The sequence below is a fragment of the Triticum dicoccoides genome, chromosome 2A, assembly GCF_002162155.2.
Source record: "Triticum dicoccoides isolate Atlit2015 ecotype Zavitan chromosome 2A, WEW_v2.0, whole genome shotgun sequence".
Classification (NCBI taxonomy): Eukaryota; Viridiplantae; Streptophyta; class Magnoliopsida; order Poales; family Poaceae; genus Triticum; species Triticum dicoccoides.
This window is the reverse complement of record NC_041382.1, coordinates 124940146-125012234: the sequence shown is the minus strand read 5'-3', so window position 1 is coordinate 125012234 and position 72089 is coordinate 124940146.

The window sequence follows — 72089 nt, the reverse complement described above, 5'->3', positions numbered from 1 at the left end:
CGGATAGATAATACGAAAACTTGTTGTTCGACCAATCTCTCGGAGAAGGAGAGGTCGATCACTTCTCTCGGTATGCATGACGAACTTCTGTACTTAATGGTTTCCTTCATTTTCTTACTAGCTAGCGTGTCAAGGGCCTCTCTATACGTATAGTACGTAGCGTCAACCAAGCACGGAGATAAGAGAGGACACTTCTCTCTATTAATTAATTAGCTACCTAACACAATATATGAAACACCTTAATTAACCATACAAAAACCCCAAATCTATAAAATGTTTGGCACTAAATATTTGAATGATGAGCATGATTGCAATGTTGTTAGTATGAATTCTATAAAATGTTTGGCACTTCTCTCTATAAATTGTGCTCAAGTGCTAGAAGAAGAAATCTATAAAATGTTTGGCACTAAATATTTGAATGATGAGCATGATTGCAATGTTGTTAGTATGAATTCCTTGAATATCCATGATGCTAATGATATGCAAAGACACAAGCTTGGGGAAGCTATGTTTGATGAAGATGATATCTTTTGTCCCCCAAGTTTTGATGAGCAAATTTATTATGATGAAAGCATGCCTCCTATCTATGATGATTATTGTGATGACACGTATGCTTTAAAGAATAATGATAACCATGAAACTTGTCATCTTGATCTTAATTTTCAGTCACATGATAGTTATTTTGTTGAGTTTGCTCCCACTATTATTCATGAGAAGAATTTTGCTTATGTGGAGAGTAATAAAATTTCTATGTTTATAGATCATGAAAATAATGCTTTAGGTGCCGGTTATATTGTTGAATTCATTCATGATGCTACTGAAAATTATTATGAGGGAGGAATATATGCTTGTAGGAATTGCAATAATATCAAATTTCCTCTCTATGTGCTTAAATCTTGAAGTTATGCTTGTTTTGCCTTCCTATGCTAGTTGATTATTGTCCCCACAAGTTGTTTGCTCACAAAATCCCTATGCATAGGAATCATGTTAGACTTAAATGTGCTAGTCATATTCTTCATGATGCTCTCTTTATGTTTCAATTCTTATCCTTTATGTGAGCATCATTGAAATCATCATGCCTAGCTAGGGGCGTCAAACGATAGCGCTTGTTGGGAGGCAACCCAATTTTATTTTTGTTCCTTACTTTTAGCTCATGTTTAGTAATAAATAATTCATCTATCCTCTGTTTAGATGTGGTTTTAGTTGTTTAATTAGTGTTTGTGCAAGTAGAACCTTTGGGAAGACTTGGGGAAAGTCTTGTTGATCATGCTGTAAAAAACAGAAACTTTAGCGCTCACGAGAATTGCTCCCATTTTTATTTGGAGAGTGATATTTAGTATATTATTTTTGCATATGGTTAATAGATAAATTCCTCACGTCCAGCAATTTATTTTAGAATTTTTTGGGGTTCCAGATCTTGCGCTAGCTACGGATTACTACAGGCTGTTCTATTTTTGACAGATTCTGTTTTTCTTGTGTTGTTTGCTTATGTTGATGAATCTATGGCTAGTAAAATAGTTTATAAACCATAGAGAAGTTGGAATAAAGTAGGTATAACACCCGCATAAATAAATAATGAGTTCATTACAGTACCTTGAAGTGGTGATTTATTTTCTTATACTAAGGGAGCTTACGAGTTTTCTGTTAAGTTTTGTGTTGTGAAGTTTTCAAGTTTTGGGTAAGGATTCGATGGACTATGGAATAAGGAGTGGCAATAGCCTAATCTTGGGGATGCCCAAGGCACCCCAAGGTAATATTCAAGGATAACCAAGAGCCTAAGCTTGGGGATGCCCCGGAAGGCATCCCCTCTTTCGTCTTCGTTCATCGGTAACTTTACTTGGAGCTATATTTTTTATTCGCCACATGATATGTGTTTTGCTTGGAGCATCAATTTATTTTGTTAAGATTTGCTTGCTGTTATTTAGAACAATGTTTTGCACCCTTTATTCCAATAAAAGTGGCATTGATAGTCTTTACTATGCCTATGTTACAAGTATACATGTTGCTGTTTGAAAACAGAAAGTTTACCGCTGTTGCAATAATTCCCTAGAAAAGTCAGAATGTGATAAAATGTTGAAACCTTTTGCATATTAAGCTCTGATAATTTTAATACAGTGGGAATTTTCTTTCATAATTTTTGGAGCTAGGTAAGTATGGATGTTGCTGCATTCTTTACAGACTATCCTGTTTAGGCAGATTGCTGTTATGTTTGCATTGTTTGCATATGTTTGCTTCTTAATGATTCTATTTGAGGATAGGACTATTAAATATGCAGAGGCATTTAGTATACAATTTTGAATAATAATTTTTATGATTTGCTACAGTGGAGTATGATAAGGTTTTGGCAATGGTTTATACTAACTTATCTCACGAGTCCTTGTTGAGTTTTGTGTGGATGAAGCTTTTGAGATTTAGGGAGACCGTGATATGAGAGGAATTAAGGAGACACAAAAGCTCAAGCTTGGGTATGACCAAGGCACCCAAAGATAATATTTCAAGAAGTCTCAAGCATCTAAGCTTGGGGATGCCCCGGTTGGCACCCCACCTTTCTTCTTCAACAACTATCGGTTAGTATCGGTTGATCCTAAGTTTTTGCTTCTTCACATGATGTTTGCTATTCTAAGATGTCATTTTATTTTGTTTTTCTTGCTGTTTGAATAAAGTACCAAGATCCAAAATTATTAAATGTTAGAGTCTTCACATAGTTGCATAATTATTCAACTACTCATTGATCTTCACTTATATCTTTTGGAGTAGTTTGTTGTTGCTCTAGTGCTTCACTTATATCTTTTAGAGCATGGTGGTAGTTTTATTTTATAAGAAGTAGATGAACTCTCATGCTTCACTTAGATTATTTTGATAGTTTTAAATAGCATGGTAATTTGCTTAAATAATCCTAATATGCTAGGCATCCAAGAATAGTAAAAACTTTCATATAGAGTATTGAATACTATGAGAAGTTTGATACTTGATAATTGTTTTGAGATATGGAGATGGTGATATTAGAGTCATGCTAGTTGAGTGGTTATGAATTTGAGAAATACTTGTGTTGAAGTTTGTGATTCCCGTAGCATGCACGTATGGTGAACCGTTATGTGATGAAGGCGGAGCATGATTTATTTATTGATTGTCTTCCTTATGATTGGCGGTCGGGGACGAGCGATGGTCTTTTCCTACCAATCTATCCCCCTAGGATCATGCGCGTAATACTTTGCTTTGATAACTTGTAGATTTTTGCAATAAGTATATGAGTTCTTTATAACTAATGTTGAGTCCATGGATTATACGCACTCTCACCCTTCCACCTTTGCTAGCCTCTCTAATACCGCGCACCTTTCGCCGGTATCATACATCCACCATATACCTTCCTCAAAACAGCCACCATACCTACCTATTATGGCATTTCCATAGCCATTCTGAGATATATTGCCATGCAACTTTCCGCCATTCCGTTCATCATGACACATTCATCATTGTCATATTGCTTAGCATGATCATGTAGTTGACATAGTATTTGTGGCAAAGCCACTGTTCATGATTCTTTCATACTTGTGACTCTTGATTCATTGCATATCCCGGTACACCGCCGGAGGCATTCATATAGAGTCATACTTTGTTCTAATATCGAGTTGTATCATTGAGTTATAAATAAATAGAAGTGTGATGATCATCATTCAATAGAGCATTGTACCAAAAAAAGAAAGGCCATAAAAAAAGAAAGGCCAAATAAAAAAATAAAGGCCAAATAAAAAAGGGGAAGGCCAAATAAAAAAAGGGGGACAATGCTACTATCCTTTTACCACACTTGTGCTTCAAAGTAGCACCATGATCTTCATGATAGAGAGTCTCCTGTGTTGTCACTTTCATATACTAGTGGGAATTTTTCATTATAGAACTTGGCTTGTATATTCCAATGATGGGCTTCCTCAAAATGCCCTAGGTATTCATGAGCAAGCAAGTTGGATGCACACCCACTAGTTTCTTTTGTTGAGCTTTCATATACTTATAGCTCTAGTGCATCCGTTGCATGGCAATCCCTACTCACTCACATTGATATCTATTGATGGGCATCTCCATAGCCCGTTGATACGCCTAGTCGATGTGAGACTATCTTCTCCCTTTTTGTCCTCTCCACAACCACCATTCTATTCCACCTATAGTGCTATGTCCATGGCTCACGCTCATGTATTGCGTGAAGATTGAAAAGGTTTGAGAACATTAAAAGTATGAAACAATTGCTTGGCTTGTCATCATGGTTGTGCATGATTTAAATATTTTGTGTGGTTAAGATAGAGCATAGCTAGACTATATGATTTTGTAGGGATAACTTTCTTTGGCCATGTTATTTTGAGAAGACATGATTGCTTAGTTAGTATGCTTGAAGTATTATTATTTCTATGTCAATATGAACTTTTGTATTGAATCTTTCGGATCTGAATATTCATATCACAAGTAAGAATAATTACATTGAAATTATGCCAACTAGCATTCCACATCAAAAATTATCTTTTTTATCATTTACCTACTCGAGGATGAGCAGGAATTAAGCTTGGGGATGCTTGATACGTCTCCAACGTATCTATAATTTTTGATTGCTCCATGCTATATTATCTACTGTTTTGGGCAATATTGGGATTTATTATCCACTTTTATATTACTTTCGGGACTAACCTATTAACTGGAGGCCCAGCCCAGATTTGTTGTTTTATGCCTATTTCAGTGTTTTGAAGAAAAGGAATATCAGACGGAGTCGAAACGGAACGAAATCAACTAGAGAAGTTATTTTTGGAACGAAAGCCACCTGATGGACTTGGACCCCACGTCAAGGAAGGAAGGAGGAGCTCACGAGGGTAGGGGCGCGCCCACCCCCCTGGGGCGCGCCCCCTGCCTCGTGGGGCCCTCGTGGCTCCCTCGACGTGCTTCTTCTACCTATATAACTCCATATACCCTAAAACTTCCATAACGGAGATTAGATCGGGAGTTCCGCCGCCAGAAGCCTCCGTAGCCACCGAAAGCCAATCTAGACCCGTTCCGGCACCCTGCCGGAGGGGGCAATCCCTCTCCGGTGGCCATCTTCATCATCCTGGTGCTCTCCATGACGAGGAGGGAGTAGTTCTCCCTCGGGGCTGAGGGTATGTACCAGTAGCTATGTGTTTGATCTCTCTCTCTTGTGTTCTTGAGATGATACAATCTTGATGTATCGCGAGCTTTGATATTATAGTTAGATCTTATGTTTCTCCCCCCCCCCCCTCTACTCTCTTGTAATGAATTGAGTTTCCCCTTTGAAGTTATCTTATCAGATTGAGTCTTTAAAGATTTGAGAACACTTGATGTATGTCTTGCCGTGGATATCTGTGGTGACAATGGGATACCATGTGCCACTTGATGTATGTTTTGGTGACCAGCTTGCGGGTTCCGCCCATGAACCTATGCATAGGGGTTGGCACACGTTTTCGTCGTGATTCTCCGGTAGAAACTTTGGGGCACTCTTTGGGGTCCTTTGTGTTGGTTGAATAGATGAATCTGAGATTGTGTGACGCATATCGTATAATCATACCCAAGGATACTTGAGGTGACATTGGAGTATCTAGGTGACATTAGGGTTTTGGTTGATTTGTGTCTTAAGGTGTTATTCTAGTACGAACTCTAGGGCTGTTTGTGACACTTATAGGAATAGCCCAATGGATTGATTGGAAAGAATAAGTTTGAGGTGGTTTCGTACCCTACCATAATCTCTTCGTTCGTTCTCCGCTATTAGTGACTTTGGAGTGACTCTTTGTTGCATGTTGAGGGATAGTTATGTGATCCAATTATGCTATTATTGTTGAGAGGACTTACACTAGTGAAAGTATGAACCCTAGGCCTTGTTTCAACACATTGCAATATCGTTTACACTCACTTTTATCATTCATTACCTTGCTGTTTTTATTATTTTAGATTACAAATACCTTTATCTACTATCCATATACCACTTGTATCACCATCTCTTCGCCGAACTAGTGCACCTATACAATTTACCATTGTATTGGGTGTGTTGGGTACACAAGAGACTCTTTGTTATTTGGTTGCAGGGTTGCTTGAGAGAGACCATCTTCATCCTACGCCTCCTACGGATTGATAAACCTTAGGTCATCCACTTGAGGGAAATTTGCTACTGTCCTACAAACCTCTGCACTTGGAGGCCCAACAACATCTACAAGAAGAAGGTTGTGTAGTAGACATCATTTCTCTCGAAAGAATTGAGTGGGAGGATGGTGGAGACTTGATGAGGTTATTGAACTGTCACTTCAACTAGTGTGTAGCAGGGCACAGGAAGTTGTTCATGTGGCACCTACACCAATTGAAGTGGAAGCTTATGATAGTGATCATGAAACTTCGGATCAAGTCACTACCAAACCTCATAGGTCGACAAGGATGCATACTACTTTAGAGTGGTACATAATCCTGTCTTGGAAGTCATGTTGCTAGACAACAATGAACCTACGAGCTATGGAGAAGTGATGGTGGACCCAGATTCCGAAGAATGGCTCGAGGCCATAAAATCCGAGAGAGGGTCCATGTATAAAAGAAAGTATAGACTTTGAAAGAACCACTTGATGGTCGTAAGGCTATTGGGTGTAGATGGATTTTAAAAGGAAGACATACAATGATGGTAAGTGTCACCATTAAGAAAGCTCGACTTGTCGTTAACATGTTTCTCGACAAGTTCAAGGAGTTGACTACGATGAGACTTTCTCACTCGTAGCGATGCTAAGAGTCTGTTGGAATTATGTTAGCAGTTACTGCATTATTTATGAAATCTTGCAGATAGGATGTAAAAAACATTGTTTCCTCGACATTTTTCTTGAGGAAAGGTTGTATGTGATACAACCAGAAGGTTTTGTCAATCCTGAAAGATGCCGACAAGTATGCAAAGCTCCAGCAATCCTTCTAAGGACTGGAGTAAGCATCTCGGAGTTGGAATGTACGCTTTGATGAGATGATCAAAGATTTTGGGTTTATACAAAGTTTATGAGAAACTTGTATTTCCAAAGAAGTGAGTGGGAGCACTATAGAAATTTTTATGAGTATATGTTGTTAATATATTGTTGATCAGAAATGATGTAGAATTTCTGGAAAGCATGCAGAGTTATTTGAAAAGTGTTTTTCAATGGAAAATCTGGATTAAGCTACTTGAACATTGAGCATCAAGATCTATAAGGATAGATCAAAACCGCTTAATAGTACTTTCAAATGAATACATACCGTGACAAGATTTTGAAGGAGTTCAAAATAGATCAGCAAAGAAGGAGTTCTTAGCTATGTTACAAGGTGTGAATATTGAGTAAGACTCAAGACCTGACCACGGCAGAAGAAAGAGAAAGGACGAAGGTCGTCCCCTATGCTTTAGACGTAGGCTCTACAGTATGTTATGCTGTGTACCGAACCTGAAGTGTGCCTTGCCATGAGTCATTCAAGGGGTACAAGAGTGATCCTAGAATGGATCACACGACAACGATCAAACTTATCCTTAGTAACTAGTGGACTAAGGAATTTTCTCGATTATGGAGGTGGTAAAAGAGTTTGTCGTAAAGGATTACGTCGATGCAAACTTTGACACTAATCCGGATGACTGAGTAGTAAACCGGATTCGTATAGTAGAACAATTATTTGGAATAGCTCCAAGTAGCGTGTGGTAGCTGCATCTACAAGATGACATAGAGATTTGTAAAGCACACATGGATCTGAAAGGTTCAGACTCATTGACTAATAAACCTCTCTCACAAGCAAGATATGAACAAACCCCATGGGTGTTGGATTCATTGCAATCACATAGTGATGTGAACTAGATTATTGACTCTAGTGCAAGTGGGAGACTGTTGGAAATATGCCCTAGAGGCAATAATAAAATGGTTATTATTGTATTTCCTTGTTCATGATAATTGTCTATTGTTCATGCTATAATTGTATTAACCAGAAACTGTAATACATGTGTGAATACATAGACCACAACATGTCCCTAGTAAGCCTCTAGTTGACTAGCTCGTTGATCAATAGATGGTCATGGTTTCCTGACCATGGACATTGTATGTCATTGATAATGGGATCACATCATTAGGAGAATGATGTGATGGACAAGACCCAATCCTAAGCCTAGCACAAGATCGTATAGTTCGTCTGCTAAAGCTTTTCTAACGTCAAGTATCATTTCCTTAGACCATGAGATTGTGCAACTCCCGGATACCGTAGGAATGCTTTGGGTGTACCAAACGCCACAACGTAACTGGTGGCTATAAAGGTGCACTACGGGTATCTCCAAAAGTGTCTGTTGGGTTGGCACGAATCGAGACTGGGATTTGTCACTCCGTGTAAACAGAGAGGTATCTCTGGGCCCACTCGGTAGGACATCATCATAATGTGCACAATGTGACCAAGGAGTTGATCATGGTATGATGTGTTACGGAATGAGTAAAGAGACTTGTCGGTAATGAGATTGAACAAGGTATCAGGATACCGACGATCGAATCTCGGGCAAGTATCATACCAATAGACAAAGGGAATTGTATACGGGATTGATTGAATCCTTGACATCGTGGTTCATCCAATGAGATCATCGTGGAACATGTGGGAGCCAACATGGGTATCCAGATCCCGCTGTTGGTTATTGAATAGAGAGATGTCTCGGTCATGTCTGCATGATTCCCGAGCCCGTAGGGTCTAGACACTTAAGGTTCGATGACGCTAGGGTTATAGGGAAGGTGTGTACGCAGTTACGAATGTTGTTCGGAGTCCCGGATGAGATTCCGGACATCACGAGGAGATCCGGAATGGTCCGGAGGTGAAGATTGATATATTGGACGAAGGGTTTTGGAGTCCGGAAGTGTTCCGGAGGTACCGGGTGATGACCAGCATGACCGAAAGGTATTTCGGGAGCCCCGGCAAGTGTTGGGGGGCTTCATGGGCCAAGGGAAGGGGGCAAACCAGCCCACTAAGGGGCTGTGCGCCCCCTCACCTATTCCCACGTGACCAGGGGGTTTGGGGCGCCCCATCTAGGGTTCCCACCTCCTGGCTTGGGGGCCAAGTCACCCAAAGGGGAGATCCCATCTGCCCTGGCCTCCGCCCCCCTAGGGAAAACCCTAGGGCGCCTCCCCCTCCCCCTTGCCCCTATAAATAGTGGAGGTTTTGGGGCTGCCCAACACACGAGTCTCTCTCTCCCAAGGCGCAGCCCTACCTCTCTCCCTCCTCGTTTCTCGTAGTGCTTGGCGAAGCCCTGCTGGAGTACTGCGCTCCTCCACCACCACCACGCCATTGTGCTGCTGCTAGACGGAGTCTTCCCCAACCTCTCCCTCTCTCCTTGCTGGATCAAGGCATGGGAGACGTCACCGGGCTGCACGTGTGTTGAACGCGGAGGCGCCGTTGTTCGGCGCTTAGATCGGAATCGACCGCGATCTGAATCGCTATGAGTACGACTACCTCATCCACGTTCTAGTAACGCTTCCGCTTAGCGATCTACAAGGATATGTAGATGCACTCCCCTTACCCTCGTTGCTAGATTACTCCATAGATTGATCTTGGTGATGTGTAGAAAATTTTAAATTTCTGCTACGATCCCCAACACCTGCCTGGGCTTGCCACAGCGGCCACGTGGAGGCACATCTGTCCCGGTTCGTATAAGAACCGGGACTAAAGGCCAAGGGCATTAGTAACGAGCCTTTAGTCCCGGTTCCGCAACGGGGCAGATGGGCCTTATGAACCGGGAGAAATGGCCCTTTTTCTACTAGTGTCTAGAAATCAGCTATACAAGGCTAGAGATAATAGGAGAATCAGTCGGAAATAAATACAAAGATATCACGTTTCAACACCCACCCACCCACCCACCCCCACGCAGTTGAAGCGTCGGCATCGGCGATGCAAAGACTGGAACGAAACTCCTGGAATGCAGCGGTGGGCAATCCCTTGGTCATGATGTCGGCAAACTATTGGGTGGTCGGTACATGAAGAACACGAAGCTGACCCAACTGAACCTTCTCGCGCACAAAGTGAACATCGAGCTCAATATGTTTGGTGCGCTTATGCTGCACCAGATTAGCCGCGAGATAGGTAGCCGACACATTGTCACAGAAGACCACAGTAGCTTTCGGAAGAGAAATCCGAAGCTCACCAAGAAGGTGACGAAGCCAACAAGTCTCCGCAACGACGTTGGCAACAGTGCGGTACTCGGCCTCAGGACTCGAACAGGAGACTGTAGGCTGCCGTTTAGAGGACCAGGAGACAAGTGAGTCACCAAAGAAGACACAATAGCCAGACATGGATCGTCGAGTGTCGGGATAGCCAGCCCAATCCGCGTCGGTGTAAGCAAGAAGCTCAGTCGAGGCGGATGCACAGAGGCGAAGACCATAGGTCGGGGTGCCACGAATGTACCGAAGAATGTGCTTGACCAAAGACCAGTGAACATCACGGGGCGAGTGCATATGCAAGCAAACTTGCTGCACCGCAAACTGATGTCTAGTCTGGTGAGCGTAAGGTATTGAAGGGCGCCCACAATGTTGCGGTAAAGAGCGGCGTCGGTAGCGGGCTGGCCAGCGGTGGCGGAGAGCTTCGGCTTGGCCTCAGCAGGTGTGGCGGTTGGCTTGCAGCCAGTCATGCCGGCACGGTCCAGAAGATCAAGAGCGTACTGGCCTTGGTGCAGGAAGAACCCAGTGACATCACGTCGCACATTTATGCTGAGGAAGAAGTGCAACGCACCGAGATCCTTCAGCCGAAACTCAGAACCGAGACGACCAATGATGTCGCGAAGAAGATCCGCTCGGGAGGCAGTGATGACAATATCATCAACATAGAGCAAAAGCATAGCCACATGATCAGTCCGATGCAGCACGAACAACGATATGTCAGAGGTGGTGCTGCGAAACCCGAGAAGACCAAGGAACGCGGCGATGCGCTCATACCACGCGCGCGAAGCCTGTTTGAGGCCATATAATGACAGTGACAACAGGCAGACATGATCTGGTTGCTGAGGGTCAACAAACCCGGTCGGCTGTTGGCAGAGAACTCGCTCCTGAAGGTGGCCGTACAGAAAAGCATTGTTGATGTCGAGTTGATGTACGGGCCAGCGACGAGAGATGGCCAACTGAAGAACCACATGAATCGTTGCGGGTTTGACGACCGGAGAGAAAGTCTCAGAGAAGTCAACACCGGCATGTTGTGCAAATCTACGGACAACCCAGCGAGCCTTGTATCTGTCGAGAGAACCATCCGGGAGGAGTTTGTGACGAAAAACCCACTTGCCCGAGATGACGCTCGCGCCAGGGGGACGAGGAACAAGGGTCCAAGTCCGGTTGGCGACAAGAGCGTCGTACTCGGCGCGCATAGCGGCAGTCCAATGCGGATCACTCAACGCAGAATGCACCGAGCATGGAACCGGAGAGAGGGTCGTGACGCTGAGGTTGTGGTAGCGCAGATTCGGCTGGCGCACCCCGGCCTTGGCGCGCGTCACCATGGAGTGGTGAGGCGGTGGGGGAGGCGGGCGTGGACCGCGTCGGCGAGGGACCACCACAGCCGGCTCGGAGGATGATGAAGACGCAGGCGAGGCCACGGGTGTTGGTGTCAAGGGCGCCGTTGAGGCGCGAGATGACCCGACCATGGAGGGCGACAAGGGCGCCATCGGGGCCGAGTCGGCCGGCTTCTCCTGAGCCGACGGGGAGCCAGAGGGCCCGGTCGTGGACGGCGAGGAGGGTGCAGACAGGGACAAAGAGGTCGGCTCCTCCTGAGCGGACAAGACACCCGAGGGCCCAGCTGGGGGCGCGACCGGCTCCTCTTGAGCCGAGAGGCAAGGGCCTGGCGAGGCTGGCTCCTCCAGAGCCAGGACGCGGGGGCCCGGCGCGGCCTGGGAGGCCGACTCCTCCTGATTCGGCGAAGGAAACACCGAGGGTGGCGAGGCAGCGGATGACGAGGCCGCAACCGCTCCCGAGCGACGGGGTGGAGGGAGCACAAGGGCTCCACGAGTCCATCGAGGAGAGGCGTCCATAGATGGCGAGGGACGCGACGCTGCCTGCTGAAACGGAAAAACAAACTCATCAAAATAAACGTGCCAAGACACGATCACATGATGGGACTCCGGGTCGTAGCAATGGAAGCCTTTTGTGTTGGGTTGGTAGCCAAGAAAAACACAAGCAATAGAGCGAGGTGCCAGCTTATGTGGTGTCGTGGCGGTGATATTAGGATAACAAAGGCAACCGAAGACATGGAGATCATCATATGACGGAGGTGACCCAAACAAGAGACGATGAGGGGTGTAGTTCCACCGGGGTTTACAAGGTCGGATGTTGAGAAGAAGGGTAGCTGTGGCTAGAGCATCAAGCCAAAACCGGGCAGGCATGTGTGCATGGAAGAGCAATGCGCGAACACTCTCATTAAGAGTGCGAAGAACACATTCGACTCGACCGTTTTGCTGAGATGTATAAGGGCATGTGAGATGAGAAATGGTGCCATGAGTGGATAAGAGGGTGCGAATAGCGAGGTTATCAAACTCCTTTCCGTTGTTGGTTTGAAGATGGGCAATGGTGCGGTGAAAGTGGGTGGCAACATAAGTGTAGAAGGCGTGAAGTGAGGAAACAACGTCGGATTTGCGGCGCAACAGAAAGGTCCAAGTGAAATGAGAAAAATCATCCAAAATGACAAGGTAATATGATAAACCCGAATTGCCGGGCACAGGCGATGTCCAAACATCACAGTGAATAACATCAAAAGGGAAAGTGGCAATTGATGATGAAGAAGAAAACGGCAAACGAACATGTTTCCCTATGCGACAGGCATGACAAGTGTGTGCCTCTGATTTATTACATGAAAAAGGAAAAGTCCGCAAAACTTTATGAAGAGCGTCGGCGCCGGGATGGCCAAGACGAGCATGCCAGAGAGAGACGTCGGCGTTGAGAGCGACGGGACCATGGCTTGCTGTTGGGCCACACGGGTAGAGATCGCCAGGAGAATCACATGGTGCAGAACCTTCCGGGAGTGGGCATCCTTGACAGAAAAACCATGTTGGTCAAACTCAACGGTAACAGGATGTTCACGAGTAAGAGTACGAACAAAACATAAATTTTTGATTAAGGATGGAGACACAAGAACGTTGTTGAGAGATAAGGAAGACGAGGAGAGGGGGGAGGACGTGTCGTGGTGGGTGATACGTCAATTTTGCATCATGCTTTTATATCAATATTTATTGCATTATGGGCTGTTATTACACATTATGTCACAATACTTATGCCTATTCTCTCTTATTTTACAAGGTTTACATAAAGAGGGAGAATGCCGGCAGCTGGGATTCTGGGCTGGAAAAGGAGCAAATATTAGAGACCTATTCTGCACAGCTCCAAAAGTCCTGAAACTTCACGGAAGATGTTTTCCAAATATATAAAAAATACTAAGAGCAAGAACTTCACCAGGGGGGCCACACCCTGCCCACGAGGGTGGCAGGTGCGCACCCCCCTACCTCGTGGGCCCCCTGGTGGCCCTTTGAAAGTGAGTTATATCGACTAGAGGGGGGTGAATAGGCGATTTTATGAAAGTCTTCAAAACGTGGAAGTTTCGAAGACAAATGATAGAGATAAACCTACTACCATGCAGCGGAAGGTAGACTACACTAGGAAAACCATAGTCAAGTATTCAATGAAGTGAAAGCACAATGACTAATAGCAGCTAGGTAGTAAGGATCAGGTAGGAAGATATTATGAAGCCGATCAGAACAAGCAGTCACTCAGTGAAGACAGAAGATAGTGCAATCATACAATGATTTCACAAGGACCAACAGTAAGTGACTCGTTGAAGACAATGATTTGTTGGACCAGTTCCAGTTGCTGTGACAACTGTACGTCTGGTTAGGGCGGCTAGGTATTTAAACCTAAGGACACACAGTCCTGGACACCCAGTCCTGAACACGCAGCTCAGGACACCCAGTCCTCACCGTATTGCCCTTGAGCTAAGGTCACACAGACCTCGCCCAATCACTCTGGTAAGTCTTCAAGGTAGACTCCCAAACCTTCACAGACTTCGTTCACCGGCGATCCACAATGTCTCTTGGATGCTCAGAACGCGACGCCTAACCGGATGGAGGATTCACAGTCCTCAAGTGTAATAAGTCTTAAGATCACACGGACAAGAAGACTTAAGTGATGCCTAACACTCTTTGGCTCTGGGTGGTTAGGGCTTTATCCTCGCAAGGAATTCTCTCTCAAAGGCTTCGAGGTGGGTTGCTCTCAAACGACAAAAGCCGTACTCTAACTCCGAGCAGCCAACCGTTTATGGTTGTAGGGGGTGGGCTATTTATAGCCACTAGGCAACCCGACCTGATTTGTCTGAAATGACCCTGGGTCACTAAGGAACTGACACGTGTTCCAACGGTCAGATTTCAAACACACACGGCAACTTTACTTGGGCTACAAGCAAAGCTGACTTGTCCGACTCTGGACAAGATTTGCTCTCATAGTCTTCACTCGAAGACATAGGTTTTGGTTAAGCATCACTTCAGTCATTCTGACTGGTTCTCTTGGACCCCACTTAACAGTACGGTGGTTCCTATGACTCAACAAAGAAGAAAAAGAACTACGAAAGATCTAAGTCTTCGAGCTCCATAGGCTTCATGCGATGTCTTCTCTTGTCATAGTCTTCAATGAGAATATCTTCATATACCACCTTTGACATCAATGTCTTCATACATTTTTAGGGGTCATCTCTGGTCGGAAAACCGAATCAATGAGGGACTTCTACCTGTGTTATCCTACAATTCTCACAAACACATTAGTCCCTCAACTAGGTTTGTCGTCAATACTCCAAAACCAACTAGGGGTGGCACTAGATGCACTTACAACCTCCCCCTTTTTGGTGATTGATGACAAACTAGTTGAAGTTTTCAACGGGGAATATAATATGTGAAATTGTAAAGGATAAGGAATTGTCTTCATTAGTTACAAGGGCTCCCCCTGAAGATGTGCATATAAGTAATTTGCTTTTGGAATGCAAATGCACATGGCAGGTTGTACTCGTGGAGATCCTCTTCAACTTATGATGAAATTCATTATGCATGAGAAGGTATGTGAAGATAATGACATGCATAATGGAAAATGGACGTCTGCAAAATGATCTAAGTGCGGAATTTATCGTCGCACATGCGGAATTTATCGTCGCATCACGAAGTAGCAAATAAGTAGCAGACAATCATCGAGTTTAGGTGTTACAACTCAAAGAACCAAATGTATCAAAACGAGAGTTGTAAACACGAGGCAAAATATAAAGCAACCGCCCATGTGGACCCGCTTGAAGACTATCAAACTCATATGCTTCTCCCCCTTTTGTCAGCAAGGACCAAAAAGGTTTGAAGACATAGAGCATCTACTCGTTCCCATGAAGAGTAGGTGAAGCAGCAGGGTCGTCGGTGGTGTCCGGCGGTGCAGAAGAACTTGGAGCAGTGTCGAAGCGTGCTGAAGGAGGTGGCGGTGAAGTAGCATCGTCTTCGTCCTCGATCACTCTGGCATTCACAGTTGCAGCAGAGGAAGAGAACTCAGAGTCTTCAAGAGATGGAGTTCGTTGCAGCACTGCCCTTCGAGGAGGTGTGGAGTCAAACTTGAAGCGTTCAGAGAAGCCATCCTCTTGAAGATCATCTTCAGAGCACATAAGCGTCAGCCCTTCCCATGTGCGTCGAGAGGTTTCATGGGCAACAAAGGCATTCTTGGTGGCAAGATTGCAAATGCGGTTGACATCCACCAAGAGGCTTTGCATTTGGCGCTTCAGCCAGTCATGGTGCCTATCCTATTTCTGATGAAGAGCCACAAGAAGCTCTCGGTCGTTGAGAACACGAGATCGCTTCTTGGGTCGTTGCCCGATAGTGCTTTCGGTGGCTTTAGTAAGGGCACGATGAGGTGCACGTGTAGTTCCAGCTAGAGAATAAACACGGGTGACTGCTTCAACTCCTTCAATGTTCTGAGAGAAACTTTGATGCTCCGCATTCTGAAGACTAAGAGGCTCCTTGGCAGGCTCAGGATAAATGGCTTCAACGGACATATCCACATCAGGCAGAAAGATCCGATGATTGCGAGCAGATGGCTGATATGAGATAGCGGAGTGGAGTTTAATCAGCCGCATTATCCATGGAGCGTAGAACTTCAAGCCAAAAAGATCAGAGCCTGATGCAGCAAGTTGGCGGATGAAGAAGTCCTGTGCATTGAAGCATTTGCCATGAAGAATATAGAAGACCAAAGTCTTCATTGCACCTTCCAGCTTGGCATGTGGAGAATGTCCTTTGATGGGCTAGAGAGTTCGCCTTATGATGTGATAAATAGTCCTTGGCAGATACTCAAGGTCTTCAACAAGGAACTCCTTAGGATATGCAACATCTTGTGGCAATGGCTTCATCATACTGAGCATCTGACTCATGTTTGGTTCAGACTTCTGAAAGATGCTTTCCATAGCTTCACTGTGGAGCTGACAGCCAGGTTCGTAGAGATCGCCAGGAGTGGGCAGACCAGTGAGCTCAATGATATCAAAGGCTTTGGTTTCGTGATGAACATTTCCTGTCATCCACTCCAGGACCCAAGTCTTCGGATCTCTGTTGTACCCACAGATGTGAAGTGTGGCATAGAATTGGAGTAGCAACTCTTCATTCCAGTGCTCTTGGTCGGTGACAAACGACAACAATCCAACCTCTGTGAAGCAATCCAGAGCTTCTTCCAGACAGGGTAGACCAGCTATTGCTTCAATGTCAAGACGCTTATGTGGGAAGATGCGACCTTGATTGTACAGAATGCAGGAGTAATAGCTTCGCTACGGATAGCTCCAGAATCGATCAGAAGATATTCTTTCCCTTGAGTAGGGGTTCTTGAAGCTATTGAAGAAAGTGTTGTCTGCTTTGAAGCCATTGACATTGAAGGATCCAGGTGCTGATGCAGGACCTGGAAACCTGGGCATCCTTGGAATTGGTTTCTGTACCTGAGGCCTGTGCTCAACATGGTAGTCAAACTGAGGACCAACAGCAGGCGCAGGAACAGAAGCAGTAGCATCATTGGCTTCGCTGACTTCTGGTGCTTGGGTTGGTGAAGGCTCCACATTGGCTTCAGCCATGACAGCATCAGTGGCGTCGGTGGCAGCCTCAAGATTGTCAACCTCCACTTGATGAGCTGGAGGGTCAGTCACAGTCACGTTCTCCTCGAGAACAGCTTCTTGGTGAGACGGGAGTGTAGCAACTCTTGGGGTTTCTTCTTCATCGGTTGATGCAGCCGGAATGTCTTCAGCAGCTTTAGCTTCAGACTCGGAGACTGGAGGCCTTGGTCCTTTGTGAAGCGTGCGTACCGCTGGCGACGCCTGTGGAGTTGTAGTTGGCTAGGCCTCAAGGTCATCTTCCTCTTGTGCTTGTGGGTGATCAGCCCATGATGCATCCTGAGCAATTGGCGTCAGAGGACGACCAATGCTGATGAGTTCGCTGTGCGTTAGCACATGCAATGATACCTGTTGGTGCTCGATCTGAGGAAGAACTGCATCATCTTCAACATGGTCATGGTGACCAATGTCTTCAGCAGCGGTGGGATCAGCTGCTGGAAAGTCTTCAGCTTCATGAGCCTCTGTGAAAGCAGGCTCATGGACAGTCAGTTGGCGCTCTTGATGTTCAGTAGCTGGGCGAACCATGGAGATGGGTTCAACAATTAAGGGCTCTGTGGGAGCAGCCCGTTCCTTCTTGGTCTTCCGCTTCTTCTTGGAGGGAGCAGTAGCAGAGGCTTCAGGATGTTTCCTCTTTCTGGCTTCAGCCTCAGCAGTCCTCGTCTTCTTCAGTTCTGAAGCGGTAGACCTGGCTTTTGGCTTCGAGCCAGTTATGCTGGTTGGGAAGACAATGGGATGTGCTTCCTGCCTTGGTGCGTCGGGTTCGGCCATAGTAGGCTTCTTCTTCTGCTGCTTTGCAGCCATCCTGGGGTCAATGCCAGGACGCCCAAGGGCCTTGCGCTTCTCAGCCTCATTGTAGGCTTGCACACACTTGTCAGCCAGGCTCTTCATGCGCTCACGAGAACCTTGAGCTTCTTCATGCTTCTTGAGAAAGGCTTCTTTCAGCTCATGCAGCATGATCTTGAAGTTCTTGACCTCTTGCACGCTGAGCTTGGCCGTATGCTTCTTGAACTGAGCTTTCTCAAAGTCAATCTTCTGCTTCAGTTCGACGATGCGCTGAGCTAGAGCTAGCTCTGAAGCAATGGCGCCATGGAAGGCGACACTGAGACCAATGGGAAGTTGCAGGTCTTCAAAGCTGAGGTTGGGCGTTTCAAACCACTCATCGATGAAGTCGTGGATGATTGCCACGTCAAAGAGAGGCAAATTGTTGAAGATTTCTGCTCCTTCTTTGCTCTTGATCAGTTGCTCAAGAGCGTCATCTACAAGGTCTTCATCACTGGACAGATCAATGGCATCGTTGCACAGAATAGCAGCAGCAGTCAGTTCTTGGCTGGTGTGTGGCAGAGGCATCTTGACTTTCTGGGGCTTGGAGATGCATGACAGATCTTCAGACTGCACACTGTCTTCAAGAGGTGCAGTAGCCAGTGGCTTCGCCCGTGAGATTTTTGGTGGAGCAGCTGATCTTGAAGCCTTAGCCTTCTTTGGCTTCTGCGGCTTTGGAGTAGGAGCTGGGGCTTCATCAGTGTCAGCATCATCATCAGAATGATCCACTTTGGCACCTTGAACTGAGATTTGAGTGATGAGGCCATCAAGGTTGTAGAAAGGACCGATGACATTGGGTTATGCATCGCGTGTGCCGTTAGCCCGGGGAGCAGAAGGACCAGGGTTGAAGTCTAGTCCCAATGACTTCTTGTTTTCCTTGCCCGATGCCTTTGCATGCTGGAAGTTGCGCTTGAAGAGATTATCGTCACGACACCATAGCAATGATGATGGGTCGGCATCTTCAGGCTGAGGTCCACGGACCATACACGGATAGAAACCCTGAGCAATAGCTTCAGCTCTGTTCTTGGGTGGAAGGCCTCGGAAGAGAATATCACCCCAAGGACTTTTGATAGCACTCTTCTCAGCATATTCCTTGGTCACGAATCTGTATTTGTACCACTATTCTACCCAATATCTTCGAATCCACTGGAATCGGGTCTTGCGGTGATTATAATCCTCTTCAGGATCTGTCTTGTAAAGCTCTGAGAGGTCATCAGGAAAATCTCTTGATGTTCCCCCACGACGCTGTCTGCCTCCCTTCCTTGCAGATTTCTCTGTAGCCATGAACTTTAAACTGAATGGCTTCAACACGTTCAAAGGCTTCAGAGGCTTTCGCTTGCTTGACAAACAGGAACTGGCTTCGGGAGAATTTATATGATGCTGTAAGAATTCTGCAAATGAATGCAGACTATGAGAACCAAGGGATTCTCCCACGGACATCTACCTGTGACAGCATTAAGGTGCGAGGGAAGGGGAAGAGGTCATATGTATTCTCAGAAGATTTTGAAGATAAATCAGTTTAGAAGACATTGACCTCATCGTGCGAAGACATTCACTCATAGATAAGGAGTTGGTTCTAGATTTGTACGAATCCAGAGATCAGTACAAGTGAGGAATCTAACTGCTTTGTGAAGCATAAGTGAACATACTAGGCATAATATGAGATGCAGTATGAAGTGCATCCAACATGTGTGGACAGAAACTACTTGTGGTAGAAAGTGACGAATCTGTAGGATCAAAGGGGCCGTAAAAAGGAAGTTTTATTTACCACACAAGGAACTGCTAGACGGAGTGGAAGAGGAGGCCAAGCAGTTCGATCGTCCGTGCCCTAACTTGGAGACGGAGGACACCTACAGCGACAGCGGAGAGGACGATGTCCGCGGTCGGCGTGAAGACGGCGTCAGAAAGGTTGCGGCAGCTAAGCGCTTCGTCGCCGGCGTCGTCGAGGGATAGCGGTGGCGCTAGGGTTCGTGCGAGAGTGGAAGAAGAGATAATGACTGTGGTGAGGCGTGTATTTATAGGGACAGGGGAGGCTCAGTGTTATTACACAGGTGCCCCTGGCAATTCACATCTGAGGAACACGTGGCCATCATGCAACATATCAGAGGTTGTTCCACGTCCCACGCACGCCTGGATTGTCGGGTGGTCGTTCCGACTTCTCCGGGTTTCAGGTGAGGGAATTAGCATTGAAAGCGGGCTTAATGTTTGTCTCTGTATCTTTTGCTGACAAGGACGCGGAGAAGACATTTGACAGTTTCAAAAGAATGCATATGATTTGGAGAGATAGAGTTTGAGATAGAAAGCATAGAGAGGTTAGGGTCCGATCACATTCACTTAGTTCAAAAGATTCAACAAGAAGACATAGCTATAAGTGAATGCTGTAGAGGACAGAACACTAGTATAAATATATATAATCAACATAGTGAAGATAATCATGAAGACATGTTGAGATTGAAGCCAAACAATGTATTCACACTTAGAATGTATGTCTTCATTGATTGAAGATATACTTTACTTCGTGTGTTGCACATCTAAGTCATCAATATGCATAAGTGTTAGGATGTGTGCCTGATCACAGGACATTTGAGGATTCCAAGATATTTAGCTCACACCGTAACTTGCAAAATCTCTTCTCATCTAAGGGCTTGGTGAAGATATCTGCCAATTGTTCTTCAGTGTTGACATGGATGATATCAATGTCTTCCTTCACAACATGATCTCTGAGAAAGTGATGACGAATCTCAATGTGCTTTGTCTTTGAGTGCTGAACTGGGTTGTTGGCAATCTTGATGGCGCTTTCATTGTCGCAGTAGAGTGGCACTTGCTTCAGATGAATGCCATAGTCTTTGAGTGTTTGCTTCATCCACAGAAGCTGAGCGCAGCAAGATCAGCAGCAATGTATTCAGATTCAGCAGTGGAGAGAGATACACAGTTCTGCTTCTTTGAAGACCAACATACAAGTGATCATCCCAGAAAATGATATGTGCCTGATGTAGACTTGCGATCCACCTTGTCACCAGCATAATCAGCATCCAAGAATCCAACCAGATCAAACTCTGAGCCCTTTGGATACCATAATCCTAGAGTTGGGGTGTGAGCCAAATATCGAAGAATTCGCTTCACAGCTAAGTGATGTGACTCCTTTGGTGCCGCTTGGAATCAAGCACACATGCAAACACTAAGCATAATATCTGGCCTAGATGCACATAGATAAAGTAAAGAACCAATCATGGAGCGGTATACCTTTTGATCGAACTCTTTACCATTGTCGTCGGGACCCAGATGATGTTTGGCTGGCATTGGCATCGTGAAGCCTTTGCAGTCTTGCATACCGAACTTCTTCAGGCAATCTTTGAGATACTTCTCTTGAGATATGAAGATGCCGTTGCGTTGCTGTCGTATTTGAAGACCGAGGAAGAACTTCAGCTCTCCCATCATGGACATCTGATATTGCTCTTGCATCATATATCCAAACTCTTCACTGTACTTCTGATTGGTGCAGCCGAAGATGATGTCATCCACATATATTTGGCACACAAACAGTTCACCATCATATGTCTTCGTGAAGAGAGTGGGGTCGAGGGAACCAGGTATGAAGCCTTTGCTCTTCAGGAAGTCTTTGAGTGTGTCATACCAAGCCCTAGGGGCTTGTTTGAGGCCATACAATGCCTTGTTGAGCTTGTATACCATGTCAGTATGTTTTGGATCTTCAAAGCCAGGCGGTTGTGCAACATACACTTCTTCTTCAATCTTGCCATTGAGAAAAGCGCTCTTCACATCCATTTGATATAGAAGTATGTTATGATGATTTGCATAGGCCAGCAGTATGCGTATGGCTTCAAGTCGAGCCACGGGAGCAAATGTTTCATCGAAGTCAATCCCTTCCACTTGAGTGTATCCTTGAGCAACGAGACGAGCTTTGTTTCTAACAACTTGACCATGCTCATCTTGCTTGTTGCGGTATATCCATTTGGTGCCTATTATATTGTGCTTCCGAGGATCAGGACGCTTAACCAGTTCCCATACATTATTCAGCTCAAACTGTTGAAGCTCTTCTTGCATAGCTTGAATCCATTCAGGTTCCATGAAGGCTTCTTCAACTTTCTTGGGTTCTGTTATTGAGACGAATGCGAAGTGCCCACAGAAATTTGCTAGCTGTGTTGCCCTTGAATGAGTGAGCGGACCGGGTGCATTGATGCTATCAATTATTCTCTCAATCCGCACTTCATTGGCAACACGAGGATGTACAGGGCGAAGATTTTGCTCCTGTTGATCATTGTCATTGTTAGAGGGATTGTCTTCAGGCTGAGTGTTGTCTTCAGGTTGATCAGGTGCGGAGATGATAAGTTCCTCTTCAGGTTGAGCTTCAGAGGGTATGATTTCTCCAGTTCCCATTAGTTTGATTGATTCACTCGATGGAACTTCATCTAGCACATTTGGCAGATGCTCTCTTTGTGAACCGTTAGTCTCATCGAACCGCACATCCACTATTTCAACCACTTTATAATGAAAGAGATTAAAGACTCTGTAGGAGTGCGAATCCTTTCCATATCCAAGCATAAAGCCCTCATGTGCTTTTGGTGAAAATTTTGAAGTGTGATGTGGATCCTTGATCTAGCACCTGGCGCCAAATACTCTGAAGTAACTGACATTTGGCTTCTTGCCAGTAAGGAGCTCATAAGATGTCTTGTTCAGAAGCTTGTGAAGATAAACACGATTGATTGTATGGCATGCAGTATCAATGGCTTCAGGCCAGAATTTTCTTGGAGTCTTGTATTCATTAAGCATCATTCGGGCCATCTCAATGAGTGTGCTGTTCTTGTGTTCGACGACGCCATTCTGCTGTGGCGTGTACGGGGCTGAGAATTCATGTGTGATGCCCAAAGTATCAAGATATGTATCAAGGCCAGTGTTCTTGAATTTAGTGCCATTGTCACTTCTGATGTGCTTTATCTTGGTGCCATAGTTGTTCATTGCTCGATTTGCGAAGCGTCTGAAGACATCCTGCACTTCAGTCTTGTAAAGGATTATGTGCACCCAAGTATATCTAGAATAATCATCAACAATGACAAAGCCATAGAGACAAGCAGTAGTAGTAAGAGTTGAGTAATGAGTGGGACCGAAAAGATCCATGTGGAGCAGTTCGAAGGGTCGAGTTGTTGTCATGATTGTCTTCGAGGGATGTTTGGCCCTCATCATCTTTCCTGCTTCACAGGCACCGCATAAGTGATCTTTCTTGAACTTGACGCCCTCGATGCCTATGACATGCTTCTTCTTTGCAAGGGTATGGAGGTTCCTCATGCCAGCATGCCCTAGCCTCCGATGCCAGAGCCAGCATTCTGAAGCTTTTGCTAGAAGACATACGGCAAGCTGTGGTCCTGCTGAGAAATCTACCACGTACAAATCATCCTTACTATACCCTTCAAACACTAGAGACTTGTCAGATTCCATTAGAACAAGGCAACGATATTTTCCAAACATTACGATCATATTTAAATCACAAAGCATTGAGACAGACATTAAGTTGAAGCCAAGGGATTCAACAAGCATGACTTTATCCATGTGTTGATCCTTTGAGATTGCAACTCTACCTAGACCCAATACCTTACTTTTACCAGTGTCAGCAAATGTGATGTGACTCTTGTCGGATGGACGGAAGGTTGAGTCCATAAGAAGGCTTCTTTTGCCAGTCATGTGATTGGTACACCCACTATCAATAATCCATTCTGAAGCAGCTGGTGTCGTACCCTACAGTGCAGTTAGGGGGATAGGCTTCACGAAGAGAATTGTGAAGCAAAAACATTTGACGAACTAGTGGGTTATGAAAGCTTAGATCGAGATTAGGACTGATAGGGAGAGTAGCAAGCGATTCAGGAACGAAGTACATAATAAGACCATTCGGGCATTTGATCTTGCGCCCTACAAGATGTTTAAGGTCCCCAGTAATAGCGTCAGACGATTTTGGTTTTCTGATGGAGACCCTTTCCTGCAAAAGAGAGTTAAGCTTTCTTAGCCACCCACATCTTCAAGGGTGGCTTAGAAGCAATAAGTCTAAGTGCAGCATCTGAGAACTTTGGCTTTGGAGCCCTAGCAAAAAGTCTTGCAGGCGGACAATAGTACTCATAAGAATAAGTAGAATAGTTCTTGGTCTTATGAACATGGCGGTTTGATGAACCGCGCTCATATTCATAGGCCTGAGTATGGTTTCCCTCCAAACATTTGCGTTAGTGCGACTCAGGTGAGTCCTCTGTCTGTATGAAGCCTTTGGACCGTATGAAGCCTGTGGTCTGGGGTTTGTCTTCTTCACGTGTGGTGTCATGATGACATTCACAGGAAGATTCTCCAAACACTTTTTCGGCACCCAGATCTTCTTCATAGGCGGCCCATTCCTGTAGTTAGTACCAATATACCTGGCAAACAATTCACCATTCTGATTCTTAAACAGTTTATAGTTTGCATCAAAGGATTCATCAATGACAATGGGGTTAGCACAAGTGAAGACAGATAGAGTGGATGGATCTGCTGAAGGTTCTTTTGCAGCAACCCATGTGGTTTTGGGGTACTGCTCAGGTTTCCAGTAAGAGCCATCAGCATTCATTTTCCTTACGAACCCAACACCCTCTTTCCTCGGGTTTCGGTTCAGGATCTGCCTTTTGAGGACATCACATAGTGTCTGATGCCCTTTAAGACTTTTGTACATCCCTGTTTCAAGCAATGTCTTCAACCTAGCATTCTCATCAGCAATAGCAGTGGTATCCTCAGCAGAGGGGTTAGTTCCCACGTCAACAGTTGAAGATATTGCAACAGTAACAGCAGTAGAACATTCAGCAACAGAAGTAGCATTATCACGCTCAATGCATTTAAGACATGGTGGTTCAAATCCTTCCTGAGCTGAACTGATCTGTTCCGCGCGAAGTGACTCGTTTTCTTTTTGAAGATCTTCATGAGCCGCTCTCAATTTCTCAAGATCTTGCTTCCTTTGAAGATAATCATAGGAAAGCCTTTCATGAGCCGTTGAGAGCGTTTCATGATGACTTTCAAGTTCCTCATACTTAACGTGAAGATTTTTTATGTCTTCAATTAAGGACTGAGGTCGAGTCATTTCAGCGTCTAACAGATCATCGCTTTTGTCTAACAGTTTTTGAATGTGTTCCATGGTTTTCTGTTGTTCAGTTGCAATTTTAGCGAGTGTTTTATAGCTGGGTTTGGAACCACAATCAGAGTCATCGTCACTAGATGTTTGATAGTGAGTAGTGCGTGTGTTTACGTTGGCACCGCGTGCCATGAAGCAGTAGGTAGGAGTGGAGTATTCTTTGTCATTTGCATAGGTGTTGGTGATGGAGTCATTGTCTTCAGTGTTGAAGATGGACTTGGCAACGTATGCTGTAGCCAGACTCGCAATGCCAGAATCGGACTCCTCCTCAGACTCCACCTCCGCCTCCTCAGAAGCGGACTCCTCCTCTGAATCCATTTCCTTGCCAACAAACGCACGTGCCTTGCCAGATGAGCTCTTCTTGTGTGATGAAGACTTTGAGGAGGACTTGGAAGAAGACTTTGAGTATTTCTTCTTCTTCTTGTCATCAGAATCATACTTCTTGCTCTCTTTTTTCTTCTTGTTCTCAATGTCCCACTGTGGACACTCAGAGATGTAGTGGCCAGGTTTCTTGCACTTGTGGCATGTTTTCTTCTTGTAGTCATGAGCAGAAGCTTCATCATTCATTGAGATTGATCGTGAAGACTTTCTGAAGCCTTTCTTCTTGGTGAATTTTTGGAACTTCTTCACAAGCATAGCAAGTTCCTTTCCAATGTCTTCAGGATCATCAGAACTGCTGTCAGATTCTTCTTCAGATGAGGATACAGCTTTTGCCTTCAAGGCACGAGTTCGCCCATAGTTTGGATCGTAGATATCTCTTTTCTCAGAAAGCTGAAACTCATGTGTGTTGAGCCTCTCAAGTATGTCAGACGGATCGAGTGTCTTGAAATCAGGACGTTCTTGAATCATCAGGGCTAGGGTGCCAAACGAACTGTCAAGTGATCTCAGTAGTGTCTTGACGACTTCATGCTTGGTGATCTCAGTAGCGTCGAGGGCTTGAAGCTCATTTGTGATGTCAGTGAGTTGATCAAACGTGAGCTGGACATTCTCATTGTCATTTCTCTTGAAGCGGTTGAAGAGGTTGCGAAGGACACTGATTCTCTGATCTCTCTGGGTTGAGACACCTTCGTTGACCTTGGAGAGCCAGTCCCAGACTAGCTTAGATGTTTCCAAAGCACTCACGCGGCCATACTGTCCTTTGGTCAGATGACCACAGATGATATTCTTGGCAGTAGAATCCAGTTGAACGAACTTCTTCATGTTAGCAGCAGTGACACCTTCTCCAGCCTTGGGAACGCCGTTCTTGACGACATACCATAGGTCGACGTCATGGCTTCAAGATGCATGCGCATCTTATTCTTCCAATAGGGATATTCAGTTCCATCGAAGACGGGGCACACAGCGGAGACTTTAATTATCCCTGCAGTCGACATAGCTAAAACTCTAGGTGGTTAAACCGAATCACACAGAACAAGGGAGTACCTTGCTCTAATACGTTATATTGACTAGAGGGGGGTGAATAGGCGATTTTTATGGAAGTCTTCAAAACATGGAAGTTTCGAAGACAAACAATAGAAATAAACCTATTACCATGCAGCGGAAGGTAGACTACACTAGGCAAACCATAGTCAAGTATTCAATGAAGTGAAAGCATAATGACTAATAGCAGCTAGGTAGTAAGGATCAGGTAGGAAGATATTATGAAGCCGATCAGAACAAGCAGTCACTCAGTGAAGACAGAAGATAGTGCAATCATACAATGATTTCACAAGGACCAACAGTAAGTAAAGGGAAGGGAAGGATGAAACCAGTGACTCGTTGAAGACAATGATTTGTTGGACCAGTTCCAGTTGCTGTGACAACTGTACGTCTGGTTAGGGTGGCTACGTATTTAAACCTGAAGACACACAGTCACGGACACACAGTCCCGGACACCCAGTCTTGAACACGCAGCTCAGGACACCCAGTCCTCACCGTATTCCCCTTGAGCTAAGGTCACACAGACCTCGCCCAATCACTCTGGTAAGTCTTCAAGGTAGACTCCCAAACCTTCACAGACTTCGTTCACCGGCGATCCACAATGTCTCTTGGATGCTCAGAACGCGACACCTAACCGGCTGGAGGATTCACAGTCCTCAAGTGTAATAAGTCTTCAGATCACACAGACAAGAAGACTTAAGTGATACCTAACACTCTTTGGCTCTGGGTGGTTAGGGCTTTATCCTCGCAAGGAATTCTCTCTCAAAGGCTTCGAGGTGGGTTGCTCTCAAACGATAAAAGCCGTACTCTAACTCTGAGCAGCCAACCATTTATGGTTGTAGGGGGTGGGCTATTTATAGCCACTAGGCAACCAGACCTGATTTGTCCGAAATGACCCTGGGTCACTAAGGAACTGACACGTGTTCCAATGGTCAGATTTCAAACACACATGGCAACTTTACTTAGGCTACAAGCAAAGCTGACTTGTCCGACTCTGGACAAGATTCGCTCTCATAGTCTTCACTCGAAGACATAGGTTTTGGTTAAGCATCACTTCAGTCATTCTGACTGGTTCTCTTGGACCCCACTTAACAGTACGGTGGTTCCTATGACTCAACAAAGAAGAAAAAGAACTATGAAAGATCTGAGTCTTCGAGCTCCATAGGCTTCATGCGATGTCTTCTCTTGTCATAGTCTTCAATGAGAATATCTTCATATACCACCTTTGACATCTCATACATTTTTAGAGGTCATCTCTGGTAGGAAAACCGAATCAATGAGGGACTTCTACCTGTGTTATCCTGCAATTCTCACAAACACATTAGTCCCTCAACTAGGTTTGTCGTCAATACTCCAAAACCAACTAGGGGTGGCACTAGATGCACTAACAGCCTCCGGTGGCCATCTTCTGCTATATGGAGTCTTTCGATGGGAAAAAAATCATAAGCCATCTTCTCGGACGAAACTCCGCCGCCATGAGGCGGAACCTTGGCGGAACCAATCTAGGGCTCTGGCGGAGCTGTTCTGCTAGGGAAACTTTCCTCCTGGAGGGGGAAATCATCGCCATCATCATCACCAATGCTCCTCTCATCGGGAGAGGGCAATCTCCATCAACATCTTCATCAGCACCATCTCATCTCAAAACCCTAGTTCATCTCTTGTATCCAATTCTTGTCTTCAAGTCCGGGATTGGTGCTAGTAGGTTGCTAGTAGTGTTAATTACTCCTTGTAGTTGATGCTAGTTGGTTTAATTGGTGGAAGATCATATGTTCAGATCCCATATGCATCTTAATACCCCTCTGATTATGAACATGTTTATGCTTTGTGAGTAGTTACTTTTGTTCTTGAGGACATTGGAGAAGTCTTGCTATTAGTAGTCATGTGAATTTGGTATTCATTTGATATTTTGATGAGATGTATGTTGTCTCTCCTCTAGTGGTGTTATGTGAATGTCGACTACATGACACTTCACCATTATTTGGGCCTAGAGGAAGGCGTTGGGAAGTAATAAGTAGATGATGGGTTGCTAGAGTGATAGAAGCTTAAACCCTAGTTTATGCGTTGCTTCGTAAGGGGCTGATTTGGATCCATATGTTTCATGCTATGGTTAGGTTTACCTTAATACTTTTGTTGTAGTTGCGAATGCTTGCAATAGAGGTTAATCATAAGTGGGATGTTTGTACAAGTAAGGGCAGTACCCAAGCACCGGTCCACCCACATACCAAATTATCAAAGTACCGAACGCAAATCATATGAGCGTGATGAAAGCTAGCTTGACGATATTCCCATGTGTCCTCGGGAGCGCTTTACATCATATAAGAGTTTGTCCAGGCTTGTCCTTTGCTACAAAAAGGATTGGGCCACCTTGCTGCACCTTATTTACTTTTGTTACTTGTTGCTCGTTACAAATTATCTTATCACAAAACTATCTGTTACCACTTATTTCAGTACTTGCAGAGAATACCTTGCTGGAAACTGCTTATCATTTCCTTCTGCTCCTCGTTGGGTTCGACACTCTTACTTATCGAAAGGACTACGATAGATCCCCTATACTTGTGGGTCATCAAGACTCTTTTCTGGCGCCGTTGCCGGGGAGTGAAGCGCCTTTGGTAGGTGGAATTTGGTATGGAAAAATTTATATAGTGTGCTAAAATTTACTGTCACTTGTTACCATGGAAGGTAATCCTCTGAGGGGATTATTCGGGGTATCTTCACCCCAACCAGTAGTGAAAAGAGTTGCTCCTCAACCTACTGAACCTACTAAAAATGAAAATGAAAATGCTTGCTTTGAAGTTCCTTCGGGTATGATAAAAAAATTGCTAGCTAATCCTTTTTTAGGAGATGGAACAAAACATCCTGATGAACATTTGATATATGTGGATGAAGTTTGTGGATTATTTAAGCTTGCAGGTGTACCCGGAGATGTTGTTAAGAAGAAGGTCTTTCCTTTATCTTTGAGGTGAGATGCATCAACATGGTATAGGCTATGTGATGATATGAGGTCTTGGAATTACAAACGATTGAAATTGGAATTTCATCAGAAGTTTTATCCTATGCACCTTGTTCATCGTGATCGCAATTATATATATAATTTTTGGCCTCGCGAAGGAGAAAGCATCGCTCAAGCTTGGGGAGGCTTAAATCAATGTTATATTCATGCCCCAATCATGAGCTCTCAAGAGAAATGATTATTCAAAAAAATTATGCTTGGCTTTCTGGTAACAATCGCACCATGCCTGATACTTCTTGTGCTGGCTCTTTTATGATGAATACTATTGAATTCAAATGGGATTTATTGGAAAGAATTAAACACAACTCTGAAGATTGGGACCTCAACAATGGTAAGGAGTCAGGTATGACACCTAGTTTTGATTGTGTTAAATCTTTTATGGATACTGATATTTTTCGTAAATTTAGCACTAAATATGGACTTGACTCTGAGATAGTAGCTTCTTTCTGTGAATCTTTTGTTGCTTATGTTGATCTCCCCAAGGAGAAGTGGTTTAAATATCATCCTCCCATAGAAGTAAAATTATCTGCACCTATTAAAGTTGAAGAAAAGACTATTACTTATAATGATCCTATTGTTCCTACTTCTTATGTTGAGAAACCACCTTTCCCTGTTAGGATAAAGGATCATGCTAAAGCTTCAACTGTGGTTCGTAAAAGCAATATTAAAACATATACACCTCCTGAGCAAGTTAAAGTTGAACCTAATATTGCCATTGTTAAAGATCTCTTGTCTGATAATATAGATGGGCATGTTATTTATTTCTGTAATGAAACTGCTAGAATTGCTAAACCCTGTGATAAAGATAAACCTAGACCTGTGGTAGGCATGCCTGTTATTTCTGTTAAAATAGGAGATCATTGTTATCATGGCCTATGTGATATGGGTGCTAGTGCTAGTGCAATACCTTATTCCTTATACAAAGAAGTTATGCATGATATTGCACCTGCTGAGATGGAAGATATTGATGTCACAATTAAACTCGCCAATAGAGATACTATTTCACCAATGGGAATTGTTAGAAATGTTGAAGTCTTGTGTGGGAAAACTAAATATCCTGCTGATTTTCTTGTTCTTGGTTCCCCACAAGATAGCTTTTGTCCCATTATATTTGGTAGACTCTTCTTAAATACTGTTAATGCTACCATAGATTGCAAAAGAGATGTTGTTACTATCGGTTTAGATGATATGACTCATGAATTTATTTTTTCTAAATTTAGTAGACAACACCGTGAAGAAGAATTACCTAGTAAGGATGAAATTATTGGTCTTGCTTCTATTGCCGTACCTCCTAGTGATCCTTTAGAAGAATATTTGCTAGACCATGAAAATGATATGTTTATGAATGAAAGAAGGGAATTAGATGAAGTATTCTTTTAACAGGAACATATTCTGAAAAACAATTTACCTGTTGAAATCCTAGGGGATCCTCCTCAACCCAAGGGTGATCCCGTGTTTGAGCTTGAACCGTTACCTGATACTCTTAAATATGCTTATCTTGATGATAAAAAGATATATCCTGTTATTATTAGTGCTAACCTTTCAGTGCATGAAGAAGAGAGATTATTGAAAATTCTGAAGAAGCACGGTGCTGCTATTGGGTATACTCTTGATGATCTTGAGGGCATTAGTCCCACTCTATGTCAACATAAAATTAATTTGGAAGAAGATGCTAAACCAGTTCGTGATCATCAACGCCGGCTGAATCCTAAAATGAAAGAAGTGATAAGAAAGGAGATACTAAAGCTCCTTGAGGCATGTATAATTTATCTTGTTGTTGATAGTTAGTGGGTAAGCCCTGCCCATTGTGTCCCTAAGAAGGGAGGTATTGCTGTTGTTCCTAATGATAAAGATGAATTGATTCCTCAAAGAATTATTACATGTTATAGGATGGTAAATGATTTCCGGAAATTAAATAAGGCTACTAAAAATGATCATTACCCCTTACCTTTTATTGATCAAATGCTAGAAAGATTGTCCAAACAAACACATTTTTGCTTTCTAGATGGTTATTCTGGTTTCTCTTAAATACCTGTGTCAGCCAAAGATCAATCAAAGACTACTTTTACATGCCCTTTTGGTACTTTTGCTTATAGATGTATGCCTTTTGGTTTATGTAATGCACCTGCTACCTTTCAAAGATGCATGATGGCTATATTCTCTGACTTTTGTGAAAAGATTTGTGAGGTTTTCATGGACGACTTTTCCGTCTATGGATCTTCTTTTGATGATTGTTTGAGCAACCTTGATCGAGTTTTGTAGAGATGTGAAGAAACTAATCTTGTCTTGAATTGGGAAAAGTGCCACTTTATGGTTAATGAAAGTATTGTCTTGGGGCATAAAGTTTCTGAAAGAGGTATTGAAGTTGATAAAGCCAAGGTTGATGCTATTGAAAAGATGCCATGTCCCAAGGACATCAAAGGTATAAGAAGTTTCCTTGGTCATGCCGGTTTTTGTAGGAGGTTCATTAAGGACTTCTCAAAAAATTATCGGCCTCTGACTAATTTATTACAAAAAGATATACCATTTTTCTTTGATGATGATTGTGTAGAAGCATTTGAAATACTTAAGAAAGCATTGGTTTCTGCACCTATTGTTCAGCCACCTGATTGGAATTTACCCTTTGAAATTATGTGTGATGCTAGTGATTATGCTGTAGGTGATGTTCTAGGACAAATAGTTGATAAGAAACTAAATTTTATTCAATATGCTAGTAAAACTCTAGAAAATGCTCAAAGAAATTATGCTACTATTGAAAAAGAATTCTTAGCAGTTGTATTTGATTGTGATAAGTTTAGACCATATATTGTTGATTCTAAAGTAACTATTCACACTGATCATGCTGCTATTAAATATCTTATGGAAAAGAAAGATGCTAAACCTAGACTTATTAGATGGGTTCTCTTACTACAAGAATTTGATTTGCATATTGTTGACAGAAAAGGAGCTGAGAACCCCGTTGCAGACAACTTGTCTAGGTTAGAAAATGTGCTTGATGACCCACTACCTATTGATGATAGCTTCCCTGATGAGCAATTAAATGTCATAAATGCCTCTCATACTGCTCCATGGTATGTTGATTATGCTAATTACATTGTTGCTAAGTTTATACCACCTAGTTTCACATACCTGCAAAAGAAAAAGTTCTTCTATGATTTGAGGCATTACTTTTGGGATGATCCACATCTTTATAAAGAAGGAGTAGATGGTGTTATTAGACGTTGTGTACCTGAGCATGAACAGGAACTGATCCTACGCAAGTGTCACTCTGAAGCTTATGGAGGACACCATACTGGAGATAGAACTGCACATAAGGTACTGCAATCTAGTTTTTATTGGCCTACTCTCTTCAAGGATGCCCGTAAGTTTGTCTTATCTTGTGATGAATGTCAAAGAGTTGGTAATATTAGTAGACGTCAAGAAATGCCTATGAATTATTCACTTGTTATTGAACCATTTGATGTTTGGGGCTTTGACTATATGGGACCTTTTCCTTCCTCTAATGGTTATACACATATTTTAGTTGTTGTTGATTACGTTACTAAGTGGGTAGAAGCTATTCCAACTAGTAGTGCTGATCATAACACTTCTATTAAAATGCTTAAAGAAGTTATTTTTCCAAGATTTGGAGTCCCTAGATATTTAATGACTGATGGTGGTTCACATTTTATTCATGGTGCTTTTCGTAAAATGCTTGCTAAATATGATGTTAATCATAGAATTGCATCTCCTTATCACCCTCAGTCTAGTGGTCAAGTAGAATTGAGTAATAGAGAACTCAAATTAATTTTGCAAAAGACTGTTAATAGGTCTAGAAAGAATTGGTCCAAGAAACTTGATGATGCATTATGGGCCTACAAAACTGCATATAAAAATCCTATGGGTATGTCTCCGTATAAAATGGTCTATGGAAAAGCATGTCACTTACCTCTCGAACTAGAACACAAGGCTTATTGGGCTATTAAAGAACTTAATTATGATTTTAAACTTGCCGGTGAGAAGAGGTTATTTGATATTAGCTCACTTGATGAATGGAGAACCTAAGCCTACGAAAATGCCAAGTTGTTTAAAGAAAAAGTTAAAAGATGGCATGACAAAAGGATACAAAAGCATGAGTTTAATGTAGGTGATTATGTATTGCTATACAACTCTCGTTTAAGATTTTTTGCAGGAAAACTTCTCTCTAAATGGGAAGGTCCTTACATTATCGAGGAGGTCTACCATTCCGGTGCCATAAAAATCAACAACTTCGAAGGCACAAATTCGAAGGTGGTGAACGGTCAAAGAATCAAACACTATATCTCAGATAATCCCATAAATGTTGAAACCAATGTTATCGAAACCGTAACCCCAGAGGAATACATAAGGGAGACTCTCCAGAACGTTTCAGACTCCAAAAAGGAATAGGTATGTGGTATGGTAAGTAAACCGACTCCAAAACAGTTTTTAAGGCAGTATTTCTCCGTTTTGGAATATTTAGAAAAATAGAAAAATAAGCAGCAGTCCAGGAAGGACACGAGGGCTCCACGAGGGTGGAGGGCGCGCCCTACCCTACTGGGCGTGCCCCCTACCTCGTGGGCACCTCGTGTGCTCTCCAGACTCCGTTTTCGTACATGACACGTATTTTGGTCGGTAAAAATTCATTATATAATCTCCCGGGGGTTTTGACTCCCGTATCACACAAAAATCGCATGTCTTTGTTTCGAACTGTTTTCTGGCAGGGTTGTCAAGGCCAGGCACTATGTCGTCTCCCTCCTCCTCCAACCATGAGGGCAACGATGCTCGACTAATGAAGATAGAGCTGAAGAGAGAAGAACCCATGGAGATTAACAAGGATGAAGGGATCAAGAAGGCCATGGAGGACCAAGTTCCGGCAACAGAAGACACCCTTCAACTGGATCACAATCTTCTTACCCCAACAGAAATCGAAGCTTTCAAGATGATTGAGTTAGATCGTATACAAAATAAGTATCTCACACGTGAAAATATTTTGTTGAAGGAGCATATCATCGCACTCAAGGGCATTATCCGCAAGTTAGAAGACCTCCTACGCTCAATGTGCGACTATCCATCATCAACATCCCCACCTTCTTCACCAACAAAGGAGACATAGTCACATGGGTATGGGCACTCCACTTGGCAACTTCCAAGCTTGGGGGAGTGCCCCGGTATCGTATCACCATCACTTTTATCTTTAATGTTTTTCTTAGTTCGATCCTTTTGGTAATATCTTGATCTAGTAGAATAAAAGTTCTTAGTATGATCTAGTCATGAGTTTTGCTTTATTATCCTTCTATGTAATCGAGTCCGTGAGCTATATAATAAAGATTAGTGTTGAGTCAAGGGCTTGATTATTTTGCCATGATCCTAAGGGAATAAAAGCAAAGAGAAAGAAATAAAAAGAAACAAAGAGATCATGTAAGTCTTATGGAGAGTAATGAGCTCACATAGAAAGAGTATGATGAATAAAAGTTGTTGAGAGTTGACAAACACAGTTTTGGTCATCGTTGCAATTAATAGGAAGTAATAAAGAAAGAGAGGTCTTCAAATATAAATATACTATCTTGGACATCTTTTATGATTTTGAGCACTCATTAAAATATGACATGCTAAAGAGTTGACATTGGACAAGAAAGACAACGTAATGGGTTATGTTTTCTTACATCTGAGATGAATTATATTGTCTTGGATCTTCCAACATGATGAGCTTGCCTTTCCCCCTCATGCTAGCCAAATTCATTGCACCAAGTAGAGATACTACTTGTGCTTCCAAATACCCTTAAACCAGTCTTGCCATAAGAGTCCTCCATATCTACCTATGGATTGAGTAAGATCCATCAAGTAAGTTGTCATCGGTGCAAGCAATAAAAATTGCTCTCTAAATATGTATGATTGACTGGTGTGGAGGAAATAAGCTTTATACGATCGTGTGATATGGAAGTAATAAAAGCGATAGACTGCATAATAAAGGTCCATATCACAAGTGACAATATAAAGTGACGTTCTTTCACATTAAGATTTTGTGCATCCAACCATAAAAGCACATGACAACCTCTGCTTCCCTCTGCGAAGGGCCTATCTTTTACTTTTATCTCCTACATTGCATAAGAGTCATGGTGATCTTGACCCTTCCTTTTTACATTTTATCCTTTGGCAAGCACAGTATGTTGGAAAGATCCTGGTATATATGGCTAATTGGATGTGAGTTTTCATGAACTATTACTGTTGACATTGCCCTTGAGGTAAAACATTGGGAGGCAAAACTATAAGCCCCTATCTTTTTCTGTGTTCGATTAAAACTCCATACCCATAAGTATTGCGTGAGTGTCAGCAATTGTGAAAGATTATATGATAGTTGAGTATGCGAACTTGCTGAAAAGCTCTTATACATTGACTCTTTCCTATGTTATGATAAATTGCAATTGCTTCAATGACTGAGATTGTAGTTGTTAGTTTTCAATGAAGTTTAAGATTCATACTTGATATTGTGATTGAATTATTACTCTAGCATTAGAGATTATATGACAAGAAGTATATAAGTTGTTGTTCTAAGAATGATCATGATGCCCTCATGTCCGTATTTTATTTTTATCGACACCTCTATCTCTAAACATGTGGACATATTTTTCGATTTCGGCTTTTCGCTTGAGGACAAGCGAGGTCTAAGCTTGGGGGAGTTGATACGTCCATTTTGCATCATGCTTTTATATCAATATTTATTGCATTATGGGCTGTTATTACACACTATGTCACAATACTTATGCCTATTCTCTCTTATTTTACAAGGTTTACATAAAGAGGGAGAATGTCGGCAGCTGGGATTCTAGGCTGGAAAAGGAGCAAATATTAGAGACCTATTCTGTACAGCTCCAAAAGTCCTGAAACTTCACGGAAGATGTTCTCCAAATATATAAAAAATACTGAGAGCAAGAACTTCACCAGGGGGGCCACACCCTGCCCACGAGGGTGGGGGGCACGCCCTACCCCCCTGGGCGCGCCCCCTACCTCGTGGGCCCCCTGGTGGCCCTCCGGTGGCCATATTCTGCTATATGGAGTCTTTCGATGGGAAAAAATCATAAGCCATCTTCTCGGACGAAACTCCGCCGCCATGAGGCGGAACCTTGGCGAAACCAATCTAGGGCTCTGGCGGAGCTGTTCTGCCGGGGAAACTTCCCTCCCGGAGGGGGAAATCCTCGCCATCATCATCACCAACGCTCCTCTCATCGGGAGAGGGTAATCTCCATCAACATATTCATCAGCACCATCTCATCTCAAAACCCTAGTTCATCTCTTGTATCCAATTCTTGTCTCCAAGTTCGGGATTGGTGCTAGTAGGTTGCTAGTAGTGTTAATTACTCCTTGTAGTTGATGCTAGTTGGTTTAATTGGTGGAAGATCATGTGTTCAGATCCTATATGCATCTTAATACCCCTCTGATTATGAACATGTTTATGCTTTGTGAGTAGTTACTTTTGTTCCTGAGGACATTGGAGAAGTCTTGCTATTAGTAGTCATGTGAATTTGGTGTTCGTTCGATATTTTGATGAGATGTATGTTGTCTCTCCTCTAGTGGTGTTATGTGAACGTCGATTACATGACACTTCACCATTATTTGGGCCTAGAGGAAGGCATTGGGAAGGAATAAGTAGATGATGGGTTGCTAGAGTGACAGAAGCTTAAACCCTAGTTTATGCGTTGCTTCGTAAAGGGCTGATTTGGATCCATATGTTTCATGCTATGGTTAGGTTTACCTTAATACTTTTGTTGTAGTTGCGGATGCTTGCAATAGAGGTTAATCATAAGTGGGATGCTTGTCCAAGTAAGGGCAGTACCCAAGCACCGGTCCACCCACATACCAAATTATCAAAGTATCGAACGCGAATCATATGAGTGTGATGAAAGCTAGCTACGATAGATACCCTATACTTGTGGGTCATCAGTGGGTGATGGGAAGCGTAGAGCCATCACCGACAATGATGCGAGAAAGAAGGGGGTACGGAGAGGCATGAGAGAGGATACCCGAGTGCGATGCCATATGAGCGGCAACGCCTGTGTCCATGTACCAATCCCCGCCGCCGGAGTAGTTGCTTGGAGTAGGGGCGATGTGCAGGGTGGCTAGAAGCGCCGGGTCGTAGGTGTAGCCGGTGGGTGCAGCGCCGTAGGGTGACGGCATGGCAGTGCCGTGGGCCACGGTCCCGCTGTACGTCGAAGAGCTGCCGGGTCCAGAGCCACCAGGCGCGGCCAAGAGAGCCTGATGGTTAGTCGGGCGAGGGCCAAGGAGGCCCAGAGCAGGCGCCCACGAAAGAGGCATCGAGTAAGCGTGCACCACCCCCGTCCAGGGGTTATACCCTGTGAGCCAGGGCGGGGGTGCCGCAGCCTGAGCAGGAGCGGGTGGAGCCGCTTGGCGGGGCTGAGAGCCGCCGTTGCGGTCGCGGCCGTCACGACCTCCCCGCCGCTTCTGGCGGCCCTGGTCAGGGGCAACGGTCGGCTGTGGAGCCGGCGCGCGGGGAGGCTGCGGGAGGGCGGTGGGGCCCTTCACGGTGCCAGCATGGAGCGCGGCGAGAGGAGCTTGCTGAGCCGCATGACGAAGACGCTTCTCCTCCTGGCGAAGATATGTGACCGCCTTGGCATACGTCGGCGTGATGAGGGAGAGGTTGGCGGCGGATTGGCTGAGGTGGGGGTGGAGGCCGCAAAGGAGGTTGGTGAGGAGGACGGAGTCGTCGATGACCAAGCCGACGTCACGGAGCTCGTCGGCGAGAACCTTCATCCGCGTGCAGTACTCGTCAATCGAAAGATCATTTTGCTACATGGTGAAGAAGTACCCTTGGAGGAAGACACGGCGTTGGAGTTGATTGTCGAGGAAGAGATTGCACAGCCGTGTCCACATGGCGTACGCCGACAGATCATGGGAGTTCACCATGTTGAAGAGACCTGGAGAGATGGTGAGAAAAAAACCACTTGACGATGCAGGCGTCCACAGCAAGCCACTCGTCGTCGTCCTTCATGTCGCGGATGTTGACGCTACCATCAACATGCTCAATGAGGCGGTAGTAGCGGAAGAGGAGCGCGAAGTACATGCGCCATGCATTATAGGATGGCAAGTCGAGGTCGAGGACGACGGGAACGTGATCTTTGATGTGGAGCTCGTTGAGGCAATCGGAGGTGAAGATGGCATCGGTGAAAGAATTAGCGTCGGAGGGTTCGGCTTTGGAGCGAGACATGGTGATGATTGGAAGGAGGGCGGCGGCGGCTACAGAGGAAGGAGCAGCGGCGACGACGTGATAGGGTTTGGGGTGTGATGCGGCGGCGGCGGCTATGAAAGAGATAGCGGCGGTCGCGGTGGCGTAGAAGAGTTAGGGTTTTGGTGTGGCGGCGGTGGCTAGAGGAGAAGTAGCAGCGGCGGCGGCGGCGTGGAAGGGTTTAGGGTTTGGTGCAGCGGCGGCGGCGAGTGGAACAAGCGGCGACGGCAGCAGGGAGAGAGAGGCGGCGGCGGTGGCGTGAGATGCGGCGGCGGCGGCCTAGAGTGGAAGCGGGAGAGATCGGTAGAAAACTGATACCATGTAGAAGACTATAGGATGCAACTCACTGTATTCCATCGGAGTCGGTTACAATATATACAGGTGGTGTCTTGCGTGACAAGCCAACTGACCCTACAATATCTCTAGAAATCAGCTATACAAGGCTAGAGATAATAGGAGAATCAGTCGGAAATAAATACAAAGATATCACGTTTCAACACACACCATGGCCGATGAAGCTGCTACCACCGCCGCTCCTTATTTACTCATTTGTGTGCTAACCGCATTTACTGTATTCATAGATGTTTCGGTTCTGTGTTTAATACATGCTCACATGTTTAGATATCAATATGAGCTTTATGATGTTAATGTCATGTTCATGATTCTACTAGGGATTAAATCAATCGGGAAAGTGCTAATATTTTGAGCATCCTATACGATCAGGTTAACCGGCACGCTCATATCCCGCCTATACCTAGGGCAGATATGGGAAGGCACGGACGCGTTCTTCAAGTCGGATCCTGCCCACACTGGCCACCTCGACCCCATAAATATCATCACCCTATCCACATCCGAACGAAACCTTAGTCATTTGTCACTCCACTCCACTTCGAGTCTACGCAGCTCCGCCCTCCCCCGGCTCCTCTCCGACAATCTTCGGCCTCCTCCGGCATCGCAGACAACGGATCTAACTTTGAGATGTCTAAATCCATTGATTGGGACAAGGGCGAAGAGGAATGGTCGTCCGCCTGGCTCCCGCTCGCAGGAGGAATATGCTTGACCGCATCCAAGTCGATCCAGAGGGAATCCATTGTGTTCGTGCAAGCGGCGCTTGGATCCAGGCGCGCCATTAGCTCAAGACGCATGACCATGGCGGACGTCATGGGTGAACTTTCTCCATAGTTCTAGTATTTAGAACGTGCTAACATGTATGATGAAGTAGTTGTATGCTATATGTGTGACCAAGATGTAGTATGTGAGTTTATTTTACAATGCATGACATTGTATGGATTTGAGAATTTGCTAATAAGGTAGCCGATTGTGGACGCGGACATTTGAGGGGTGGTCGCTCACTGTCCGCTGACACGTCCGGCCGCGTCTTGGGATATTTAGGGGGTCGAATTTTCTAGGTCCGGCTACAGATGCTTTAAGTTGATTATGGTAGGAGGAGAAGAAGGCAAAGGTAAGGCCTAGGCTGAGATGGGGAAAGACGACTCGCCAGGACCTCGCCGGAGAAGGGAAAGACGTGTGTGACAAAGGTGAGAAAACATGATACTGTGTAGGTCACTGTAGCTTCGACCATTGCTAGGATTAGATAGCTACCTTGTTGAAGAAGGGGGCAATATGGTGAGCGTCGCGGCCAAATGTGAGGCATGGAGGCGAGCCAGAGGCATGTGAGGTGGGCAGCTGGTCACAGTTAAAAAAATGAGAGAAGAAGTCAGGAGGAAGAAGATTGAAATCCAATGGCTAGGAAAGTCGACTTAAACAAACAAATAAAAACTAGGTAAGGCCAACATAGCCATTGACTTTCTTTATTCCCCCTTTAGCGCATCTTCAAGTTCAATTAAACTAACAATCGCCTGGACTAATAATCGTCCTCTGTCCGAAAATACTTGTAGGAGAAATGAACGTATCTAGACGTATTTTAATTTTTTAGATATATTCAATTTTATCCATTTCTCTGACAAATATTTTCAAACGGAGGGAGTAGTTGACACACAATTGCGGACGTGTGGACCAGCCTATATTGTCGGATTTGAGTTGTTGTTGTTTTCCTCTTTCTTATTTTACTTTGCTTTTGTTTTCCCTCTTGCCTACCGTTTTATTTTATTGTTCATATATTTTGTTTTTATGTTTTCCTTTTATCAGTTATGACTTTATGTTTTCCCTTTTCTGGGCAAATAAGTGGAATTTTTTTCCAAATCATATGAAAATGTATTTTGCATGAAGCTTATTTTAAAGCATGTGATTTTTAATACATAAATATTCTTATATAAAAAGTAAATTTAAATGTGAGGCAAACATTTAAATGTATATGTATACGACCATTTATATAGTGATACTGTAATGTTTTCCCAATTTTTGTCGTATATAATTTTTAAATTACACTTTTTAAAAATAATTTTTATATACTCCCTCTGATCCATATTAATTATCACTGATTTAATGTGATAATTAATATGGATCGGAGAGGCAACATATTTCTGAAATGTATTTTTAGAAAAGTCTCAGACAAAAATATTGGGCTGCTGTATATAGGTGAAGCTGTGGTATGAGTGTCAAATAAGAGGAACGTAAATAGATAGAGAACGTAACAGCAAATGATATGTATTGCTCTCTGCGATATATATCACCTTGATCGCCAACTAGCGCCACAAGATGGCCAGGCCCATTAGACCGGTTTTCTTGGGAGCCTTCTAGATGGTTCCTGGCTAGTTTTTCCCATACTTTATTGTTTTCATATTTTTGGCGTTTTCTTTTGTTTTTGCGATCTTTTCATTTTTATTTTATTTTAGTGTACTTTGTTTATAAAAAACACAAATTCTCAAAAATATCAGAACTTCAATTTTTTAATACTTTTTGGAATTTTTACATATTTCGAAAAATGACAGAATTTAAAAATTAGTTCGCATTTTCCAAAAATATTCATTATTTAAAAAATACTCCGATTTTCTAAAGAAATAAGAGAATTATATATATATATATAACGAAAATTTTGAATTGGTTATTTTGGAATTGGTAATAATTTTTGAAAATTCGTTAACATTTTTTGAATTCATGAAAAAAATTATGTATCAATGAATAATTTTCTATTTGACGAATATTTCTTTTCGTGAAAAACCGTGATTTTTTAACTCGTGAATACTTTTTTGAATTCCTGAACAATTCTTCATATCCATGAACATTTTCGAAAGTCATGAAAAATTCAAATACGTGACAAGTTTTCGAATTTGATCTTTTTTGCATTCGTTAACAGTTTTTGAAATTTTGGGAATATGTATAAAGAAGGAAAAAAGAAATATATGTGTAACCAGTTTTTTTTCAAATTTTCTTGATGGATTCATGGGAAAATATTCACAATTGATTCTTCAAAGAATTGTCTTTTGAACATCAATTTTTTTCGAGACCCCCATGAAGGTAATTTCATCGTGGATTTTTGCACGCAAGTGAGACGCTCATCAATATTTCTAAAACAAACAGCAAAAAAAATACTTTTTACTATTTTGAGGATTTTACTATTAATCCGGGTGCATGTGAAATTCTAAATTGGCATGTGCCATTGTGGTCTCAGTTTTTGTAGCCATCGCGGCCACACCAGTGAGATAGATCGGAAGTAAGTAGGCTACTCTTTTTTCGGATAAACTGAAGCTTCCGAAGCATGTACCATGGAGGTAACACTTTGGTGCTGCCTAGTCCATCCTACTAGACTCAAAAAGGTGAGACCACCGATTAGTTTTCTCTCATCATTCGCCAAGAGTTGAGGCCACCCACTTGTGAGGTATGACCCTGATATGTTGAGCTCACCCTAAGTAGAGATGTTTAACACTTAGTTTTCCCCCTCTCTTCGTCCTTTTTCTTTGGTTTCTCTCATGGAGCAACAACCTCCTTTGCAAGCAAACCTATGAGGTTTGGGGCGACCACTTTTTTCCACCATGGCATCTGAATCTAGGTGGACAGTGGGGCAGCAGGTCTGGGGCAGTCTATATGGTGTCCTGAAGAGCGAAGCAAGATGGAGACTAAAAGATGGCAGGGGGTGGTCGAGGTGCCGGAGATTTCCGGGCATGAAACTTTACAAAAATGCCATTTTCACAATCCGATTCACTTACCACCTGAAAATGGCCATGAACACTTCGAGGACTAATCATGCGTTCACCTCTAACCCTTTTGACATGCATCAGGGATGGGTAGCTGTATAGGAAGTGGGCGTGTCTAATAAAGTAAAAATTCATGCTTGAGTGGGTTGCTCTGGATGAAAACTTGATGACACGGCGTCTGTGGACGCCGCCTTCCTTCTTGGGGATCATTGTCGAGCTCTTCTCTCTTCCCAGCCTCAAATCTCATCTTCAGGTGAAGACCTTGCCCCTGCAGTGTAGGATCGAATGATGGCGTCAATCCAAGTCGCCCCCTCCTTAGGGCGTCATCTTGAAGATGGCGATTATCTGTGTGCTTTCTCGGGACTAGACTTACACGATATTGTGGTTGGTAGCGGTCAATTGATGATGTGGAAGTTTGGGGTGGTGTCATGTTTGGCCCAATGCTGGTGGTGTGCAGTGCAGAGTCGCGGGACTTTGATAGTCGTCTCTCTCTGGCGTGTCCGAGTAGTTTCGCCTTGGTCTCGCCGTGGCATCACAGAGTTGGAGTTACCTCGAAAGGGCCTAGGCGGCCACGATGACGGGTGTTTGGTGGTCTTCGATTAGGTCTTTGTCAGCGAGAGTCCTACATATATCTTATGCATTTGATCCTCTTCAAAATCAGAGTTATCTCGTCGATGCTCCCAGTGGCCAACTGTTTGGCATAGCTCGATACAGACTTCGTGCAGGTTGTCGTGGTGTGTGCCACATTGATGGGGGTTTGCGGAAGTCGGAGTCGTTGGCTCACAGAGGAGTGACGACGACGACACTTGTAGTCTGCCTCGATGGTGCTCCTCTCTCTACAACATGTGTGGGTCTTGTGTGGATAGCCAAGTTGGCTGATGGTGCCCCTTGGTAGGTTGTAGCGGGTTTCACCCGGTTTTCTTTGTAATTAACTAGGCAATTATCTTCTTTAATAATGAGGTGAGGCAAAACTTTTGCCATACATTCAAAAAAGAGAAAGAATAGGACGACCGGCGGAATGGACCTGCTGCAAAGGAGAATCAAAGCGGGAGTTTTTTGCGCACCTTGTGAATGGGAGGAGTCAATCATTCACAGGATTTTGGAGAAGACAAAGGGGTCCGCGCACCCGGCTTCTGTCTCTGCCTGCATGGCGCGGTCGCAAGCACGGGAGGTGCGGTCGCATGCACGGGGGCACGATCACACACACGGGAGGCGCGGGCGTGGACGACAGTGATGACGCTCGTGCCGGCGTGGAGCAACTCGCCACTCCTCATCGAGTGGGCCTGGAGCGACGAGTTACTGAACCACGCGGCGGCTTGGGGTGGCAGCTTGCTCCGGCGGGTCAGGCGCGGAAGGTGGAGCAGTGAGCTGCCTCACTTGTATACCGCAGGCTCGGCGGCCCACCTAGCCGGCTTGTATGCTAGAGAACTGCTCCTCGAAAACCATCGAAAAAGTGGAGAAAATGATGAAGGAAAGGAGGAGATGGGAACGGTGGAGGAGTGCGATTATTTCCTGCCATCTGGCCTCGTATAAATAGACGGTGGTCGGGAGGAGCTCGGCCGGCGTTGCGTTTAATGTCGGCCCGCTCATGGGCGGACGTGTGGCCGAAGTAGTTTTCTCAGCTTCTACGCGGGTTTAATGAAGACGTATTGTTAAATTATGATCCAAATTCTAGTACCGTATTGGACTAGACGTAGTACATATGGAGTGGGCCTTTGCATTGGTACCGATGCGTACGAGTACAACTCATTTACTTCTCCTCCAAGGACTCTCATGTATTGCCCTCTTATATACCCCATGTAATTGTACCTAAAGACGGTCTGTCGTCTCGTGCTGGTAATACTCCTCTTCATTGTGATTTTGCCTTCGTGCGTCCATGATTTTCTCCCGCAAGGGTTTCCACGTAAAAATCTGTGTCTCTCAAGTCTCGTTTTATCTCGTTATTATCTAACAAGTGGTATACAGAGCCAAGTTCACAGATACGAGATTTTTGAGACGAGAGATTAGGGTTTCGGCTGTGCGCGCCGCCTCCGTCCTGCGATCTCCGGATCGAAGACCGTTTCCGGTGCGAGCTGCTATACGAGCCGCTGCAGCCGCAAGTCGGCGAGACCGACCGACTTTTCATCGCGCGGTGCTTCGGAAGCGCGGCCACGTCTTCCCGTCCACAGCAGCCTTGCTTCAAGTCCCAACGCGAGTACTACTTCTAAGGCTGGTCATAGTGGGGAGTAACTTATACTAGTGTCATGCATATGACACTAGTCTAAGTTACTACCTTTATAGTGCAAAGTAACATAGTAGTAGTGTCATAGGTGGCTTCATTTATTAGCTTGTAGACTCATCTTGTATTGGGAAGCGCTATGTTACAGTAACATATTATGTTACTACTTCTCATTAACTAATTGCCACATAAGCAAAAATTTCTTGGAGTGTGCTATGTTACTCGCTAAGTTACTCCCACTATGACTAGCCTAATCACATCAAGCATCGATCGGTTCAAGTTCAATTGTACATCACGTGAAGACAAGTACCGCGCTATCTCTTGGATTTTTTTACTACGTGAAGCTTATCTGATTCACTAGTACTAGAGTACAAGTTCAGATTCTGTTTTTTGTCTTCGACTGCTACGTCCACCCGAAGCTACCATTTTTATCTACTCATAGCCTTCATGAAGTATGATCTTCCGCTGCTGGACCGTGACACAAGGTTTACCCTATGGCAAGTTAAGATGCGGGCATTGTTGGCACAGACCGACTATGATCAAGCACTGGATAGTTTTGGGAAGAACCGAATTGAGGACTGGGCTGATGAGGAGAAAAGAATTGATCGTAAGGTTTTGTCAAAAATTCAACTCCATTTGCATAATAATATTTTGCAGGAAGTTTTGAGCGAGAAAACTGCCGCCGCTCTATGGTTAAAGCTGGAAGAGATTTGCATGACAAAAGATCTCACCAGTAAGATGCATCTAAAGCAAAAATTATTCCTGCATAGGTTACCCGAGGGAGGTAATGTTTTGAATCATATTTCAGAATTTAAAGAGATCATATCCGATCTAGCTACAATGGAGGTTAAGTATGAAGAGGAAGATACTGCTTTATGCTACTTTGTTCACTGCCAAGTTCCTATACCAATTTTAGAGACACCATATTATACAGTCGTGATACTCTCACGCTTAATGAAGTTTATGAAGCTTTGAACTCTAAGGAGAAGATGAAATTAATGGTGCCTCATGATGGTTCGAGTTCATCCCAAGCCGAGGGATTATCTATTCGTGGCAGGACAAAGGAGAAGAACTCCAATAATGGAAACAGAGGCAAAAGTAAGAACGGCCACAGGGGCCGGTCGCAGTCCAGAGACGAGAAATATTACAGATATTGCAAGAGAGACGGGCATGACATCTCAGAGTGTTTTAAGTTGCAGAACAAGGAAAAAGAGAAAAGGTAACAAACCAGGTGAAAAATCTGCTAACGTTACTCGTGATGATAGTTTCGATGATGCTCTTGTCGTTATTGCTGGATGTGCTGAGACCAATGATGAGTGGGTACTTGACACTGCATGCACTTTTCATATGTGTCCACATAGAGATTGGTTTAATACTTTTGATTCCACTATTTCTGCTGGTTCCGTTTTGGGTTTTGATAATTTACCATGCAAGATTGAAGGCATAGGTTCTATTCGAATCAAGATGTTTGATGGCATAATCAGAAGTTTGACAGATGTTTGGTATATTCCGAAGATGAAGAGAAATCTTATTTCTATGAGTGCCCTTGATGCAAAGGGGTACACGTATTCAGGTGGAGATAGTGTTTTGAAGGTCACCAAAGGCTCCCTTGTTGTGATGAAAGGTGACTTAAGTTCGACCAATGGTCTTTATTACCTTCGAGTTTCTACCGTTTCAGGTAACGCTACTCCAGTTATTTCAAAGAATTCTGATTGTGATGCTGCTAACCTTTGGCATATGCGTCTTGCACATATGAGTGAACTTGGTTTAGCAGAGTTAAGTAAGAGAGGTCTTCTTGATGGATATGAACCTGGTAAATTGAAATTTTGTGAGCATTGTATCTTCGGCAAACACAAGAGGGTCAAGTTCAACACTTCGACTCATACAACCGAAGGTATTCTTGATTATGTGCATTCTGATTTATGGGGACCATCTCGCAAGAAGTCACTAGGTGGTGCTAGTTACATGTTGACTATTATTGATGATTATTCGAGAAAAGTTTGGCCTTATTTCTTGAAGCATAAATATGAAGCATTCTCAGCATTTAAGGAGTGGAAGATTATGATTGAAAGACAAACTGAAAAGAAGGTAAAAATACTTCGCATTGATAATGGTATGGAATTCTGTTCTAAGCAATTTAAGAATTATTGCAAGTCTGAAGGCATTGTCAGACATTACACCGTTCCTTATACTCCTCAACAAAACGGTGTTGCTGAGCATATGAACAGGACCATTATTTCCAGAGCCCGTTGGATGTTGTCCAATGCAGGTTTGCATAGGCGTTTTTGGGCTGAGGCCGCTTCCACTGCTTGTTATCTCATTAACCGTTCACCATCTATTGCTCTTAATAAGAAAACCCCAATTGAGGTATGGTCTGGTTTACCCGCTGATTATTCACAGTTGAGAGTTTTTGGTTGCACTGCTTATGCTCATGTTGATAATGGAAAGTTGGAGCCTAGGGCAGTTAAGTGCATCTTTCTTGGTTATAAGTCTGGTGTTAAAGGTTTTAAATTATGGAATCCTGAAACCCAGAAGGTTGTTATTAGCAGAAATGTTATATTTAATGAAACTGCTATGTTACATGATGTTCCATCTACTAATGTTCTTTTTGAGAGTGAACAGCAGCCTACTGTTCCACAGCCTACTGTTCAGGTGGAGCATGTTATTGATTCAGGTGATACATCTGGTAATGAAATTGTTAATGCGCATGATGAACCCGTCGTTAATGATGATCATGTCACTCCCACTCCAAATCAGCCTATTGTTCCACCCAGTTGGAATCTTGCACGTGACAGAGTTAGGCGGGGTATTAATAAACCTGACAGGTTAATTGAAGAGTGCAATATTGTTTCTTTTGCTTTATCTGTTGCAGAAAAAATTGAAGGTAATGTTGAGCCTTCTTCATATTCCGAGGCTATTATTTCTGGTGATAGTAATAAGTGGATGACCGCTATGCATGATGAGAAGGAATCGCTTGAAAATAATGGCACTTGGGTTTTAGTAAGATTACCTAGAGAGAAGAAACATATTCGTTGCAAGTGGGTTTTCAAGAGAAAAGAAGGTGTTTCTCCTAATGATGAGACAAGATATAAAGCAAGGTTAGTTGCTAAAGGTTACAGTCAAATTCCAGGTATTGACTATGACGAAGTCTTTTCTCCTGTTGTGAAGCATAGCTCTATTCGCACTTTACTTAGTATTGTTGCCATGCATGATCTTGAGCTTGAACAATTGGATGTTAAAATTGCATTCTTATATGGAGAATTAGAAGAGGATATTTATATGGAACAACATGAAGGTTTTGTTATCCCTGGAAAAGAAAAGCTTGTCAGCAGGTTAAAGAAATCTCTTTATGGATTGAAGTAATCCCCTAGACAGTGATACAAGAGATTTGACACCTTTATGCTCTCTCAAGGTTTCAAAAGGTCTAATTATGATAGTTGTGTTTATTTGAAAACTTTCAATGGTTCAACTATTTATTTGCTTCTTTATGTTGCTGATATGCTTATTGCTGCAAAGAGTATGTCAGATATTAATGAACTAAAGAAGCAATTGAGTAATGAATTTGAGATGAAGGATTTGGCTGCAGCAAAGAAAATACTTGGCATGGAAATATCCAGAGATAGACCGTCGGGAAAAGTATATCTAAGTCAGAAGGGATATATTGATAAAGTTCTTCATCGTTTTATATGCATAATGCCAAGCCAGTGAGTACTCCATTAGCTGCACATTTCAAATTATCACCAGCTTTATGTCCTAAGTCAGATGCAGATATTGAGTACATGTCTAGAGTTCCCTATTCGAGTGCAGTTGGTTCACTTATGTATACCATGGTTTGTTCTCGTTCGGATTTATCTTATGCATTGAGTGTTGTTAGTAGATACATGGCTAATCCTGGAAAAGAGCATTGGAAAGCAATTCAGTGGATTTTCAGATACCTGCGTGGTACTTCTAATGCTTATTTACAGTTTGGAAAAACTGGAGATGGACTTGTTGGTTTTGTTGATTCTAATTTTGCTGGTGATTTGGATAAGAGAAGATCACTCACAGGTTATGTTTTCACCATTGGTGGTTGTGCTGTGAGTTGGAGAGCAACTTTGCAGTCTATTCTGGCTTGTTCCACTACTGATGCCGATTATATGGCTATTTCCGAGGCATGCAAAGAAACTATCTGGTTGAGAGGTTTGTATTCTGAGCTTTGTGGAGATTCATCTTGCCATACCATATTTTTTGACAGTCAAAGTGTCATATATCTTACAAAGAATCCAATGTATCATGAGAGAACAAAGCACATTGATGTCAGATTTCATTATATTCGAGATGTTGTTGCTGAAGGCGATTTGAAGGTATGCAAGATAAGTACTGATGATAATCCTGCTGATATGATGACAAAGCCAGTTCCGACCAATAAGTTTGAGCTTTGCTCAGGCTTAGTTAGTATTTCTCACTAGTCCTATGGACTTTGACGCACAAGGTGTTTATGCTGATTTGGATGGAGTTGTTCACTTTATTCGACTATTGAATGGAATTTGGCTCAAGGTGGAGATTGTTAAATTATAATCCAAATTTTAGTACCGTATTGGACTAGACGTAGTACATACAGAGTGGGCCTTTGCGTTGGTACCGACGCGTACGAGTACAACTCGTTTACTTGTCCTCCAAGGACTCTCATGTATTGCCCTCTTATATACCCCATGTAGTCGCACCTAAAGACGGTCTGTCGTCTCGTGCTCGTAATGCTCCTTCTCATAGTGATTGCGCCTTCGTGCGTCCATGGTTTTCTCCCGCAAGGGTTTTCATGTAAAAATCTATGCCTCTCGTGTCTCGTTTTATCTCGTTGTTATCTAACACGTATGAATGCGGCAAGCATGCGTGTTTAGCCGGGCGGGCAGCGCCCCGTGCATTGCTTCAATGGCGGGGGCAGTGAGAGGTCGTGTCCGCCCTGAGCCGTCTTCAACACGGAGCGGTGCGCTCTATAGTGGCATGAATGCAGGCAACTGATGTCGGGCGGGAGCATGCGCAGGGGGGGGGTTATGGGCCAGGCAATCAGAAACGGGGTTGGGATCGATCTGGGTTCTCGCAAACCTCCTCCATTTTGTCTATGGTTTGTGAGAGAAATCACGTCAAGACCGTCCCGCGGATCCATACAAATTAATGTTGGATGGCTTCTGCAGTGCGAACAGCGGTTCGGACGGTTGCGGGAGGTTTACATGTCCATCTTGAAGATGCCCTAAGGTTTGTTTGCAAGTGCCACCAGAGTGCATATTCACGATGTGGTAGATTTGGAGATTGCCGTGACTTGATTAAAAAACGCAACTATATATATTCCAACTAAAGAAAATAGAGTTCCTTCCTCGTTTGTTCTCCGGGATCTACCAAGACGGTCAAAGCATGAAACCACCCGATGATCCACCCAACATCCGGCGAGCGACATGCGTGCACCGCACAGGAAGAGAACCAAGCACGCACGGCGCCTCGTTTGTGTGCCGCCTGGGAACCGAACCGGAACGCATCATCTTTATATACCCACCTCGTCGGCAGAGTTATCCAGATATGCGATACCTCATCTGCGTGACTGCGTGAGCGTGTCCAACGTGCTCAAATCATCTGTGAAGGTCAGAAAATAACGATACTTGCCGTGAGCTTTAACATTCATCGGACTGAAGGAAATATGCCCTAGAGGCAATAATAAAGTTATTGTTTATTTCCTTATATCATGATAAATGTTTATTATTCATGCTAGAATTGTATTAACCGGAAACATAATACATGTGTGAATACACAGACAAAGAGAGTGTCACTAGTATGCCTCTACTTGACTAGCTCGTTGATCAAAGATGGTTATGTTTCCTAACCATAGACATGAGTTGTCATTTGATTAACGGGATCACATCATTAGGAGAATGATGTGATTGACTTGAGCCATTCCGTTAGCATAGAACTTGATCGTTTAGTTTGTTGCTATTGCTTTCTTCATGACTTATACATGTTCCTATGACTATGAGATTATGCAACTCCCGTTTACCGGAGGAACACTTTGTGTGCTACCAAACGTCACAACGTAACTGGGTGATTATAAAGGTGCTCTACAGGTGTCTCCGAAGGTACTTGTTGGGTTGGCGTATTTCGAGATTAGGATTTGTTACTCCGATTGTCGGAGAGGTATCTCTGGGCCCTCTCGGTAATGCACATCACTTAAGCCTTGCAAGCATTGCAACTAATGAGTTAGGTGCAAGATGATGTATTACGGAACGAGTAAAGAGACTTGCCGGTAACGAGATTGAACTAGGTATTGAGATACCGATGATCGAATCTCGGGCAAGTAACATACCGATGACAAAGGGAACAACGTATGTTGTTATGCGGTCTGACCGATAAAGATCTTCGTAGAATATGTGGGAGCCGATATGAGCATCCAGGTTCCGCTATTGGTTATTGACCGGAGATGTGTCTCGGTCATGTCTACATTGTTCTCGAACCCGTAGGGTCCGCACGCTTAAGGTTTCGATGACAGTTATATTATGAGTTTATGAGTTTTGATGTACCGAAGGAGTTCGGAGTCCTGGATGAGATCGGGGACATGACGAGGAGTCTCGAAATGGTCGAGGCGTAAAGATCGATATATTGGATGACTATATTCGGACATCAGAAAGGTTTCAAATGATTCGGGTATTTTTTGGAGTACCGGAGAGTTACGGGGATTCGCCGGGGCGTATATGGGCCTTATTGGGCCATATGGGAATAGAGGAGAGAGGCCAAAAAAAGGAGGCGCGCACCCCCCCCCCTCTGGTCCGAATTGGACAAGGGGTGCAGCCCACTTTTCCTTGTTCCTCTCCCCCTCTTTCCTTCTCTCCTACTCCAACAAGGGAAGGAGCAGTCCTACTCCCGGTGGGAGTAGGACTCCCCCCTTGGCGCGCCCTCCTCCTAGGCCGGCCGCCTCCCTCCCTTGCTCCTTTATATACAGGGGCAGGGGGCACCCCATAGACACAATAGTTGATGATTGATCTCTTAGCCGTATGCGGTGCCCCCCTCCATCATAGTCCTCGATAATACTGTAGTGGTGCTTAGACGAAGCCCTGCGACAGTAGAACATCAAGATCGTCACCACGCCGTCGTGCTGACGGAACTCTTCCCCAACATTCTGCTGGATCGGAGTCCGGGGATCGTCATCGAGCTGAACATGTGCTAGAACTCGGAGGTGCCGTAGTTTCGGTGCTTGATCGGTCGGGCCGTGAAGACGTACGACTACATCAACCGCGTTGTGCTAACGCTTCCGCTTTCGGTCTACGAGGGTACGTGGACAACACTCTTGTTGGGGAACGTAGCAGAAATTCAAAATTTTCTTACGTGTCACCAAGATCTATCTATGGAGAAACCAGCAACGAGGGGAAGAAGAGTGCATCTACATACCCTTGTAGATCGCTAAGCGGAAGCGTTCAAGAGAATGGGGTTGAAGGAGTCGTACTCGTCGTGATCCAAATCACCAGAGATCCTAGTGCCGAACGGACGGCACCTCCGCGTTCAACACACGTACAGCCCGGTGACGTCTCCCATGCCTTGATCCAGCAAGGAGAGAGGGAGAGGTTGAGGAAGACTCCATCCAGCAGCAGCACAACGGCGTGGTGGTGGTGGAGGAGCGTGGTGATCCAGCAGGGCTTCGCCAAGCACCGCAAGAGACGAGGAGGGAGAGGGGTAAGGCTGCGCCAAGAAGGAGAGGAACTCGTGTGTCTTGGGCAGCCCAAACCTCAAATATATATAGGGGGAGGGGAGGGGCTATGCCCCCACCTAGGGTTCCCTCCCTAGGGGTGGCGGCAGCCCCCAGATCCCATCTGGGTGGCGGCCAGGTGGAGGGGGAGAGGGAGGCGCACCAGGCATGGGCCCTAAGGCCCATCTGCCCTTAGGGTTTGCCCCCCCTCCTCCTCTTAGGCGCCATGGGCCCTTGTGGGGGGCGCACCAGCCCACCTGGGGCTGGTCCCCTCCCACACTTGGCCCATGCAGCCCTCCGGGGCTTGTGGCCCTACTTGGTGGACCCTCGGGACCCTCCCGGTGGTCCCGGTACGTTACCGATAAAACCCGAAACTTTTCCGATGACCAAAACAGGACTTCCCATATATAAATCTTTACCTCCGGACCATTCCGGAACTCCGAACAACATTCGGTAACCACGTATATCTATTCCTTATAACCCTAGCGTCATCGAACCTTAAGTGTGTAGACCCTACGGGTTCGGGAAACATGCAGACATGACCGAGACACCTCTTTGGTCAATAACCAACAGCGGGATCTGGATACCCATGTTGGCTCCCACATGCTCCATGATGATCTCATCGGATGAACCACGATGTCGAGGATTCGATCAATCCCGTATACAATTCCCTTTGTCTAGCGGTATGATACTTGCCCGAGATTCGATCGTCGGTATCCCGATACCTTGTTCAATCTCGTTACCGGCAAGTCTCTTTACTCGTTCCGTAACACATCATCCCGTGATCAACTCCTTGATCACATTGTGCACATTATGATGATGTCCTACCGAGTGGGCCCAGAGATACCTCTCCGTCACACGGAGTGACAAATCCCAGTCTCGATTCGTGCCAACCCAACAGACACTTTCGGAGATACCTGTAGTGTACCTTTATAGCCACCCAGTTACGTTGTGACGTTTGGCACACCCAAAGCACTCCTACGGTATCTGGGAGTTGCACAATCTCATGGTCTAAGGAAATGATACTTGACATTAGAAAAGCTTTAACATACAAACTACACGATCTTTGTGCTAGGCTTAGGATTGGGTTGATGTGATCCCGTTATCAACGACATCCAATGTCCATGGTCAGGAAACCGTAATCATCTATTGATCAACGAGCTAGTCAACTAGAGGCTTACTAGGGACATGGTGTTGTCTATGTATCCACACATGTATCTGAGTTTCCTATCAATACAATTCTAGCATGGATAATAAACGATTATCATGAACAAGGAAATATAATAATAACCAATTTATTATTGCCTCTTGGGCATATTTCCAACAACTCTCCCCTCTCGTTGCTATGCATCACCATGATCTTGCGTGTGCATAGGAAATTTTTTGAAATTACTACGTTCCCCAACAGTAGTCTCGGCGGACCACCTAGCCGGCTTGTATGCCGGAGAACTGCTCCTCGAAAACCATCGAAAAAGTGGAGAAAATGGTGAAGGAAAGGAGGAGATGGGAGCGGCGGAGGGGTGCGATTCTTGCCTGGCATCTGGCCTCGTATAAATAGACGGTGGACGGGAAGAGCTCGGTCGGCGTTGCGTTTAATGTCGGCCCGCTCATGGGCGAACGTGTGGCCGAAGTAGTTTTCTCGGCTTCCACACGGGTTTAATGAAGGCGTATGAATGCGGCAAGCTTGCGTGTTCAGTCGGGCGGGCAGCAGCCAGTGCACTGCTTCAATGGCTGGGGCAGTGAGAGGTCACGTCCGCCCTAAGGTGTCTTCAATGCGGAGCGGTGCGGTCTACAGTGGCATGAATGCAGGCAGCTGATGCCTGGCGGGAACGCACGCAGTGTTGGGTTTCGTAATAATTTCAAAAAAATTCCTACGCACACGCAAGATCATGGTGATGCATAGCAATGAGAGGGGGAGAGTGTGATCTACGTAACCTTGTAGATCGATAACGGAAGCGTTAACTTGGTTGATGTAGTCGTACGTCTTCACGGCCCGACCGATCAAGCACCGAAACTACGGCACCTCCGAGTTCTAGCACACGTTCAGTTCGATGACGATCCCCGGACTCCGATCCAACAAAGTGTCGGGGAAGAGTTCCGTCAGCACGACGGCGTGGTGACGATCTTGATGTACTACTGTCGCAGGGCTTCGCCTAAGCACCGCTACAATATTATCGAGAACTATGATGGAAGGGGGCACCGCACACGGCTAAGAATATGATCACGTGGATCAACTTGTCTCTAGGGTGCCCCCTTGCCCCCGTATATAAAGGAGCAAGGGAGGAGGAGGCCAGCCCTAGGAGGAGGGCGCGCCAAGGGGAGTCCTACTCCCACCGGGAGTAGGACTCCTTCTTTCCTAGTCCAACTAGGAGAAGGGGGGAAAGGAGGGAAGTGGAGAAGGAAGGGAGAGGGGGGCCGCGCCCCAAACCCCTTGTCCAATTCGGACTGGGCTTGGGAGGGGCGCGCGCCACCTCCTGGCTCCTTCCCACTAAAGCCCATCAAGGCCCAATACTCTTCCCTGTATTCCCGTAACTCCCCGGTACTCCGAAAAATACCCGAATCACTCGGAACCTTTCCGATGTCCGAATATAGTCGTCCAATATATCGATCTTTACGTCTCGACCATTTCGAGACTCCTTGTCATGTCCCCGATCTCATCCGGGACTCCGGACTCCTTCGGTACATCAAAACTCATAAACTCATAATATAACTGTCATTGAAACCTTAAGCGTGCGGACCCTACGGGTTAGAGAACAATGTAGACATGACCGAGACACGTCTCCGGTCAATAACCAATAGCGGGACCTAGATGCCCATATTGGCTCCTACATATTCTACGAAGATCTTTATTGGTCAGACCGCATAACAACATACGTTGTTCCCTTTGTCATCGGTATGTTACTTGCCCGAGATTCGATCGTCGGTATCTCAATACCTAGTTCAATCTCGTTACCGGCAAGTCTCTTTACTCGTTCCGTAATACATCATCTCACAACTAACTCATTAGTTGCAATTCTTGCAAGGCTTATGTGATGTGCATTACCAAGAGGGCCCAGAGATACCTCTCCGACAATCGGAGTGACAAATCCTAATCTCGAAATACGCCAACCCAACATGTACCTTTGGAGACACCTGTAGAGCACCTTTATAATCACCCAGTTACATTGTGACGTTTGGTAGCACACAAAGTGTTCCTCTGGCAAACGGGAGTTGCATAATCTCATAGTCATAGGAACATGTATAAGTCATGAAGAAAGCAATAGCAACATATTAAACGATCGGGTGCTAAGCTAATGGAATGGGTCATGTCAATCAGATCATTCACCTAATGATGTGATCCCGTTAATCAAATAACAACTCTTTGTTCATGGTTAGGAAACATAACCATCTTTGATTAACGAGCTAGTCAAGTAGAGGCATACTAGTGACACTCTGTTTGTCTATGTATTCACACATGTATTATGTTTCCGGTTAATACAATTCTAGCATGAATAATAAACATTTATCATGATATAATGAAATAAATAATAACTTTATTATTGCCTCTAGGGCATATTTCCTTCAGTCTCCCACTTGCACTAGAGTCAATAATCTAGTTCACATCGCCATGTGATTCAACACTAAGAGTTCACATCACAATGTGATTAACATCCATAGTCCACATCGTCATGTGACCTATACCCAAAGGGTTTACTAGAGTCAATAATCTAGTTCACATCATTTATGTGATTAACACCCAAAGAGTACTAAGGTGTGATCATGTTTTGCTTGTGAGATAATTTTAGTCAACGGGTCTGCTATATTCAGATCCGTATGTATTTTGCAAATTTCTATGTCAACAATGCTCTGCACGGAGCTACTATAGCTAATTGCTCCCACTTTCAATATGTATCCAGATTGAGACTTAGAGTCATCTAGATCAGTGTCAAAATTTGCATCGACGTAACCCTTTACGACGAACCTTTTTGTCATGTCCATAATCGAGAAATATATCCTTATTCCACTAAGGATAATTTTGACCGCTGTCCAGTGGTCTACTGCTAGATCACTATTGTACTCCCTTGCCAAAATCAGTGTAGGGTATACAATAGATCTGGTACACAGCATGGCATACTTTATAGAACCTATGGCTGAGGCATAGGGAATGATTTTCATTCTCTTTCTATCTTCTGCCGTGGTCGGGCTTTGAGTCTTACTCAATTTCACACCTTGTAACACAGCCAAGAACTCTTTTCTTTGACTGTTCCATTTTGAACTACTTCAAAATCTTGTCAAGGTATGTACTCATTGAAAGAACTTATCAAGCGTCTTGATCTATCTCTATAGATCTTGATGCTCAATATGTAAGCAGCTTCACCGAGACCTTTCTTTGAAAAAAATCCTTTCAAACACTCCTTTATGCTTTGCAGAATAATTCTACATTATTTCCGATCAACAATATGTCATACACATATACTTATCAGAAACGCTATAGTGCTCCCACTCACTTTCTTGTAAATACAGGCTTCACCGCAAGTCTGTATAAAACTATATGCTTTGATCAACTTATCAAAGCGTATATTCCAACTCCGAGATGCTTGCACCAGTCCATAGATGGATCGCTGGAGCTTGCATATTTTGTTTAGCACCTTTAGGATTGACAAAACCTTCTGGTTGCATCATATACAACTCTTCTTTAAATCCATTAAGGAATGTAGTTTTGTTTATCCATTTGCCAGATTTCATAAAATGCGGCAATTGCTAACATGATTCGGACAGACTTAAGCATAGATACGAGTGAGATACTCTCATCGTAGTCAACACCTTGAACTTGTCGAAAACTTTTGCGACAATTCTAGCTTTGTAGATAGTAACACTACTATCAGTGTTCGTCTTCCTCTTGAAGATCCATTTATTTTCTATGGCTTGCCGATCATCGGGCAAATCCATCAAAGTCCATACTTTGTTCTCATACATGGATCATATCTCAGATTTCATGGCCTCAAACCATTTCGCGGAATCTGGGCTCATCATCGCTTCCTCATAGTTCGCAAGTTCGTCATGGTCTAGTAACATGACTTCCAGAATAGGATTACCGTACCACTCTGGTGCGGATCTCACTCTGGTTAACGAGATTCGGTAGTAACTTGATCCGAAGTTACATGATCATCATCATTATCTTCCTCACTAATTGGTGCAGGAGTCACAGGAACAGATTTCTGTGATGAACTACTTTCCAATTATGGAGCAGGTATAGTTACCTCATCAAGTTCTACTTTCCTCCCACTCACTTCTTTCGAGAGAAACTCCTTCTCTAGAAAGGATCCATTCTTAGCAACGAATGTCTTGCCTTCGGATCTGTGATAGAAGGTGTACCCAACTGTCTCCTTTGGGTATCCTATGAAGACATATTTCTCCGATTTGGGTTTGAGCTTATCAGGATGAAACTTTTTCATATAAGCATCACAATCCCAAACTTTAAGAAACGACAACTTTGGTTTCTTGCCAAACCACAGTTCAGATTGTGTCATCTCAACGGACTTAGATGGTGCCCTTTTAAACGTGAATGCAGCTGTCTTTAATGCATAACCCCAAAATGATAGTGGTAGATCGGTAAGAGATATCATAGATCGCACCATATCTAATAAAGTACGGTTATGATGTTCGGACACACCATTACACTGTGGTGTTCCAGGTGGCGTGAGTAGTGAAACTATTTCACATTGTTTTTAACTGAAGGCCAAACTCGTAACTCAAATATTTTACTTTTGCGATCATATCGTAGAAACTTTTATTTATGTTACGATGATTCTCCACTTCACTCTGAAATTCTTTGAAGTTTTCAAATGTTTCAGACTTGTGTTTCATCAAGTAGATATGCTCATATCTGCTCAAATCATCTGTGAAGATCAGAAAATAATGATACCTGTCGCGAGCCTCAATATTCATCGGACCACATACATAAGTATGTATGATTTCCAACAAATTTGTTGCTCGCTCCATTGTTCCGAAGAACAGAGTCTTAGTCATCTTGCCCATGAGGCATGGTTCGCAAGCATCAACTGATTCATAATTAAGTGATCCCAAAAGCCCATCAGCATGGAGTTTCTTCATGCGCTTTACACCAATATGACCTAAACGGCAGTGCCACGAATAGGTTGCACTATCATTATTAACTTTGCATTTTTTGGTTTCAATATTATGATTATGTGTATCACTACGATCGAGATTCAATGAACCATTTTCATTGGGTGTGTAACCATATAAGGTTTTATTCATGTAAACAGAACAACAATTATTCTCTAACTTAAATGAATAACCGTATTGCAATAAACATGATCAAATCATATTCATGCTCAACGCAAACACCAAATAACACTTATTTAGGTTCAACACTAATCCCGAAAGTATAGGGAGTGTGCGATGATGATCATATCAATCTTGGAACTACTTCCAACACACATCGTCACTTCACCCTTAACTAGTTTCTGTTCATTCTGCAACTGCCGTTTCGAGTTACTACTCTTAGCAACTGAACCAGTATCAAATACCGAGGGGTTGCTACGAACACTAGTAAAATACACATTAATAATCTGTATATCAAATATACCTTTGTTCACTTTGCCATCCTTCTTATCCGCTAAATACTTGGGGCAGTTCCGCTTCTAGTGACCAGTCCCTTTGCAGTAGAAGCACTTAGTCTCAGGCTTAGGACCAGACTTGGGATTCTTCACTTGAGCAGCAACTTGCTTGCTGTTCTTCTTGAAGTTCCCCTTCTTCCCTTCGCCCTTTTATTGAAACTAGTGGTCTTGTCTACCATCAACACTTGATGCTCTTTCTTGATTTCTACCTTCATCGATTTCATCATCATGAAAAGCTCGGGAGTCGTTTTCGTCATCCCTTGCATAATATAGTTCATCATGAAGTTCTACTAACTTGGTGATGGTGACTAGAGAATTCTGTCAATCACTATTTTATCTGGAAGATTAACTCCCACTTGATTCAATCGATTGTAGTACCCAGACAATCTGAGCACATGCTCACTAGTTGAGCGATTCTCCTCGATCTTTTGGCTATAGAACTTGTTGGAGACTTCATATCTCTCAACTCGGGTATTTGCTTGAAATATTAACTTCAACTCCTGGAACATCTCATATGGTCCATGACGTTCAAAAACGTCTTTGAAGTCCCGATTCTAAGCCGTTAAGCATGGTGCACTAAACTATCAAGTAGTCATCATATTAAGCTAGCCAAACGTTCATAACGTCTGCATCTGCTCCTGCAATAGGTCCGTCACCTAGCGGTGCATTAAGGACATAATTCTTCTGTGCAGCAATGAGGATAAACCTCAGATTACAGATCCAATCCGCATTTTTGCTACTAACATTTTTCAACATAATTTTCTCTAGGAACATATCAAAATAAACACAGGGAAGCAACAACGTGAGCTATTGATCTACAACATGATTTGCAAAATACTACCAGGACTAAGTTCATGATAAATTTAAGTTCAATTTAATCATATTACTTAAGAACTCCCACTTAGATAGACATCCCTCTAATCCTCTAAGTGATCACGTGATCCAAATCAACTAAACCATGTCCGATCATCACGTGAGATGGAGTAGTTTCATTGGTGAACATCACTATGTTGATCATATCTACTATATGATTCACGCTCGACCTTTCGGTCTCCGTGTTCCGAGGCCATATCTGTATATGCTTGGCTCGTCAAGTATAACCTGAGTATTCCGCGTGTGCAACTCTTTTGCACCCGTTGTATTTGAACGTAGAGCCTATCACACCCGATCATCACGTGGAGTCTCAGCACGAAGAACTTTCGCAACGGTGCATACTCAGGGAGAACACTTCTTGATAATTAGTGAGAGATCATCTTATAATGCTACCGTCAATCAAAGCAAGATAAGATGCATAAAAGATAAACATCACATGCAATCAATATAAGTGATATGATATGGCCATCATCATCTTGTGCTTGTGATCTCCATCTTCGAAGCACCGTCGTGATCACCATCGTCATCGGCGCGACACCTTGATCTCCATCGTAGCATCGTTGTCGTCTCGCCAATCTTATGCTTTCACGACTATCGCTACCGCTTAGTGATAAAGTAAAGCATTACAGCGTGATTGCATTGCATACAATAAAGCGACAACCATATGGCTCCTGCCAGTTGCCGATAACTCGGTTACAAAACATGATCATCTCATACAATAAAATTTAGCATCATGTCTTGATCATATCAGATCACAACATGCCCTGCAAAAACAAGTTAGACGTCCTCTACTTTGTTGTTGCAAGTTTTACGTGGCTGCTACGGGCTTAAGCAAGAACCAATCTTACCTACGCATCAAAACCACAACGATAGTTTGTCAAGTTGGTGCTGTTTTGACCTTCACAAGGACCGGGCGTAGCCACACTCGGTTCAACTAAAGTTGGAGAAACTGTCACCCGCAAGCCACCTATGTGCAAAGCACGTCGGGAGAACCGGTCTCGCGTAAGCGTACGCGTAATGTCGGTCCGGGCCGCTTCGTCCAACAATACCGCCGAACCAAAGTATGACATGCTGGTAAGCAGTATGACTCATATCGCCCACAACTCACTTGTGTTCTACTCGTGCATATAACATCAACATATATAACCTAGGCTCGGATGCCACTGTTGGGTTTCGTAGTAATTTCAAAAAAATTCCTACGCACACGCAAGATCATGGTGATGCATAGCAACGAGAGGGGGAGAGTGTGATCTACGTACCCTTGTAGATCGATAACGGAAGCGTTAACTTGGTTGATGTAGTCGTACGTCTCCACGGCCCGACCGATCAAGCACCGAAACTACGGCACCTCCGAGTTCTAGCACACGTTCAGCTCGATGACGATCCCCGGACTCCGATCCAGCAAAGTGTCGGGGAAGAGTTCCTTCAGCACGACGGCGTGGTGACGATCTTAATGTACTACTGTCGCAGGGCTTCGCCTAAGCACCGCTACAATATTATCGAGGACTATGGTGGAAGGGGGCACCGCACACGGCTAAGAATATGATCACGTGGATCAACTTGTCTCTAGGGTGCCCCCTTGCCCCCGTATATAAAGGAGCAAGGGAGGAGGAGGCCGGCCCTAGGAGGAGGGCGCGCCAAGGGGAGTCCTACTCCCACCGGGAGTAGGACTCCTTCTTTCCTAGTCCAACTAGGAGAAGGGGGAAAGGAGGGAAGTGGAGAAGGAAGGGAGAGGGGGGCCGCGCCCCAAACCCCTTGTCCAATTTGGACTGGGCTTGGGAGGGGCGCACGCCACCTCCTGGCTCCTTTCTACTAAAGCTCATCAAGGCCCAATACTCTTCCCCGTATTCCCGTAACTCCCCGGTACTCCGAAAAATACCCAATCACTCGGAACCTTTCCGATGTCCGAATATAGTCGTCCAATATATCGATCTTTACGTCTCGACCATTTCGAGACTCCTCGTCATGTCCCCGATCTCATCCGGGACTCCGAACTCCTTCGGTACATCAAAACTCATAAACTCATAATATAACTGTCATCAAAACCTTAAGCGTGCGGACCCTACGGGTTCGAGAACAATGTAGACATGACCGAGACACGTCTCCGGTCAATAACCAATAGCGGGACCTGGATGCCCATATTGGCTCCTACATATTCTACGAAGATCTTTATCGGTCAGGCCGCATAACAACATATGTTGTTCCCTTTGTCATCGGTATGTTACTTGCCCGAGATTCGATCGTCGGTATCTCAATACCTAGTTCAATCTTGTTACCGGCAGGTCTCTTTACTCGTTCCGTAATACATCATCTCACAACTAACTCATTACTTGCAATGCTTGCAAGGCTTATGTGATGTGCATTACCGAGAGGGCCCAGAGATACCTCTCCGACAGTCGGAGTGACAAATCCTAATCTCGAAATACGCCAACCCAACATGTACCTTTGGAGACACCTGTAGAGCACCTTTATAATCACGCAGTTACGTTGTGACGTTTGGTAGCACACAAAGTGTTCCTTTGGCAAACGGGAGTTGCATAATCTCATAATCATAGGAACATGTATAAGTCATGAAGAAAGCAATAGCAACATACTAAACGATCGGATGCTAAGCTAATGGAATGGGTCATGTCAATCAGATCATTCACCTAATGATGTGATCCCGTTAATCAAATAACAACTATTTGTCCATGGTTAGGAAACATAACCATCTTTGATTAACGAGCTAGTCAAGTAGAGACATACTAGTGACACTCTGTTTGTCTATGTATTCACACATGTATTGTTTTTCCGATTAATACAATGCTAGCATGAATAATAAACATTTATCATGATATAAGGAAATAAATAATAACTTTATTATTGCCTCTAGGGCATATTTCCTTCACGCGAGAGGGTGAAGGGGGTTTTTGGTGGGCCAGAGCAGTCAGAAACGTGGTTGGGATCAGTTCAGATTCTCGCAAACCTCCTCCATTTTTGTCTATGGTTTGCGAGAGAAATCACGTCAAGACCGTCCCGCGGATCCATACAAATTAATGTTGAATGGCTTCTGCAGTGCGAACAGCGGTTCGGACGGTTGTGGGAGGTTTACAGGTCCGTCTTGAAGATGCCCTAAGGTTTGTTTGCAAGTGCCACCAGAGTGCATATTCACGATGTGGTAGATTTGGAGATTGCCGTGACTTGATTAAAAAACACAACTACATATATTTCCAACTAAAGAAAATATAGTTCCTTCCTCGTTTGTTCTCCGGGATCTACCAAGACGGTCAAAGCATGAAACCACCCGATGATCCACCCAACATCCGGCGAGCGACATGCGTGCACCGCACCGGAAGAGCACCGAGCACGCACGGCGCCTCGCGTGCGTGCCGCCTGGGAACCAAACCGGAACGCATCGTCTGTATATACCCACCTCGTTGGCAGAGTTATCCAGATATACTACGATACCTCATCTGCGTGACTGCGTGAGCGTGTCCAACGTGCAGAACGCAGGAGGGCATGCATGCCTTATCCAGATATACTACGTATCATCCTCACCTACGCCGAGAAGGAAAGACGCGATAAGGCCATGGCCATAGCCGATGGCGACCGCCACTGGCCACTGGCCACTGCACCATCGTTTTTATGGAATTCGGAATTCAGTTATTAGCGTGAAGCGCACACTGGTTTTCTCCGGACGGACGGACGGACGGACCATGCGTGCGTGCCGCGTCGCTGTCGCTCGTCCCCGGCGCGACGTCGCTGCGGCGAGAGCGACCCGGCACCCAACGAACGCGCGCTTGACCAGACCGGGAGGGGGCTGGCTTTTGTGCGCCGCGCGCGGGCGTTTCCGCGGACCGGCGACCGACCGCCCCAGTATCGTCGCGGGTCCGGCGGAACCTTCGCAGCTCGACGCGATCGCGTACCAGGCGTCGGGACGGGACTCAGCGCGCGGCGCGGGCTCCGGTGAGCGACAGCAACGTGCTTCTTTCATCGGCCGCTACGCACGACGGGGGATACAGCGAAAGGGGTCGGTCGAAACCGTGTTGTTTCCGGTAAACGACGGCCGGAAAGACGAAGCAGGGGCTGCCTTTTGCGCGATTGGACGGTGGCGGCGGATATTTGGTGCCGCCGCCGTCGTGGTCGTGCCGGTCGATTGGTGCGCGCGCCACCCACTTCGTTTTCATGGCCGGTGGATTGGATTATACGTGCGTGACGCACGTCCGTCTGTTGCCTCGCCTGGACCCAGAGAGTTCATCGATCGACGCGGCAATCGTCGTGGGGTTTTGGACGGTTAGTAGTAATTTTTTGTTCGGCCTACGTTGTCAGATACTACCTGTGTTCCATAATATAAAAATTTTTTTAACTCTAGTGTAGTGTCAAAAACGTTCTTATATTATGAGACGGAAGGAGTATTTTCTAACCACGTGGACGCACGCACGCACCGCGAGCTGGCGCCAGGTTGGAAATGGTACATGCGAGCTGGAGCGACGACGTGGACGTGGACGTGGACTCGTCGCTGTTATTCCCGCGTTTTTTTACTGTCATCGTAGACACAGTAGTGTATGGTAGACCGGCGGTACGAGACAGTTGAGTGGTCCATCGACGGGGGCACCGAGCACGACGTCGGGTAGCGCACCCAGAGATTTGATTCAGGCGTGACGCCGACCTCTGTTCGCCCGCGACGGGACCGCGCGCGCACCATGGATCCACCGGCGACCGGTTCAGCGGCGATGCCATCTCTAGCTTGCGTTCGTTCGACCGATAGGGGGCGGCAGCGACCCAACAGCGCCGCAAACGTCGCGCCGCTCGATCGGGACGAAATTAAGACACACGTCATCTATCTACATGTACGTATGTGCATCGGCATCGGCATCAGCATCGGCGGGTAGGCCCTCGGTGGTCGATGCGAGCAGGCCATGTGACCAAGACCACGCCGGCCAGGCCCCATGTGTCGTGGACAAACACGCGAAAACATGTGATATCTTTGTGGCCCTTTGATATGGTGTCCTGTCTGCCGTTTCTGGACTCCGGCACCGGCGGCGCCGTAAATGCGCCGCGAAGAAACAAAACTGTCGCACCACGCTGCTCGATCATCATTTTCTTACGACGCCTACTGTGTAGTATTTGAGCATATCAATCCACGACGAGAAACGCTAGACTGTTCTAGAAGAGACACTCGAGAGAGCAGTCAGTAGAGCTAGTGCAATCATCGTCATCATCATCATAAAAACGAAGGGAATCGATCGGCGTCACGATTCTACTCTAGATAGCATCTAGCACGACGCCGAACTCGAGCAATGATTGCTGCTGCTGCGTGCTCGTCTATTTCTATGCGCGATTCAGAAATTCTCGTCCTAGATCATTCAGGCCGCCGCATTTGGCCGTTTCTCTACAAGCAACAGTTGAACCAGAACCACTGAACCACAATGGAGTGCGTACATGGATTCTACTAGTGCCTGAGCATCTGCATCTAACCCGTTGTTTATGGCTGGAAGTTCGGTGCCTGAGCCTGGCAGCCACAGTGCATAGACTAGCATATCCTGAGCAGATAATCTCTCGAAGCATCTATCCCACGGAACATGGCAACCATGCAGTGCATCTCCTCCATTTAAGAATTCTCCTCCCTCCAGAAATTCCCACATCTGGCTACATTTTCAATGGAATGTTCCGTCCCAGCGGCTCGAAATTTTCCAATTCCAGCTTAGCACCATCGTGCTCGTGCGCGGTGCAGGACAGGTAGCCATGGAACCTACCAGATTTCCAAGGCAGAGATAGATGCTCGGATGATCGGATCAGGGGGAAAGTTGACGCATCACATGGGGCTCAGAAAAGTGCATGAGTGGAGTCATGTGCCCATCCGGCACTCCGGTGTGTTGCCCGAAGAAGATAGAAGAGGAGAGAGCGCTCGCCAGTGGCACGATTTGCCGCTTTGCTGCACATGCACATCCGCGTGCTGTTGATGATTTTATTTCTCGAAAAGGGAGGTTGAACGTATAATGTTAGGTTGCATCATTTGCAATATATACAGTATAATCTGCGCATTATCAGTGACAAAAGCCGAATAATTCTTTTATATCATACTTTCGGGTTTAAATCGGCGTTGTTCCGTCGCAGAAGAAAAGGTTTAGATCAGCTTGATGATTTATTTCATCTTTTTCTGCGGGGAAATCAGCTTGATGATTTATTTCATCTTTTTCTGCGGGGAAATCAGCTTGATGATTGAATAAGGTATGACCCAGCGATGATGCAATAATGCCCGCTGAATCGAACTGATCTGACATTCACGCAAAAAAAGAAAGAATTGATCTGACATTTTTATTTAGCAGGGTTGAAACTCCAAACGATATCTAGCCACACATCCTTAATCTATTGTGACGCGTCAGCTGTAGCAGCATCTTTTCCTGCTCATCCGGCCATATCATTTGAGCAGACTGAATCTTTTCCCGCTCATTGGTTAGCTCATAAGTTAGTCCCATCTCTGCCTCCCCTGGCGAGGGCGACGCCATGGACATTCCGAATTCTCTATGGTTCAGCGGATCCGAGCGCATCCGTGAGACGATTTAACCCACACGAATCGTATCCCTTTTAGTGAGCGTGATCTGAACACGTCGGCGAGTTTCGTGATTTTCAGGCCGCGAGCGAGGATTTCTCCGATGATAGCATCGGCGCCTTTTCGTACCACCATCCGATTCTATTTGCGCCCCTTAATTTCGTGCAACTTTAGGCACAAGGCATCTTCGAAGAATGATGAAAATTCTTTAACGAATCGTGGACTATGTTATGTCTCGCGGAATAAGAATCAAGGACCGTTGAAAATAGCAAATCGTACCAACTCCACGATTTTCTGCAGTTTTTTTCTTTTGAGAATCCCGCGATTTTCTGCAGTTAAGTCTAGCATCCAGTGTGGATGCGATCAAGGCCACGGGGACCGACATATTATTTCCCTCCTCATGGATTTTGATTGGCCGTCGAGTCGACGTCACGAGCTCAAGTTCTGTGAGCGCGGCGCTGCTGCTGTTCACTGGACACCGACTCCTGAATCTTAAGTTAGACTTTGTGGATCGTAAAGCACGGTAACGTAGCAGAGAAATTTTATAGAGTGCGATTGATTCCATGCAAAAAGGTTTAGAATATTTGACCCTTTTCATGACCCCACATGTCAGAGACGACAGTACATCATTTTATCAAAACCAAACAAATATGAGCGCTTTTGACAAGTTGGTAGTGTCGAAGCTCGCAGAGGCGGTAGCACGCACCGCCTCATCAGCAGCGCCAGGATGGGGCCTCGAGAGCGAGGCTCATCGAGGTGGTCACGGGAGGGCCGATGCGGCGCGATTATGTGCCCGTGAAGGCTAGTCATGGCGGCGGCCGCCGCCATCGTTGTTGGTCATTATAGCGGGGGTGGTGGCCGTCGATGATCACAACAAGGAGATCAAGGGATGCGATGATGTATCTATAGGCACGACGGCATTGGTCATTTGCAGCACTGTGGGCACTCGTCGGCGACACAAATGTGATTTTTGTTTGGTGGCGAAGCTGATGAGCTTGGGGCACACCGGCGGTTTCCTGACGGCAGTTGGCACCAGGGCAACGACTCCAACGATATGGTGGATGCATTTGTGTCACTCGTGCCAGTGTGGAGTGACGTCGACTAGATCCGCACCAAGACATGGGTGGCCCCCTAACGACCATGGTGGTGGTCCAAGGCGGGAAGACTTTCCACCAATTTCCTAGTGTCCTTTGGCTTGACGTGGACTTACTCACGAATGCGACCGAATGATCCACGGGTTGGAATACCACATCATGTTCGGTTGAAAGCTCGTGTCCTGATCTTTATTGGTTGGACTCAGTACGGAAGAACTTGCATTGCAGCCTTGTTGAAGGTGTTATCTACTATGTTATTGTGCTAGTCGGCAATCACGACGAAAGTCCTTGTGCACGTCTCTAATCGGACGTAGTGACAAGGCGCAAAGACATTTATCCCGTTGAAGACGTTGTTGTGGAACAAGTCGACTTAGTCGTAAGCGTGAATTTCGTATCTTGATGGTTCGACAGTTGTTCATTATTTTGATACGCTATGTGCGTCATAATGATGCAGGGGCCAAAAGTTTGAACCTCCTTTTCGAAGAAAAAATATTTTGGTGAATCAATGATCTGGCGGCAAATCGTGCATGCCTATAAATCATACCACCTACCTCACTTATTTTAATTTGAAAATGCTACTATAAAGGGATTGAATTGGGGATACAAAAAGCATTTTTATGGTTTTCCAGAATGAATTCATGTCCTATTTGTCGCAACTGCTAAATACAAGTGGATTATTGTTAGCATGAATATCACTGCACATAATTTTTGATATTTGTATTCACTTCCGCGAGGAATTTGTCTTGATAGTAGTTTGACCAAGGTACTATTGAATGTTGGAAATATGCCCTAGTGACAATAATAAATTAGTTATTATTATATTATATTTCATTGTTCATGATAATCGTTTATTATCCATGCTAGAATTGTATTGATAAGAAACTCAGATACATGTGTGGATACATAGACAACACCATGTCCCTAGTAAGCCTCTAGTTGACTAGCTCGTTGATCAATAGATGGTTACGGTTTCCTCACTATGGACATTGGATGTCGTTGATAACGGGATCACATCATTAGGAGAATGATGTGATGGACAAGACCCAATCCTAAGCCTAGCACAAGATCGTGTAGTTCGTATGCTAAAGCTTTTCTAATGTCAAGTATCATTTCCTTAGACCATAAGATTGTGCAACTCCCGGATGCCGTACGAGTGCTTTGGGTATGCCAAATGTCACAACGTAACTGAGTGGCTATAAAGGTGCACTACGGGTATCTCCGAAAGTGTCTGCTGGGTTGGCACGAATCGAGACTGGGATTTGTCACTCTGTGTAACAGAGAGGTATCTCTGGGCTCACTCGGTAGGACATCATCATAATGTGCACAATGTGACCAAGGAGTTGATCACGGGATGATGTGTTACGGAACGAGTAAAGAGACTTGCCGGTAACGAGATTGAACAAGGTATCGGGATACCGACGATCGAATCTCGGGCAAGTATTGTACCGATAGACAAAGGGAATTGTATACGGGATTGATTGAATCCTTAACATCGTGGATCATCCGATGAGATCATCGTGGAGCATGTGGGAATCAACATGGGTATCCAGATCCCGCTGTTGGTTATTGACCGGAGAGTTGTCTCGGCCATGTCTGCATGACTCCCGAGCCCGTAGGGTCTACACACTTAAGGTTCGATGACGCTAGGGTTATAGGGAAAGTATGTACGCGGTTACTGAATGTTGTTCGGAGTCCCGGATGAGATCCCGGACGTCATGAGGAGTTCCGGAATGGTCTGGAGGTAAAGATTTATATATGGGAAGTCCCGTTTTGGTCACCGGAAAAGTTTCGGGTGCTATCGGTAACGTACCGGGACCACCGGGAGGGTCCCGGGGGTCCACCAGGTGGGGCCACCAGCCCTAGAAGGCTGTGTGGGCCATGTGTGGGAGGGGACCAGCCCCAGGTGGGCTGGTGCGCCCCCACCAAGGCCCAAGGCGCAAGGGAGAGTGGGAGGGGGCAAACCCTAGGTCCAGATGGGCCTTAGGGCCCACCCTAGGTGCGCCCCCCTCTCTCCTCCCTTGGCCGCCACCCTAGATGGGTTTTGGGGCTGCCGCCACCCCTAGGGAGGGAACCCTAGATGGGGGTGCAACCCTTCCCCTTCCCCTATATATACTTGAGGTATTGGGGGCTGCAAGACACACGAGATCATCTCCCTCTTGGCGCAACCCTACCTCTCTCCCTCCTCGTCTCTCGTAGTGCTTGGCGAAGCCCTGCTGGAGTTCCGCGCTCCTCCACCACCACCACGCCGTCGTGTTGCTGCTGGACGGAGTATTCCCCAACCTCTCCTTCTCCCCTTGCTGGATCAAGGCGTGGGAGACGTCACCGGGCTGCACGTGTGTTGAACGCGGAGGCGCCGTTGTTCGGCGCTTAGATCGGAGTCAACCGCGATCTGAATCGCTGCGAGTACGACTCCTTCATCCGCGTTCTTGCAACGCTTCCGCTTAGCGATCTACAAGGGTATGTAGATGCACTCCCCTTCCCCTCGTTGCTAGATTACTCCATAGATTGATCTTGGTGATGCGTAGAAAATTTTAAATTTCTGCTACGATCCTCAACAGTGGCATCATGAGCTAGGTCTATGCGTAGTCTCTATGCATGAGTAGAACACACGTTGTTGTGGGCGTCGATTTTGTTAATTTACTTGTCGTCACTAGTCTTATCTTGATTCGGCGGCATCGTGGGATGAAGCGGCCCGGACCAACCTTACACGTACTCTTACATGAGACAGGTTCCACCGACTGACATGCACTAGTTGCATAAGGTGGCTAGTGGGTGTCTGTCTCTCCCGCTTTAGTCGGATCGGATTCGATGAAAAAGGTCCTTATGGAGGGTAAATAGAAATCGGCATATCACGTTATGGTTTTGCCGTAGGTAAGAAACGTTCTTGCTAGAAACCTATAACAGCCACGTAAAAACTTGCAACAACAATTAGAGGATGTCTAACTTGATTTTGCAGCATGTGCCGTGTGATGTGATATGGCCAAAAGGATGTGATGAATGATATATGTGATGTATGAGATTCATCATGTTCTTGTAATATGAATCACGACTTGCATGTCGATGAGTATGACAACCGGCAGGAGCCATAGGAGTTGTCTTAATTTATTTATGACCTGCGTGTCAACATAAACATCATGTAATTACTTTACTTTATTGCTAAAGCGTTATCCATAGTAGTAGAAGTAATAGATGACGAGACAACTTCAAGAAGACACGATGATGGAGATCATGATGATGGAGATCATGGTGTCATGCCGGTGACAACGATGATCATGGAGCCCCGAAGATGGAGATCAAATGGAGCAAAATGATATTGGCCATGTCATGTCACTATTTGATTGCATGTGATGTTTATCATGTTTTACATCTTATTTGCTTAGAACGACGGTAGCTTAAATAAGATGATCCCTCGCAATAATTTCAAGAAAGTGTTCCCCCTAACTGTGCACCGTTGCGAAGGTTCATTGTTTCGAAGCACCAGATGATGATCGGGTGTGATAGATTCTAACGTTCGAATACAACGGGTGTAAGCCAGATTTACACACGCAATACACTTAGGTTAACTTGACGAGCCTAGCATGTACAGACATGGCCTCGGAACACGAAAGACCGAAAGGTCGAACATGAGTCATATAGAAGATACGATCAACATGAAGATGTTCACCAATGATGACTAGTCCGTCTCACGTGATGACCGGACACTGAAGGAAATATGCCCTAGAGGCAATAATAAAGTTATTATTTATTTCCTTATAATCATGATAAAAGGTTTATTATTCATGCTAGAATTGTATTAACCGAAAACATAATACATGTGTGAATACATAGACAAACAAAGTGTCACTAGTATGCCTCTACTTGACTAGCTCGTTAATCAAAGATGGTTATGTTTCCTAACCATGAACAATGAGTTGTTATTTGATTAACGGGATCACATCATTAAGAGAATGATCTGATTGACATGACCCATTCCATTAGCTTAGCACCCGATCGTTTAGTATGTTGCTATTGCTTTCTTCATGACTTATACATGTTCCTGTAACTATGAGATTATGCAACTCCCGTTTACCGGAGGAACACTTTGGGTACTACCAAACGTCACAACGTAACTGGGTGATTATAAAGGAGTACTACAGGTGTCTCCAAAGGTACATGTTGGGTTGGCGTATTTCGAGATTAGGTTTTGTCAC